The sequence below is a fragment of the Dendrobates tinctorius genome, unplaced genomic scaffold, assembly GCF_039654945.1.
Source record: "Dendrobates tinctorius isolate UK_male_01 unplaced genomic scaffold, ASM3965494v1 ptg000018l, whole genome shotgun sequence".
NCBI lineage: Eukaryota > Metazoa > Chordata > Amphibia > Anura > Dendrobatidae > Dendrobates > Dendrobates tinctorius.
Genome location: NW_027361686.1, coordinates 967876 through 1039964, shown reverse-complemented (window position 1 = coordinate 1039964; position 72089 = coordinate 967876). Strand labels below are relative to the sequence as shown.

The following is a 72089-nucleotide window of genomic DNA, read 5'->3' as shown; positions in this document are numbered from 1 at the left end:
GTTTGTTTGACCCGCAGGGACAGAAGGAACCGACGGTCCAGGAAGAACAGGTTCTTGTCCCAAGTCAATAGCAACGCATGTTGTAAAGGGCGGAGATGGACCGCTTCTATCGCTGCTACCATCTTTCCGAGAACTCTCATGCTGAAACGTATGGAGTGAGAAACTGGTCGGGAAAGAGTCCGCGCTCCCTGTTGTATGGCTCGTGCCTTTTCTGGAGGTAGAATGACCAACCCGCGGGAAGTGTCCAAAATCATTTCCAGAAAGAAAATCTGCTGTGCCGGTGTTAGGGAAGACTTCTCGAAGATTATCTTCCAACCCAGGCGAGAAAGTGTATTTACTGTGATATCTACGGATTCCTCGCAGGCTGGAAGGGACGGACCCTTGATCAGTAGGTCATCCAGATATGGCAGTACCACCACTCCCCAAGCGTGAAGAATGGCTATGACAGCTGCCATGACCTTACTCTGGGGGCGGTGGCAAGTCCGAAGAGCAAGGCAACGAACTGGAAATGTTCCTCGCGAATTGCAAAGCGCAGGAACTGCTGGTGGGATGGACAAATTGGGATGTGAAGGTAAGCATCCTTGATATCAATGGATGCTAGGAACTCTCCTTTTTCAATCGAGGCGACAACTGACCGGAGAGATTCCATTCGGAATCGCTGTACCTTGACAAACTGATTTAACAGCTTGAGGTCCAGTATGGGCCTAGTGTCAGAAATGAGCTTGTCCAGTTTCTCTCCAAATATGCCACCAGTTTGATAAGGCAGAGAAGTCAAGGATCTTTTGGAGGTGGAATCTGCCTGCCAGTCGCCGAGCCATAGGGCCCTTCTAATGGAGACTGCCTTTGCGGGCTGCCTTTGCAGCGCAATTGGTGGCATCTAAAGAAGCGTCCACTACAAAGTCTTCTGCGTGAACTGCCTGGCGACACTGACTGCCTCCGGAGGAAGATTGCTATCCTGGATGGCAGTAACTAACACCTCTGCCCAAGCGACCATAGCCTTAGCCACCCAAGTCGCCGCGAGAGATGGAAAAAGTGCCGCTCCCGAAGCTTCAAAGACTGAGCGAGCAAGGTAGGCAATCTGACGATCAGAGGGGTTTTTGACTGAAGAACCTTCAGAAATGGATAGGAGCGTTTTGGAAGCAAGACGCGATATAGGAGGATCCACAGAAGGGGACTGTAACCAATCCTTCATTAGATCTGGAGCAAAAGGGTATTTAGCCTCAATAAGCTTTTGACCTGAGAACCGTTTATGTGGCCGCTCCCTATGTCTCTGGACAATGCTCTTAAACTCTGGATAGCTGGCAAAAACCCTGCGTACACATTTAGTCTTTTTAAAAGAAATGTGTTTCGGAGCTGGAGGATTCTCATCCAACTTCAGAATCCTGTTGACTAACTCTATAAGAGAATCAAGTGATTCCTGGTCATTTGGGGGATTCAGGGGTACTGACGTGTCAGACTCGTATTCAGAGTCGTGTTCGCTGCGAACATTGGGAGAGCGAGAGCCAGAGCTTGCAGATGCCGAAGCGCAAGAGTGACTGGGGGACGCATCATGGGTCCGCTTTCTAGAGACCTGACCATCCCTGGAATGAGTACGCCCTCTGCTGGTGGACAGTTCCCGGCCGTCGCCAGAGACCTTGGTCGGCGAAGGCACGTTCTGACTTAAAGAGTCCCGGGGGGAGTCTATAGCCTTGGTCAGTGACTCCACAGACCGTGACAGGGACGCACCCCACTCAGGGGGACTAAATACAGGAAACTCGGTGGTAGCGGTGGCGGATGGCATTTGAGCACAAGCCGGGTCACAATCCGTGCATAACGCATTAGTTTGGGCACTGGGCAAGGCAGTCTTGCAAGTGGCACAGGAGGTAAAGAACACAGTGTGCTTTTTAGTAGCCCTTTTGGCTTCCTTAGATTGAGACATAGTGGCCCTGAAAAGGTTACAGGCAGAATCTGGGCTGCAGATGAGGTGAGAGGGCAGAGAAGGGGTTAAGCTTTCTTGCTAAGGCAGAAGCAGTTTACCCACGGTCCTGATGCTGTGTCCCCAGGAGGAATAGCGGTGGCCCTGCAGCGTCGCCAGGTGCTGACAGTCAGTGCGCGCCCCCTGCAGCCATCCCAGAGCAGGCTAAGGTAAAAGACATCTCCCCCGAGACTAGCAGGGCACTTCTCGTTCAGAGCGAGAGGCACCAAGGACGTGGGCGGCGGCACTATGTAAATTGCAGCCTAGTCCGGCCGAAAAGCCGTGGACTAAATTTCTGGGCCTTCCAGCTCTAAGTGCCGGATGAAAGGAAAGAACGGGGGCTCTGACGGGGCGCAGATGTACCACCGCTGATGCTAGGTCAGCACCTCTCCCAGGGACCAGTGTTGTGAGTTCATTTTCTGGTCCACCAGCTGTGAGTTCTCCTTCCAGACTCCCTCTGGTGGTAACAGGAGGTAGTGAGGCTGATTTAATCAGTAGAGATATACCACCTGATAATGAGGATGGAGATTGGACCTCAGGAATCTTAGACTGGATTTAAGACAGCCGACGCCCTAGCCTAGTGCTGGTGATTGCTTCTGGCTTCTCAGGTCTTGGTTGTCAGCTCTGTTCCAGCCTTCTCATAGCTAAGTGTTTTTGCTAATGTTCACACTTGATTTTGTTGGTCTATTCAGTTTTTTGTGTGTTCAGCCAGCCCCGGCTGGGGCTGTGCTGAATTTCCACTCTTATTTATCTGTATTTGCCAATTTGCTTTTTAGTCCCTTATTAGATTGGCCTCTTTTTGCTCTGTCTCAGAATATTTTAGAGTGCTGATACAGTGGGAGAAGTCTAGTGACTTCAGGTTTAATTTTGTTATCAGCAGTGTTGGACATTATTATTGTAGGGTTTTTGGCAGATTGCAGACAGTGTCTTTCCTTTCCTGTTCTTTATAGTTAGTTTGGGCCCCATCGTTTGCTCTGCCTATTTTCCTGCCTGTGTTTGTGTTTTCATCTTGTTTCACCGTCAATACATATGTGGGGGCTGTCTTCCTTTGGGGTCTGCTCTGGGGCAGTTAGTTTTCCCTTTTCTTGCTTTAGGCTTATGTAGTCCCCCAATGGTGACGAGGCGTCTAGGACCATCGTAGGAACACTCCACTGCTGCTGCTAGTTGTGTGGTTAAGATCAGGGATCTGCAATCTGCATAGTTACCAACCTCTCTGGTTTTCTGGGACTTAGCTTTTTGTTGTCCTCCTCGGTGACCCATTCATAACAGACCAGGACCCGACCCCATACCTCCAATCCGGTGCTCACACAGGCACTGTGTTGCATTTTTGTGTGCTGAGCGCAGCGCCAAAAGGGCGCACGTGCCTGCAAAATCAGACCAGCGCACAGCCAGCGTACCCAACGGTAAATATAGGGTACGCTGGTCGCATGCAGCATCCTGCGCCCAGAGGAGGAACTGACCGGAGGGGGCGCGGAGCTTAGCGGCGGCCCTGCGCCTCCGAACGCTAGTATGAAACTAGCCTAACAATGACAGACTGATACAGAAGGGAGAGGACCCTGTCCTTGCTTGCTTACATTCTACAGGATGGTGGGGAAAGAGGCAGTAGGTTGTGGGGGGTTTCTCAGTAATGCCAACTAAAAAGTATTGCTGGACTTGTCTTTAAAGTAGCTACATGAGCATATAAGTAGTCTGCAGGATGAAATGCTGCTGACAGATTCACTTTAAAAAGGGTCTTTCATGTGTTTTTTTTTTAATAAATGAAACCACCTCCCCCTACTGTCGCTATTTCACTGATTCTGGAGCAGTATTTTTTTTCTCCATACCGTTCTGTTCTGAAGTTATGCTCCCCTGCAATAAAGATGGAAATTTTCCCTTCAACTAACTGGGTGTATACCACGGGACGTCTCTGTAGGCCTTGTCCTCTATGACATCATTTATGGGGGTATATGGTTGAAGGGAAAATTTGCGCCACAACAACTCATTCAGACATCAGTGCAAACCGAATATATCCAAAAAATTGGGCCTAACTAAATGGCAGTTACAATAGACTACAACATCAAATAAGGTTTAGGAAGTACAAAGCCATAAAATAAATAGCCTTTATTGAAGTAACAATACCATAAAATACATTAAAAGGAGATATATGTCCAATATACTAACACAAGGTACATATGCAGATATTCATGTGTACAAATGAGTATAAGACATAGAAAAGGGCACATACAAAACAGTGTCTGTATTGTAATGCAGTATATAAACACAGTGTCCAAACCAGTAATTAGTAACAAATGTGTATATGCTTAATGTATACTCTGCACAGACAGCCCTAAATGTTGCAAATTGCATCTGCACAGGAATCACAGATTAGAAATGTGTCCAAAAAATCTGAGGAAAAAAGTGTATATGGCCTCAGCAATACTGAACAGGCAAGTGCCAAGTAATATATGTGGCATATAGTGGCCACTAAAAATAGATAACACATGAAATCCTGCACAGAACTGCTGGAAAATGTAGTGTTCAGTTGTGGAAATTAAAAAGCGATCAGAATACATTCCCTATGTGGCTGATGTAGCATGACATATAAGGCACTATAGTGCAGTCACAACCTGAACCATCTAGGTCACTGAAACCGCTATAGCAATAGAGAGTATAAACAGCAGAGTATACTGAGAAAAAAGCATACAACCTTGTGAAGTATGGCTCCCCGATGCGCGTTAGCTTCGTCTCAGGGGGGTTAGAGTATGTGGTTGAATGTTAAACATGCCCTTATATAGCCGTTTGTACCATAAAATTACCTCACATGTGAAGTTACATTGCATGGCTCCCGGCGTGTGACGCCACCATAGAGCACGTCCGCCCACCACAATGCCACACCCCCATCCCACACCCCCATCCCACACATCAGAACGGGGAGGAAGCAATGCCGCACCGAGCAGGACGCGTCTCCATGGTGACACACCACATCGCGAGACAATGTCGTCAGCTGCCTTGCCGCGCCCCCGTCCTATGTGTCAAGACAGAAGAGCTGCATCAGCAGGCCGTACGAACATGCCTACTCCATGTCTGCCCAGGAGCAGGGGGAGGAATCAAATCTGCGCTATGCAGTTGAGAATGAGGCTGAAGGCAGTGGAAAAAGAAAAAGGTGAACATGAAAAAATGTATGAAAAAGTGTATATAAACTAGTAATATAATAATACCAGTATGTGAACTAGTGGTAATCAATAAAGAAATAAGTATGAGAGTGTGGACATCGTATCATATTGACAAAATAATATTGACTACTCTAAAAATATAAAATTAAAGTGCAAGTGATATATAGTGATATCTAGTGATACTGAGTTATGAGTCAAAAGTCATAAATCAGCTGCAAAAGGTATCCCCTATAATGAGAGGCACAAGAATGTTGTGTATTATGGAATACATGAAATAAAAATATAAAATATGAAAAAAAATATGAAAAGAAAAAGGAAGGAATACATAGCGTAGAAGTATATAAGACATACAATATGGTAGACATAGATATAAATCTATAAAAATCTTGCTGATATAAGAAGCAACTCCTAATCAATGACAATGGTCATACCAAATATACAAAAAATCAACTGCCCTCTCATCGTAAATTAGTATATACATTCACAGAATATTATAATTATATATGTCTGAAAGAATGCAATATCCTCACACTATACAGAAATATACAAAATATAATTGATGTATCATGATACTGTATGGGAAGAATGCATTATCATGACAGAACAACTTAATCTATTCATGAAGATCCAGATAGGGTTCTAATATCCCTGGACCTGAAAATACATAGAATAATACACCGTACTTGTCATATTCTTCCTTATATGTCCATAAAGAGGAGTCCCCTCCAGATTCCTCCTCCATCCATACATAAGGAGACTTGATAGCAGAGCATGGTCCTTTAAGTAATCCATCATAGCAATCTCATTCCTCCATCCTCTCCATTCCACATAGCCCATAAGTGATATACACTAAGATAAAGAATATATGAAAAAGTATTAAAATTCTTAAAAACATCCACCACAATAAAACCACTTTAGAGGAAGGGGGCAAAACTCAAGACCTTGTTAAGACCTCTTGGTTGTACTGAGCCTATCCTATATATCCAATGAGCCTCCATTTGGGCTAATCTTTTTATCATATTTCCACCTCTGATCGACATGGACTCTATCGATACCCATCACTTTCAACAACTTGGGAATACATTCGTGATGGATTTTATAATGTCTGGGTATAGATTTGAGAGTACTGGTATCTTCTATTTCACATGCATTTTTAATATCCCTATAGTGCTCTCTGATGCAAATTCTCAAAGGTCTGGAGGTCATCCCTACATAAATTTTCATGCACGGACACGTGGCATAATAGACCACTCCCACTGTATTGCAGGTGATATGTTGAGTGATGGTAAACGTTTTGTTACCATCACTAGAAACAAACGTGGTTGCCTGTACCATGTTTGGACACGAAATACATTGGATTACATGGTAAAAAACCCCATTCTGGCCCTTAGAGCCAAATGCTTTTTCTGGTTTATGGCCACGATGGTAACTATGCACCAAATGGTCTCTGTTATGAATGAGTCACCGTAGGAGGAAAAAACAGAATAACTAGCTAAGTCCAGAAAACCAGAGAAGTTGGCAGCTATCGGATTGCAGACCCCTGAACCTATCAACAACAACTAGCAGTAGCCGTGGGGGGTTCCTACAGTGCCCTAGACCCCTCGATCACAGCCGGAGAGCTACATAGCCTAAAGACAGAAAGGGAAATCTAAACTGCCCCAGAGCAGACCCCAAAGCAATAGGCACCCCCCGACATATAATGACTGTGAAGCAAGATCAAAAAACACTCACACAGATAGAAAAATAGGCTGAGCAAATGATGGGGCCCAAGCTAACTAGATAGGACAGGATAGAAAAGCTGCTGTCTGTAATCCGCCAAAACCCTATCAAAACAAGAGCCAACAGCTGATAGGGAAAAAAGCACTGAAGACGCTAGGCTTCAAAAAGACTATATCAGTACTCAGGTATTTTCTGAAGACAGGGCAAAAAGGAATTCAGCTCACCCCAGCAGGGAATGGCAGAAATCAAGGAAAACAATGCAAAACAAAACCAAAACACAAATGCAAAAAGTAGAGCAGAAAACTTAGCTTTAGAGGAGCAGGAATCAGACTGGTCTCCTAGAATCCCTCAGAGAGATCACCAGCAAGGCAGAAGGTCGTCGGCTGCCTTATATCCAGTCAGTAATTCCCGTCACCCAGTCATCATCCTGCCCAGGTGCTTGGTAATCAGCCTCACTACCTTCCTTCACCAGAAGAAGGAGTTCATCAGACCTCAATGGTGAAGGGAAAATGAACTCACAACAGGTCTCTCAGATTTCTCGATCTCCTATATGTGATAGACGGCTGTTTAAAAATATATCCCTCCATGGTCTTATCTGTCAGGAGTAATGGCCAGTATTTCTCAAGTGCTTCTCTGACTTCCCGCCATCTATCATTGTACGTGGCTATGAATCTCACTTGTTGAGAATTGACAGTTTTTTTCTTCTTAGGTACCAGAAGGTCCATCCTATTAGCCTGACTAGCTCTGTTCTTACCTTTTCTTATACTGCGTTTGGAATATCCTTTCACTAAAAATCTTTGGGACAGATCTATACTTTGTTACTGAAAAGTCTCCTCATTAGAGCAAATTCTTCTGACCCTAAGAAACTGCCCAGCTGGAATACTCTCTATTAGAGATTTTGGATGCGAAGAGGAAGCATGCAAGACTGAATTTACCGCAGTATCTTTGTGGTGGACATTAGTTTGTAAAAAACCATTTGTATCTTTGGAAATCTTGATATCCAAAAACTCTATACTTGTTTGACTATAATTACATGTGAGCTTGATATTCATAGAATTGTCATTGAGTATGTCAAGGAAATTGAAAAGGTCCTGCTCTGTCCCCTGCCATATCATTAGAATATCAACAATATAACGGACCCAGAACAGGACCTTCTCAATATAGGCTATGGGGTTTGTGAAGAAAATTTTTCGTTCCCACATGCCTAAAAACAAGTTGGCATATGAGGGGGCAAATGCCGCCCCCATAGCCGTACCTTGCTTCTATAATAAAAAGTTTCTTTGAATAAAAAATAATTGTGTTCCAGTGCAAACCGGTCTGATCTCGGACTGGCCATGGATCTCACGACCAGTTTATGTCAGCCTCATAGAAATACATGAAGCTGTCATGCTCCGGTCGAGATTGGACTGAAATCCACAGATGTTTGCATGAGTCCTTATTAGTAGAGAAAGAAAGACTGGTTCAGAATCAGAAAACAGTGGTGTTTGGTGGAAGTACTCAGGTAAAATGACAAAATCCATTGGAAGGTACGATTAAAATACTAACAGCTGTTTTTTTATTTCATAAATCAATATTGCACATGAAAATAAGTAACTTTGTAATATCTTATCAGAGAAATCTGCTTCTTTTGTTGCCAATTTCAGCTCCTGCTGACCAGATTCTCGTCCTCCCTCTTCCTGTCTACATGTAATCTGATCAGTAGCAGCCGCCATCTCTTATCTCAGTAATGAGAAAGTCTTCACTGAATACAGATTTTACCACAGAATTGAGAAGTTTGATAAAGAACAATCAACTCTGGAGGAGAAAAATGCAGATTTCTCTGATAAGATATTACAACGTTGCTGATTTTCATGTGTACTATTGATCTATGAAATAAAAATGATACTGACGGTTACGATTTTACATAGCTGGGATTCACAACTATCAGACATTAGCGCACATCCTGTAGATACGCCACTTACAGGAATGCGCCTCCAGCCTTCGGCTATGTTCACACACAGGTTTATTTTTGTTTCTAGAATGAAAAATCAACTTTGGATTAGAATTTGAAGCAAATCTCCCCGACCACCTGCTGCACAGATGGCGGCGGCAGAGGGGACACAAGGAATCATGGTAGTGGAGCAGCGTCGGATGCATTTTAGATACATTACGGTGACAGGAGCTTTTCATGAGACCCCCCAGATATAGGACCCCTATAGTGGCAATGTGCAGGGGTAGGGATCATGCATGGCTCCCTCCTGGCTGCCCGTGTAGGTGCCGTCACATACCCGTTACTCCCGGCACAGGACACATTACCTGACTTTGCAGACTGCGATGCTGTGGACTTCTCTAATGTGGGAGGTAAGGCCGTGTACTTATACTGCTCCCACATGATGCCTTCTGCTTAGATACACTATCACTTAGATACTGCTGTGATACAGCACAGTGTGGGGACAGAACTGGAGGCCGTGACTGCTGAAGGCTCCTCCATCCTACCGGGAGGACGGTAAACTGCTCTTCCTGGTCAGTTAGTAGGAACTAGGAAGCACAGGATATTAGTGACAGGACGGGCAGCCAATGACAACACAGACACGTGACTGGAGTGGGCGGGACTCTAGGAGACAGCCTTGTGCAAAGCTGTGCGCAGGCAGTGGCCAGTGAGAGGAGTGACAGTGAGCAGAGCAGGTGATGAGGCGGCCGGGCTCTATGGCCATATCTGCACCCTTAAGGCTAAGTGCACACGCTGCAGATTCACCTGCGGGTTTTTCTGTGCGGATCCGCAGGAAAACCGCAGGTAAAGTGACCTGCGGTTTTGGACAATTGAACAGGTGCCAAACCACTATGGAATCCGCAGAAAGAATTGACATGCTGCGGATTGTAAACCGCGGCAAAACCACGTGGAAAAAACCGCGGCAAAACCACGTGGAAAAAACCGCAGCATGGGCGCAGCGTTTTTTAAAATCCATAGGCTAACATGGTACTGTACCTTGTCTGCGGAACTGCTGCTGATCCGCAGGGCCAAAAACGCTGCGGATCCGCGGCAGAATCCGCACCGTGTGCACTTAGCCTAAGGGCTGCTCCGAGGAGTGTCATGGCAACACACGGACCCCATGCCTAGGAGACACATGCATTAGGCTACGTGCACACGTTGCAGATTTGCCTGCAAAATTTTCTGCACAGAACCTTCATCTCTTGGCAGAAAACGCAGGTAAAAATCTGCGGATTTGTATGCGTTTTTGAAAGCTAAATAAAGATTTGTTATTTAACAAAAAAAAAAGAAGTGATGTCATTTGTCCAACCTCTTATTTTACATACTCAATTGAAGAATAATGTTTACACAAAGAGAGAAAGATAGATACGTAGATATATCTATAGATGGATATATTTACAGATAGATTGATTTATCGATATATCCAGGCCCCCATTGATGATCTGGCGAACCGGGCAGTTGCCCTCTGGCTCAGAGCTTCAAAATGGGCCGCCGGCCCTTTAAATCTTCTGCACTGCCCATGCCCTGGTGTGGCGTACTCTATCAGTGCATGTGCTGACCAGGACTGTGCTGCCCTCATCAGAACAGGCAAGCAGGGCAAACCAGGGCCTCTGCAGATGTTTGAAAAGCCCGCCACGGCGTGCACAGGACGCTTGGAGTCTGCCCCCCATAGGAGCTGGGAATGTGGCGGCGGCGCTGTGCTGCCAGAGGAGCCATGTGTGAGGAGACAACGCGCTACTTGTGCAGGAGCGGACTGTGCCACATACACAGGTGAGCAGCGGGAGGACGTGGCAGACACTGCTCACCTGGAATGCTCCCTGCACTGGGTGTCACGGTGTTTGCAGGGCTGTGCTTCTGTCCTGCATGGAGAGTCTGGGGGTTACATTGTGCAGCGGCATCATATCCTGCCGTGTAGCTGAGGCTCTATAGTGTCTGCAGCTGAGAGAAGTTCGTCAGATGTCCTGTCAAAGGCATTGTATAACTACAGTGCTTACATAGGACTGCAGGGTTTACATAGGATTGCATATATCCTGCTTATAGTCGCCATTTCCTTCACCTGTCTATTAGTTTTCATGCCAATGTTTTTTATACCCTTTGGGGGTCTCATGAGATTTCTCTGCTCCCCCTCCAATATGAGGGATTCCACCTCTACTTGTTTCCCCCTCTTTATAGAGCTCTACATAAAGGTCCCAAACATTCGCTGTAAGCAACTTCCCCCATAGTCACCGTGTACACTGAAGGTGAGATTGATGCTAATGACAAGCACTGTTAGTGGTGTGGCCTGCTGAGCTCTGCTACATGTGCATGCCCTGATGCCAATGGTACAGAGGGGGATGCGGATCGCTGGGTGGCACTTCTAGTTCTCCCTGGGTTTCGGGTGATTTGCATACGCTACTGCCAGTCTTATTTATTGCATTGTGGAGCTTTGCATGCGCTCTTCTGCCAGAAGGGAGTTTACTTTGTGGTCTCTATAAAATGTTGGCTCTGGTGATGAGAACATTGGTATAGTGTAGATGGGCCCAAATATTTGTTTCTGTTTCTTGTCTGCAGTCGTATGTTCCTCCCTTCCATACTGGATTACTGTGGGGTCCGAGCATCAGTGTTATTTCTGCAGTGTGGATATTTAGGTCCAGGTGATAACAGCCAATTGTGCCCATAATGAACCAGACACAGGTGTGAACGAGATGCATAACGCGAGACAAGTGCAACCAATGGATGTGAAATAACCATAATCTGACATGTGAAATAACCATTATCTGACATGAAACATTTTCACCACAGAGCTGCTCCATAATGTGGAATTTCACAAGACTGAACAGAGAACAAATTAGTAAATTCCTCTAAAAACAGGGAGTTCTCATATATGCGGAGTGGGGAGGCGCAATACATAGTGACCAGCCCTCCCTGTGCTGTCAGACAGGCTCAGTGCTCCTAGGGGAGAGCGCCTCCGTACTCGCAGCATTTTAAAGAGTGTTACTTTTCATTGTGATGGATTTGTATCAGTGTTACTTTTCATTGTGATGGATTTGTATCAGTATGTCTGATAATCTGTCATGGTTTCGGATTAGCTGAGCTGTTGAGAGCCAAACGAGTGGATCCAAAAAGTTGTAGGGCTGGGGACAACTGAAGTTATGGCCGGGCCCCCGCTGTGATGTCGCTGATCATGCTCGAATGTTCTCGGCAATTTTTTGATCGCTGGTGTTCCGCTGGCCAGCGCGCATCGCTGTGTTTGACGCCAACGAGCGACCTCATTGGCAACGCAGAACTCATGGACGCAGGCGGGAATCATCAGAAAAGCTGCTGTATGGCAAGGTCCCAACGACCTGCCAGGTCGTTATACGGATCGCCAGATCGCTGCTGCGACGTTGAGTAGATCTGTTTGTTTGACAACTTACTAGCGATCATTTAGTGACGCACCAGCGATCCTTACCAGGTCGTATTGTTGGGATCGCTGTTGCGTCGCTTAGTGTAACAGTACCCTTACACTTATCCTTTTTACATGCTTATCTTTAAAGGGAATCTGTCACCCTTTTTTTGCCTTTAAGGCAAGGGTCACACAACTGTAGATTCTCTCATTCGTGAGAATCGGACCGAATATACTAATGCCACTGATCAGAGTTTGATCTGAGTGTTAGCATAGTGTGATCCAATTTTCTCAGATGTGATGGGAGTAAAATTTCTCCCATCATCTACATTTTGTGTCTGCAGAAATCAGTCCGATGATTTCCATGGACCCGTAGACTTGAATGTGCAAGTCTAGTTCAATTTACGCCACCTAATACAGTGGTGCGAATGATCCCAAACTCAGACTCTTCAAAAAAATTGCCCCACAAATTTCACGAGTGTTTCCATCTTAATGGGTACAATGATTTTAGAACTCCATTTGGATGAATAAATGGTTTTCCAGGTTTGATATTGATGACCTATTCTTAAAGCCCTCATACACATTAGACTAACATTGGACAGAACCTGCCAACAGTGTAATGTGTATGGAGTAGAGTTGAGCGAAACGGGTCAAATTCATAAGTCGCTGACTTTTGCTGAAGTCGGGTGTCATGAAACGAAACCCGACCATAGCGTGAGGTCGGGGACCAGAATGCCAAAGTCGCATTTCAAATGATGCTTCCAGCGCCCTTTTTCAGCTAATGATGGAGGACGCACACTGTGGGCAACGCATGACACTGACATCGGTCACCATCATCTTTGAGAAGGGCATGCAAGTGATTGGCTTGCTTTGTGTGGCGTCACAGGGGCTATAAAAGGGCGTGCACGCCGACCGCCATCTTACTTCTGCTGATCTTAGCATTAGGGAGAGGTTGCAGCTGCTGATTCTGAATAAGGGAGGGCGTTAGGCAGGGATGAACAAAAAAACTGCTTCTGCTGGTAGCGTTTTCCACTGTACAACACAACAGTTTGTGTGCAGTGACAGGGGAGGCTATATTTTTGTGCATCAGCTCTGTTGTTTATTAGGCTGCCATACTTTTTTAAAAGCAAAAATACTTATCTTCCTCTTTTCTGCACAGATACCAAGCGTTCATTTTTCCACACTTGTGTGCAGCAGTCCTGCTTGTTAGGCTGCCTGCTGCCATACTTGGACTGAGAGCATCATTTTCAGCCTCCTAAAATCTCTAGGGAGCTTCCAATTCTCCCCAATACTATATACACACCTTGTGCCTGGTCATACACCTGCCTATTTCAGCCTGTTAAATTGAGGTGTAATCTATAGTGGGCCTGAGAAAATAGTTCAGCCTCCTAAAATCTCTAGGGAGATTCAAATTTTCCCCAATACTATATACACCTTGTACTTTGTCATACACCAGCCAATTTCAGCCAGTTAAATAGAGGTGTAATCTATAGTGGGCCTGAGATAATAGTTCAGCCTCCAAAAATCTATAGGGAGACTCCAATACTCCCCAATACTATATACACCTTGTACTTTGTCATACACCAGCCAATTTCAGCCTGTTACATTGAGGTGTAATCTATAGTGGGCCTGAGATAATAGTTCTGCTTCCTAAAATCTCTAGGGAGATTCAAATTCTCCCCAATACTATATACACACCTTGTGCCTGGTCATACACCTGCCTATTTCAGCCTGATAAATTGAGGTGTAACCTATAGTGGGCCTGAGATAATAGTTCAGCCTCCTAAAATCTCTAGGGAGCTTCCAGTTCTCCCCAATACTATATACACACCTTGTGCCTGGTCATACACCTGCCAATTTCTGCCTGTGAAATTGAGGTGTAATCTATAGTGGGCCTGAGATAATAGTTCAGCCTCCTGAAATCTCTAGGGAGCTTCCAATTCTCCCCAATACTATATACACCTTGTAAAGAAAGGAAGGTCCAGCTCCAGAAATTAAAATTCAGGATTTTTATTGAATCATATTTAAAATAAATTCATGGCTGCTTGTAATCAAGTAACGGCAAGACTTACCGCATGGGGATACTCTCCAGATATCTGTACGCGTTTTAAATTAAATTTGTTTAAATTAATATAATCTATAAACATAGGAATAGTGTTAATGTCCCCCTTCCAAATCAGTAACAAGTCATCTATATACCTAGCATACCATTCGATATAATCAAAAAAATGCTGTACTATTGAATTTTTTTTATATATTTTTTAATGTTTTCTTTTAATATGTTTTTGTTCTTTTGTCATTGTTTCTTTTTTCTTATTTTTTGATATTACTTTTGTATAAATTGTGCACTTCTGATTAGATCACCTGTGACTGAGTTTTATATGTGGTTCAGCTAATATTCCACAGCTACTCTGAGTCTAAGAGCACTTGTGAAACGAATTTAATTTAAAACGCGTCCAGAGATCTGGAGAATATCCCCATGCGGTAAATCTTACCGTTACTTGATCACAAGCAGCCATGAATTTATTTTAAATATGATTCAATAAAAATCCTGGATTTTAATTTCTGAAGCTGGACCTTCCTTTCTTTTCTTGGATTCTATTATACGTCCTGGCAGAGACGTGTCCGTGCTCAGAGTCTTTCCAACAGTTCTTATGAACTTATAAAAGGTGAGCTGAAATTTATCTTTCTCAGTACTTATATACACCTTGTACCGTGTTTTACAGTACCATTTAGCTGGTGGTATTTTGGATATATTTTTCCAAAAATGAGGAAGCATGATGGAAGAGGCCTTGAAAGTGGGTGGGGGTTGCCAGCTGGTACTGATGGTGGTGGTGGTGGTGCATCTGCTGGTAGTGGCAAAAGCACAATAGCACCTAAGGCAGGGGGTGTTGAGCCTGCGTCATCGTCTGGCTCCACAAGGCCTTGAAGGCTCCCTTTTCTGGGAGTAGGTAAACGGCTTTTAAAGCCATAGCTTCAGGAACAAGTTTTGGCTTACATTGCTGACACAACCTCCAGCTCTATCACCTCCTCTTCTGAAGTTTCAAAAAATAAAAGCACTGAGTTGTCAATGGAGGCTCCTGGTCAGGAACAGCACCTTTGCTTCGTTCCTCCACCCCTAACAAAAGTGAAGGATGAGGCAGGCCACACTACCGATTACTCCATGGAGCTCTTTTCACATACCATGCCTGGGTTATCAAGTCAAATCGTGAATTCCCCGGTCCAAGATGAATCTGACATGGAGTGCACTGAAGCACAGGTACTGCTAGATTTTTCTGCTGGTACATTCACTCAGAGCACTACATTGTCCTTGCAGTGTACTGAGCCAGAATCTGACCCTGATGAGACTCAGGTTCCCCTTCCCGCATACTATACCACCTTACACGGTGACACAGAGGAAGGTGCACAGATATCTGGCAGGCCTGTAGCAGTCCAAAAGCGGTTTACAAAAACCCAAAGAGTTGCATGACAGCTTGGCAAGACTGTCAAATTAGCACAGCATGCAAGGCCTCAAAATGTCTTCCATAGTAGGAAGAGTGCAATGTGGCACTTTTTTGAACAAAATCCTAATGATCAGGCAAAGGTTATCTGTATGAAGTGCGCAAAGACCTTTAGCCGAGGGAAAAATCTGAGAAATTTGAATACCAGTTGCATGCTTAGACATTTAACCACCATGCACTTGCAAGCGTGGATGGACTACCAAACCTCACATACCACATGTGCACCTGCTACAAATGAAGGTAGTCAGCAACGCCCCCACTGTAAGCCCACCGGTTAGCACACCACCAGCAGCAAATGTTGAGGTGTCGTCGCAAGGCCAAAGCAGTCGGAATCACAATGTTATTGCTGCGAAAGACTGAATCTAGGCCATCCGCAAGACCACCATCACCATCACCAACCCTCTCTCAGTCCGCCATGTCCACCGCTACTTCCACCATATGCAGCTCTCAAATCCAGCTCACCCTCCCAGACACTATGAGTAGGTCAAGAAAGTACTCAGTCTCTCATCCGCGTACACTGGGTTTGAATGCCCACATTGCCAAACTAATCTCGTTTGAGATGATGCCCTTTCGGTTGGTGGAAAGCGCAGCTTTCCGCGAACTCATGGCCTATGCAGTACCACGCTATGACCTACCCAGTCGCCACTTCTTCTCTCGCAAAGCCATCCCAGCCCTCCACCATCATGTGAAAGACCGCATTGTCCATGCACTCAAGCAGTCAGTGAGCGGAAAGGTGCACCTCACAACTGATGCATGGTCCAGTCGGCATGGCCAGGGCCGTTACATGTCCATCACTGCGCACTGGGTTAATGTGGTGGATGCAGGGTCCACAGGGGACAGCGGTGGTGGGACAGTGCTGCCTAGCCCACGGTATAGGAAACAGTTGGCTGTAGGCGTTCGACCCTCCTCCTCCTCCTCCAGAAGCGAAAGCTCGTCCACAGAGCGCAGTCGTACGAGCACTCCATCTGCAGCTGCCACTGTTGCACACGAGGTGTCCCCCTATCGAGCAGCTAGTGGAAAGCGTCAGCAGGCTGTGTTGCAGATGATTTGTTTGGGTGACAGACACACCGCCGAGGTGCTGGCCGAGTACTTGAAGCGACAAACTGAGTCATGGCTGGGCAGTGTACATCTTGAGGCAGGCAAGGTAGTTAGTGATAACGGCCGTAATTTTGTGGCAGCCATAGCCCTTTCAAAACTCAGCCACATACCTTGCTTGGCTCACACCTTGAACCTAGTGGTGCAGTGCTTCCTCAAAAATTATCCGGAGTTAACAGCCCTGCTCCAGAAGGTGCGAAGACTGTGCGCGCACATCCGCCGGTTGCCTGTACACTCCGTTCGTATGCAGAAGCTGCAGCGATTGCTCCACCTTCCCAACCACCGCCTCATTATCGACATTGCAACAAGGTGGAACTCCACCCTGCACATGGTGGAGCGGCTGTGCGAGCAGAGGCAGGCCATAATGCATTTGTGGGAGGATACACGGCCAGGCACTTTGAGAGCAGACATGGAGTTGACAGGTGTGCAGTGGTCGAAGCTGAAAGACCTCTGTAAAGTCCGTCAGTGTTTTGAGGAATGCACACGGCTGGTAAGCGCAGACGACGCCATCCTAAGCATGAGCATCCCACTTATGCGTCTGCTCATGCAAACTTTGACGCACCTTAAGGAGCAGGCTTCTGCAGCCAATGTTGATGAGGAGGAGGAGGAGGAGGGAATACTTGATGACATTCAGCCATTGTCTGCTCAGGGACCTCTCCTGGACGAGGTGGAGGAAGAAGAGGAGGAGGATGATGGGGATGATTACTTAGGGGAGGAGGATGCATCTCGTGGGGCAAGTGAAAATGTTGGCGTGGCAAGGTCTGATACAGGGTTTATGCGTGACTGGAGGGATGTGGATTTGCCAGAAAGTGCTCCTCCAACCAGCACTCGCAGTGCATCATTGACACCGGGAACATTGGCCCACATGTCAGATTATGCCTTGCTGATCCTAAAAAGGGACCCCCGCATTGCCAAAATGATGAACGATGACGACTACTGGTTGGCCAGCATCCTGGATCCACGCTATAAAGGCAAATTACAAAACATCATGCCACAGGAGAACCTTGACCTAATATTGGCTAATAAACAAGCAACTCTGGTAAATCGGTTGCTTGAGGCATTCCCAGCACACAGCAGCGGTGATGGTTCTCACACGAGCCGTACGGGCCGGGGGCAGCTTGCCAGAGGTGTTCGTGGTGCACACAGCAGAAGTGGCGTTGGAGACAGGGGTTTCATGACAATGTTGTGAACTGATTTTTCAAGTACCGCTCACACAACTGGTAATACTGCATCGATGGAAAGTGACAGGAGACAGCAGTTGTCAACTATGGTTACAAACTACTTTTCCTCCCATATCGATGGTCTCCCACACAGGTCATTCCCCTTTGACTATTGGGCCGCTAAACTGGACACCTGGCCTGAATTGGCACAATATGCCTTACAGGAGCTCGCTTGCCCAGCTGCAAGTGTGCTATCGGAAAGAGTCTTCAGTGCAGCTGGATCAATCCTGACAGAAAAAAGGACCCGTCTGTCAACCCAAAATGTGGATGATCTAACCTTCATTAAAATGAACCACGCATGGGTTTCCAAGGATTTTGTCCCACCTTCCCCTGATGACACATAGGGTGACAGAAAAATGGCTTGCTTTGGTCCACCTCTTCCTGGGACTTGACCTATTTCACCTTTTGCATCAGCTGAATGTCCAACATCAACATATGCCACTTTCTAAAACTCCCTAACTGTGCTGCCTCCCCCCCCATGGCCGGGGTCACCACCTAGCGCACGACACCGTGCGAGTGCCGTTGCCCTGGACAGGTGGGTAGGCCGACTCTTGGGCACGGGCACTGGCACAGGGTCCCTCATAGTGCAATCAAGTGTCTCTGACGGTGGTGGTGCACACCCGCCGTCAGACACACCGCCGTACTATGAGGGGCCCAGTGCCAGTACCGACGCCCACGAGTGGGCCCTCCTTGCTTGGGCAGGGCCCCAGCATTTGCAATCTTTACCTCTCCCTGCTCCTCCGCTGTGTAGTCTGGGCCGTTAAATCCATACTGTGCCTGACACCGTTTGAGCCTGCCTCCTGATGTATAGACATATATTTTGAAAATTTGGCAAGTCCTCTGGGGTGCGAACCACAATCTGCCGACCACTTGACCGCCAGACCAAAAGGGAAAAGCCATTTATACGCCAAGTTCTTGGCTTTTAGGGCTGAGAGAAGGGGGCGTAGGATCCGTCTTTTCAATAAGGTGGAGGCAGCCAGGTCCTGGAATAGCTGAATTTGAGAATTATCGTACATAATCTTTTCTTGGTCTCTGGCACTTGCTAGAATGGCTGCCGTATCAACATAGCTTAGAATGCCGCAAATGACATCTCGTGGCGGCTCATCCATTTTTGGTTTAGGTCTCAGCGTACGGTGAACTCTTTCAATTGTGATTTTAGATGCTCTTTCTAGGCTTAAGAGATTGGCAAAAATTTCTCTGGTTACTTTCTCTAAGGCTTCACATGCGAAGGACTCCGGAATGCCTTTTATGCGAATGTTTTTCCTTCTGCTCCTGTTTTCCTGATTCTCCGCTGCCAAGAGAGCAAGATTAAGATGGCGCTGTTGGTTAAGGACTTCTTCTTGGAGACCGGCTAAAGCATCAACTGTCTCTGTGGTGGATGACTCTAGCACCTCTACCCTTTGCCCTAATTGTTGGAGATCCGCACGCACACCAGACAGCTCATCCAGAAGAGTTTTCATATTCTGAGCCATTAATTTCTTCATAAAGGCTCTGGAAATAGGCGCTGCATGCTCCAGAGCGCAATCGCTATCAGAATCTGCCCCACTGAGATCTGAGTCGTCCATATTGTCAAGAGAGAGAGATTTTTTTAAGGGCATGTTTTGACGGAGTGTAGGAAGAATCAATTTTCTTCTTAAGATATTTGTCAAGTTCTCCATGGGTATTCTTTTTCTGTTCGTCTACAATAGCTTTTTTTGCTAATTTTTCACGTTCTTTTTGTGATTTAACCATGATGAGGCTTCTTGGAACGTGAGTAGCTGTATTCACAACTTGGACAAAAGAAGAACAAATTATATGTGTAGTTAGAACAAGCTATAAGGAATGGACACTAGATGTCGCTGTAGAATCATTAATGAGAGATAAATGAATACTGAGCACTTTCCATGTTTGTTCTGGAGTAAGAAAAACTGTTTAGGCTCAGATGATTTTGTTGTAAACACTAAACAAGAGAAGTTAAGCAGAAAGAATAGGCAGTCCAGGAGGTATTGAGGGGTTATAAGGAATATCACTTCACTGCTTGATTAAACAGTATTTCCGGTGTCACAGCAGACCTCCTATATTGCTTCTATGTTCACTTGTTTAAATGAGCAGATATTAGCAGATAAAAAATGTGTATGGGGCAGCAGGAGGAAAATTGTAGGTAAAGGATGACAGGAGGGGGAACTGAACAGTCTCACCCCACCTCCCGACAAAACACAGACCTGCAGCCGCAGGAGATGATCTAAGATGGTGCCGAAACTGGCAGTAAAGTCATCAGCGTCACCGCTGCTCCACGGAGGCACCCCGAGCTGAAATCCACTACCGTAACTGGGGAGTCGCAAAACGCCGCCGCAGGCAAGGCGGCCGGTCTCAATACTGCGCCTGACTGCAGGACCCCGTCCTCACCAGAGTCTCTCCACACCGGAGCTGAAGGCGGGAGATGTGATAGACCGTCTGTCACGGCGCTGCACAGTCCACACCAGCCCCGGGCTCAGATCCAGACCAACTGGGAACCGAGAACAGGTGAGCCGGGGGTGAAAGCGGTCTTCTGCGGTGTTACCTCCGAGAAGCAGTCCCGTTTAGACACCAGGGCAAGTCTCCAAGATGGCGTCCGCACACCGCGCCGTCCGCACACCGCGCCGTCCGCACACCGCGCCGTCCGCACACCGCGCCGTCCCCACACCGCGCCGTCCCCACACCGCGCCGTCCCCACACCGCGCCGTCCCCACACCGCGCCGTCCCCACACCGCGCCGTCCCCTCCAGTCAGCCCGCTTACCAGTCTGGAGGTATTAACCGGGTATTCAAAGTGCAGCAGCGACCTCCTAGTGTGGAGTACAATGGGCTCTCCACACAGGGACCAAAAAGTGGCACTTCAGAGGCAGTAATATCTTATCACTTCAGTGCAGGAGCTCCTATGAAGTGTGACTGGTCGGTGTAGCAGTCAGGCCACGCCCCCTTAATATCATTGTTTGACACTAATAACATTGTGATGTTCAGCATGTTTTGAAACCTTTCTAATTTGACGCTGGTGTCTTGTATCTAATGTGCACCAGCATAAATAGTCCTTCCCTTTTTTTTGAAGGGTTCATGATTACTGAAATTCACCTAATGTGCCATTGTACTGCCATATGTGTTCTATTGTTTTTATATTTTCATGGGTGCTAGTGTCCTCTTTAGCATAGGATTGTAATATGTTTATTGGTTGGGGTCCCTCTAGGTATCGGGTAGAGGGCTTCCCTAGTGCTTGCAGGGTGTATCAGGGTCCCTAGGGATAGTCATTGTTGAGCTGGGGAGCCACAACGTTCCCCCCTAGGGTGCCAACCTCCGCTGCCAGGTAGGTGTGAGCTTAGGCGATACACCAGGGACTTCTATTTTATCCATTTTTATTGGTCTTTTGAACACCTTTTTGCTTTATGATTTTGTCACTTTTTGGTGTGAACCAATTCTTTGTTTTTTTAATCAAGAAGGTATTTGTTTAATAGGATATTTTTCATGATACTAATTTTTGAGGCCCTAAATATATCTCTCTTTGGAGTTAAAAGTTTCTCGCATTGCACTCGCAAGTGTGACCCCGGTCTTAGACTCTCACCCACCCAAATCAGACCTCATGCTTTTTACCGATAAGGGGCAATACCCCAAAACACAGTGTCTACAAATTGAGATTCTAATTTGGCTTTTATCCCAAGCTGTATTGCGAGGCTCGATAATGCCTTATAGGATTGCTACTGCCAATAGCTGGTGCTAGAGTTCCAGTCCTCTGCCACTCTAAAGAGACAATTTGCAGGTTCTGTTTGGACAAAATGTGAACATAGCCTAAGGCTTGTAGGGGAACGTAGGGCGCGTCGTGGCAGAAAGTTGTAACAACTTTCAGCACATCCATGTTCATTGTGGTTTGTCCTGATAAAGAGGTATGATCACCTCAAAACGCGTTGATAAATAAAACTGCATCCGTTTCCCTATCGTATATTGGATCCTCTGCAGTGCACATTTTATTTCCACTTTCATTTCCAAGTTTGCGTAATAACCGTACTAACAGCATTTAGTGTAAATTTCAAAGTGGTGATGTGTAACCCTTCCCAACATGTGACATTATATACTTGGTGCCTCATGGTAAATTTTCGATAATTCTACCGATCTTTAAAGCGACAGCACTGCAAAAAGTCAAAGCTATAGGCAAAAACAAAATTTGCCACAAAATCTGCATAGAAAAATGCAGAAAAAGCTATCTAACGTGAACTCTTTACAATGGCTAGGGAATAAATCCTTTATAGTTTTATAAAATGCCATTCAGATACTGTCAATAATATATTCGAACATAAGATACATAGAGCATGTTCTATGTGGCAAATTATAGGTGTGAGCTTTACCCGTCTCCAAATTTACATGTAATGCTATCCGCATGGAAATCAATCTCCCTGCCAGCAAGAAGTTGGTTTGCTCTAAAGTCTGTAATCTGGAGGGGAAGATCCTAAGGATCAGTACATGAATTTTTAGAATTTGCTTGCCACTATGAACAGAAATATTTTTCATCTTTTTCATGCTATTAGGTTCCAATTCCTTTACATTTATTATCTCTACAATTACATCGTTGATATAAATAACAGTTAATAATAAATGGTAAAACTGATATCTTTTTTCTTTTAATTCATGTATATAAACACAGAAACGGTATAATTTGCTAATTCAACAGTTTGGGGATTTAGTTTGCCTTACAATAAAATTTCAGTGAAAAGAATTGAGTTTTGTGCTGTAGTATGTGTTGAAGCTCGATTACTTTTCAAAGGATCTAGAAGTGGGAGGGCCAAATCTAAGTTAGGGCTCATACTCACTTGCGAGAGACTCGCACGATTCTCTCGCATGAAATCCCGGCACTGCTGCCGGCACTGGGATCAAAGCTTACATAGAGATACATGTAGCCGCACGCTCCTGGCCCAGTGCCGGCGGCAGTGCCAGGTTTTCATGCGACAGACTCTCTCGCATGTTAGTATGAGCCCTAACAAATATAAAGATATACATTGACAGCGTGTATCTATTTGCTTGATGTCAATATTATGTGCTAAAAAAATGACATAAAAAAACAAATCATTGCTAACATTCCATAGCTCAATCTACACACATCTGCAAGGAGTTCTGTTTTTCCAGCGTTTGTGTGGGTTTCCGTCGGTGACTGTAGTTCCCACTCTAAAAACATACTGATAGGGACTTAGCTTGTGAACCCCAATGGGACAGTGATGATGAATTAATGGCAATATACAAGTATAATAAATAATGTTCTTCATAAATAACTATTCAACATAAAAAAAAATATCGATAAAAACTTTGAAAAGGCATCAGGAATCCATTATTTTTGGTAGGATTTTCCCTAGCTCCAGAGCATTCTGTAGATTTCCTGTGACACGTAAGCGGCCTGTTGTGTAAGCAGTCATGGGACTTAAATCACCCTTAATGAGAGACAGGAGATCTTCTTGTGTAACTTCTAAGGTAACATCAGGGGGACAAGAGAGGACCCCCATTCCAGAAAACCCAGATCCTGCAAGAAGGAAGATAAAAATGGTGGAAAGGGATGTAGAAATGAGAAAACAGCCTGCACATGCAGAAGAGCCTCCTGATGGTCAATGTATCTACCTGTAGTTAAATCAAGGAAACATGCAGTTCTCAAGCCATTTTTTTTGATCACATACAGCTGATATGAAGACCCGATGTCAGATACCAATGACTCTGACAAGATTCCCTTCAATCGTGACAATCTCTTGTAATAAGAGATCTGGAACAGCAACATAACAACTTGTATTAATCTTTAGGCTAAGTTCACACTATGCGCTTCTGCAGCGTTTTTTAATATAGACAAGGGGGAGGAAGAAAAGAAAACTTATATACAAAGATACCAAGAAATCCTAACATGTCAATTATACATAGCCCAAATGGGGAGGACAAAATAGATACCACAGAGATATAATCCCCACTAAACAAGGTGTAAAGTGAAAACATGGGGCATACAATGTGGCAGAACTACCGTCATGAAATCTGGCACAAACATTGTAACTCATAAGGGAAGTGTAGAACTAAGACCCAAAAACAGTAGTGCCATCAAAGTAGACTGCACAGAATCATGACGCAAAAATATATAGCTGTCCTACATTACCAATTAAGGTGTCCGTGCCAATGACAGGTGAGGAGACCGGGTATCCGCCCCGACGCGCGTTTCGGGAGCCTTCGTCAGGGGGCGCTATGACACTGATCTGTAATGCTTTTTATACTGCGGGAACCGGAAGAGCCCGTCTGTGTATAGGGCGTAAGTCACTGAGCGCTGCCCGGGTAACTGTGGATCCGCCCCCACGCTCGGCAGACGAGCAGCCATGACGCCCGGATAACGTGGGGCCCCACGTGTCCGGACGCCAATAGCTGCCGTGCGCCGACCGGGAAGAGGAACCAACAAGTCACACAGAGTAGATCGGGCATGCGCAGAGCGAACATAGGGGAGAAGGCGCCATATTGATTAGGGGCAAAATATCCCATATACTTAATATATATTGTAGCCAGTCTGGGAATACAGTAAATAGTGTATTAACAGGGATAATGATAACCACCGGAGCAATGTTAACATGCATAATAAAACGAATCAATGCATAATAACAAAAAACAAAAGAATATACACATATAAGAATAAACAAATATTAAAGAGTCAAAAGCCTCTTGCCGTGAACCCGCCAATTAGTGCAAAACACTATATTCGAACGTGGAATATCAACCGTATATTCAACAAAGGAGGGGTCACAAGAAGAGGTTATTGATATACTCTATAGGAATCGTTACATACAGCTCCAAAATTACAACTTAATAAGGGTAAAATATATATCCTCAAAGCTGAGCTCACGCATATATCATAAATATACATCTAGAAGCTGTGGATATATCTAAAACAGTCCAAGAAAGTACAACATAGAAGACTGTGCCACCACAATTATGGATATGTAAATTCATATAACAGTAAACTATCCAAATAGAATAAAATTCCCTCTAGTAGACACAATATCTCATGACATATCCACATTACATCCAGACGTACAGGCAGCAGAATTCATGGGATAGCCCCCCCCCAGCTCAAAGCACATAAAATAGTGTCCATAGCGTGAATTTCAACACATGGCGTTCTTCGGTCCGATGATCCAAAAGATGAAGTATGGTCCTCTTCAACATGTATCCACAAAAAACTCCGGACTCTGCAGTACAAAGCATTATATATACTAAAAAAATAATAAAAGCAAGAAAAAATAAAATCAAGGGACAGGAAAACAACTTATTGCAAGAAATACACACCTACTCCAAATAAGGGGCAAAACTTAAATTTTCGTTCAACCCATGAGGGTGCACAGTTTTTAGTGTCCAGATCCATCTGGACTCAAGGCGCGCCAATCTGGAAGACATTCTACCACCTCTGATGCCAGCATCAACCATATCAATACCCTTGAATCTGATCAATTTACTGTCACTATTGTGAAACAATTTAAAGTGACGTGGAATGGTTTTCAACATGGATGCGTCCGTGTGGTCAGCTGCTGCCTCAATTCCCAAAATGTGTTCACGTACTCGCACCTTAAATTGGCGCGATGTCAATCCCACATAAATAAGCTTACATGGGCAGGTGGCATAGTAGATCACATGGCGGGTCTCACAGGTGATAGTTTTTTTAATACGTAAGGTCTTACCATTCGAGTCCACAATCGATCAATGCTGGGACAGGCAACGCAGTGACCACAGGGACGACATCCACGTCGATTGGGAGCAGCATCCAAAAATGTAGACTTTACTTCGCCCACAAATAGGCTGTGGGTTAAATGATCCCTTAAGTTTCTGGCTCTCCTAAAGGATAGGGATGGTCTCTCAGGTAGAATTCTAGAAATCACCGGATCCACTTGTAAAATGGGCCATGATTTTAGAAGTGCCCTACGGATATTATCGGCTTTAGAGTTGTAGTTCGTAACAAACCTAACCTGTTGGAAATTTTCCAACTGAGCTCCCTGTCTATTACCTTAAAGAAGGGAAGCACGTGGAGTGGATTTAGCCCTATGATATGCCCGTTTAAGAGAGCGCCAGCTGTAGCCACGACAGAGGAATCTATCATATAGTTCCTCAGCACGCTTCTCAAAATCAGAGTCCGAAGAGCAGATTCGCCTAAGAAGAAGAAACTGGCCCACAGGAACAGCCTTGACAACATGTGGAGGATGACACGACGTAGTCCCATTGGCAACTGATGATCTGACAGGAAAAGGTCCTTCTCCCACAGCCCAAGGAACAGATTGGCATATGAGGGTGCGAAAGACACCCCCATAGCTGTACCTTGGAGCTGCAGGAAGAAGGACCCTTGAAAAACAAAAAAATTGTGCGTTAAAGAAAATTCCAATAATTCCAAAATAAGTTCGCCAAAGTGAAGCGACAAACTGGATTGTTCCAGAAAGAAACGTACCGCTCTCAAACCGTCCTGGTGTCTGATACTTGTGTATAGTGACTCAACATCAGCTGTTGCTAACAATGTGTCGCCATCAAGATTCAGACCATCCACCTTCTTAAGGAGCTCCCCAGTATCCCTAAGGAACGAGGGCAGTGTCTCCACAAGGGGTTGAAGGTGAAAATCAATCCATTGATTGACTTTTTCCAGGAAGTTGCCCCTGCCAGAGATAATCGGTCTACCTGGAGGTGTTCTTTCATCCTTATGAATTTTAGGGAGAAGATAAAAGGTCGAAATGGTTGGTTCAGAGACTCTCAGTGCATCTGCTAGCTCCTTGGTAATAACGTTAGCTTCCACTGATAGCAACAAGACATCATTCAATTTAGCATTGAACGCGGACAGGGGGTTATATGTTAGTCTTTTATAGCACACTGTATTATGCAGCTGTCTCAGAGCTTCTTTTACATACATGGCTTTGGGCCAAATAACCATGTTACCTCCCTTATCTGCTGGTTTCAATTCGATATCGTGGAGCTCTTTAAGGATACGTAGTCTTGACCTCTCCTCTCTACTTAAATTATCCCTCCGAAAATGTTGAGGGATTTTAAGGAGATCCTGTGTGACCACCTGTACAAACATATCAATGCTGGCGCATGTCGATAGCGGGGGAAACTTCCTGGAATGATGTCGAATCTTGGGAGGAATCTTACCTCCCTCATTGGATACGCCACTGGAGAGCTCCTCAAGTGTCCTCACCTCAGCTTGCTCTTCCTCTGTAGGAAATAGATCATATGATTGTTTGTCAAAAAAATGGCGTTTAAAAAGTAAAGATCTGGCAAATAAATGGAGATCCTTTATTACTGTAAAAGGATCAAAACCCGCAGTAGGGGAAAACGACAAACCACGACTTAATAGTGATAAATCAGCAGCTGATAAGGTATGGTCACTCAAATTAATCACCTTATTATCATTTCTTGAGTGGTCTGGTGAGCGAAGATGTCGCCTTTTTTGAGGATGATGGTTATAATTGCGCGGCCTGTTAGTCCTAGCTCCAGACCGTGTGGTCATGGACGCCGACGAAACATCCGATTGGCCACCAATCGAGGATAACGATGTAATAGAAGAAGAATGGTGTCGAGTCTGTGAAGAATTCATCTTTCTCCTCCACAGATATACAGTCCGCTGCTGGTAATCTCTCTGATCCCTTGTAAATTTGTTTTGCTGGGATATATCCAATATTTTCTCAAGACTCGTATCGAAATTACGGATTTTCTCAGCCGAACTATTAGACCTCAGCTCATTCTGTGCTAAATCAATCAGTTTATCCAGTTCACAAATTTTGGTTGCATTGTGACCAATTAGGAGCTTCATCAGGTTAATGGAACACAGATTGCATGCCTCCTCCCAGCTGGAAATAAACTGTGCATCCTCAATGGGGAAGGTGGGAATAACCCAAACCCTCAAACCCCTGGGTATCATATTACTCATAACATATTTATCAAGAAAAGCCCTGTTCCACCATAATTTAGTACGACTAATCAGGTGTTCTTGGATGGAGGAACAAAGATCATCAAATTTGGAGTCATCGGAATGTGAAATCCCAGTATTAGCACCAAAAACCTGTTCCATTTGGCCAAGCCAGGATTTTTCTTTGGCTCGGAAGTCCATATTAGTGCCACCAAAACCTGTGCAAAACACAGCATGAACATACGCATAAGAAATAAAGATAGCACACACCAACATGACTAGTATATTGGGGTAAAAAATATAATATAAAGTACCAACAAAGGAAATAATAATAACCCCATAGTGTACATGGTGTTATGGACTAAGTACAGACCATTTTTCAATTGAATATAGACAAGGGGGAGGAAGAAAAGAACTTCCTAGCAACAAATAGGTCAGAATAGAATTAAATACTTTATTTAGGATACAGGGCAAGGAACTATACCATTAAAAGTATTTTTTGCATAAGTTGGAGACTTGTCATACAAGGAAAACATGCTTTTTTCTGCAGCTTTTTCCTGCCAAGAGATCAGGTTTTGCTGCAGAAAAAATGCTGAAAAAAACATACAGTGCCTTGTGAAAGTATTCGGCCCCCTGGAACTTTTCAACCTTTTCCCATATATCAGGCTTCAAACATAAAGATAACAAATGTAAATTTTTGGTGAAGAATCAACAAGTGGGACACAATTGTGAAGTTGAAAGAAATTTATTGGTTATTTTAAATTTTTGTGGAAAGTCAAAAACTGAAAAGTGGGGCGTGCAATATTATTCGGCCCCTTTAACTTATACTTTGTTGCGCCACCTTTTGCTCCTGTTACAGCTGCAAATCGCTTGGGGGTATGTCTCTTATCAGTTTTGCAGATAGAGAGACTGAAATTCTTGCCCATTCTTCCTTGGCAAACAGCTCGAGCTTAGTGAGGTTTGATGGGGATCGTTTGTGAACAGCAGTTTTCAGCTCTTTCCACAGATTCTCGATTGGATTCAGGTCTGGACTTTGACTTGGCCATTCTAACACCTGGATATGTTTATTTGTGAACCATTCCATTGTAGATTTGGCTTTATGTTTGGGATCACTATCATGTTGGAAGACAAACATTAACACATAAAAGAACATATAGAAATACCCAAGAACCATCAAACCTGTAGATGGTTGTTCATCTGTAGCTGAAATATCCTTGGCCATTGAGTCAAACGGCACGATCAGTTGCTCTAGTCCACCATTGGAATTTACAACTTGGGGCGAGAGGGGAACATTAACATGCTCTTCTTGAGGTCGCGGGACAGTTTCTACTCGGAGGTCCACGCACTCCACAAAAACTCCAAACTGTTTCATCTGCTCATTTATATCCTCCTAGAAAACACAAGAACAGAAGTCAGAAGAAAAATGCTGGATATTGTTAAGCGCAAATTGTGTTTGCAATTCCTGAGCACAAGTCATTTAGCAACACAGCTGCTCGATACAGCTGTGGATTTACAGTGGTGCCAAAAATCAATAGCACTTGTCATTCCAATGTCCACACAGAAGTGAGGGGAAAGAGAGTGGTTAGCTTAGATTTCATTGTCATAAGAGGGTGATCAGCTGGCTCTCCAATTCACTCACAGTGCACAGACCACCCTTCAGTTCCACCCTATGGTGGAATAAATCCTTCCTTGAAAGATATATTACTTGTGGATTAATTCCAAGGGGGTTGAGGATACAAGTCTTCCCCTCAACAAATTGGACGATGTTGCCTCTACATGTTCAAAGGGTTTCATGGGACTTCTTATTTCCGAAAATGAATCATCTTTGAATGAGAGTGATAAAGATCTCAACCTCATTCAAGAAGAAATTAATAAAATTCTCACTCCTGAGAACAATGGGACGTTTATGAATGAACTTGACCTTGAAGTTCAGAAATGGGAAAAGCAAATTGTGTCTACGACAACCAAAAAATACCAGCGTGATTTTTCAGATGCTCAAAACAATAGAGTATATACGGTTAATAAAAGATCCACATGTAGAGCACGCTCGGTCTCCTTCTCCTCTGTAACCTCCACTGATGAGACAGTGGGGTACATCAGAGAAGAGTAAAGGGGGGTCTGACCGGTTTGAAGTGAATAGAGATCGTTGGCAGAGAACAACTAGGTTTGGAAATAAAAGGAAAAATGCAACATCACCACAGAAAGACAAGAGACCCAAGAACCAATTCCCTCGAGGTAACTAATTAGTCACATCATATTTTGACTTTTGATCAGAAGGAAGTCTTGGGTCTCGGTCTTTCTTTTTCGCCTTGTAATAACTATGATTATTTCACAGCATTAAAAGACTTGCATCTTTTTGCACGAAAACTTGTATTGAAAAAACTTCACTCTCGGTCAGCAACGGAGATTTTAAGTGCTACTGAACAAGAAGCAATCTCTGTCTTGGAGGAGTTGGAGAGTGAATCTGCTGGTGTATCAACAGGTATTTTTCTTCCTCCCATTTCTGCAAAATCGACCACGTTCCCTCCTTTTTCTTTATGTCCTCGAGTTGACATTTTTACGAGACTGGTCTCTGCCGATTTAAAAACCATTTCAAATAGAGGCAAAAAAGATAATTTGACCTGGTCTCAAAGGAAAGCTTTAAAAGAGTGGGAAGATGTAATAAAACCTGCCGATAAGGGAGGGAACGTGGTCATTTGGCCTGTGAAGAAGTATGAGAAAGAAGCGTTAAAACAACTACATAACAAAGTGTGGTGTAGTAACCACTGTGTCCGCTAGGGGGCGCGGTATGGATTACTGAAATTTGATCACCTAATGTGCCATCGTACTGCCATATGTGTTCTATTGTTTTTATATTTTCATGGGTTCTAGGGTCCTCTTTATCATAGGATTGTTCTATGTTTATTGATAGGGGTCCCTCTGGGTATCGGGTAGAGGGTTTCCCTAGTGGCTGCAGGGTGTATCAGGGTCCCTAGGGATAGTCATCGTTGAGCGGGGGAGCCACAACTTTCCCCCCTAGGGTGCCAACCAATTCTTTGGTTTTTTAATCAAGAAAGTATTTGTTTAATAGGGTATTTTTCATGATACTAATTTTTGAGGCCCTAAATATATCTCTATTTGGAGTTAAAAGTTTCTCGCATTGCACTCGCAAGTGTGACCCCGGTCTTAGACTCTCACCCACCCAAATCAGATCTCATGCTTTTTACCGATGAGGGGCAATACCCCAAAACACAGTGTCTACAAATTTGGCTTTTATCCCAAGCCGTATTGCGAGGCTCGATAATGACTTATAGGATTGCTACTGCCAATAGCTGGTGCTAGACTTCCAGACCTCTGCCACTCTAAAGAGACAATTTGCAGGTTCTGTTTGGACAAAATGTGAACATAGCCTAAGGTTTGTAGGGGAGCGTAGGGTGCGTCGTGGCAGAAAGTTGTAACAAGTTTCAGCACATCCATGTTCATTGTGGTTTGTCCTGATGAAGAGGTATGATCACCTCGAAACGCGTTGATAAATAAAACTGCATCCGTTTCCCTATGGTATATTGGATCCTCTGCAGTGCGCATTTTATATCCACTTTCATTTCCAAGTCTGCGTAATAACCGTACTAACAGCATTTAGTGTAAATTTCAAAGTGGTGATGTGTAACACTTCCCAACATGTGACATTATATACTTGGTGCCTCATGGTAAATTTTCGATAATTCTACCGATCTTTAAAGCGACAGCACTGCAAAAGGTCAAAGCTATAGGCAAAAAGAAAATTTGCCACAAAATTTTCATAGAAAAATGCAGAAAAAGCTATCTAACGTGAACTCTTTACAATGGCTAGGGAATAAATCCTTTATAGTTTTATAAAATGCCATTCAGATACTGTAAATAATATATTCGAACATAAGATACATAGAGCATGTTCTATGTGGCAAATTATAGGTGTGAGCTTTACCCGTCTCCAAATTTACATGTAATGCTATCCGCATGGAAATCAATCTCCCTGCCAGCAAGAAGTTGGTTTGCTCTAAAGTCTGTAATCTGGAGGGGAAGATCCTAAGGATCAGTACATAAATTTTTAGAATTTGCTTGCCACTTTGAACAGAAATATTTTTCATCTTTTTTATGCTATTAGGTTCCAATTCCTTTACATTTATTATCTCTACAATTACATCGTTGATATAAATAACAGTTAATAATAAATGGTAAAACTGATATCTTTTTTCTTTTAATTCATGTATATAAACACAGAAACGGTATAATTTGCTAATTCAACAGTTTGGGGATTTAGTTTGCCTTACAATAAAATTTCAATGATTAGAATTGAGTTTTGTGCTGTAGTATGTGTTGAAGCTCGATTACTTTTCAAAGGATCTAGAAGTGGGAGGGCCAAATCTAAGTTAGGGCTCATACTCACTTGCGAGAGACTCGCACGATTCTCTCGCACGATTCTCTCGCATGAAAACCCGGCAATGCTGCCGGCACTGGGATCAAAGCTTACATAGAGATACATGTAGCCGCACGCTCCTGGCCCAGTGCCGGCGGCAGTGCCAGGTTTTCATGCGACAGACTCTCTCGCATGTTAGTATGAGCCCTAACAAATATAAAGATATACATTGACAGCGTGTATCTATTTGCTTGATGTCAATATTATGTGCTAAAAAAATGACATAAAAAAACAAATCATTGCTAATATTCCATAGCTCAATCTACACACATCTGCAAGGAGTTCTGTTTTTCCAGCGTTTGTGTGGGTTTCCGTCGGTGACTGTAGTTCCCACTCTAAAAACATACTGATAGGGACTTAGCTTGTGAACCCCAATGGGACAGTGATGATGAATTAATGGCAATATACAAGTATAATAAATAATGTTCTTCATAAATAACTATTCAACATAAAAAAAAAATATCGATAAAAACTTTGAAAAGGCATCAGGAATCCATTATTTTTGGTAGGATTTTCCCTAGCTCCAGAGCATTCTGTAGATTTCCTGTGACACGTAAGCGGCCTGTTGTGTAAGCAGTCATGGGACTTAAATCACCCTTAATGAGAGACAGGAGATCTTCTTGTGTAACTTCTAAGGCAACATCAGGGGGACAAGAGAGGACCCCCATTCCAGAAAACCCAGATCCTGCAAGAGGGAAGATAAAAATGGTGGAAAGGGATGTAGAAATGAGAAAACAGCCTGCACATGCAGAAGAGCCTCCTGATGGTCAATGTATCTACCTGTAGTTAAATCAAGGAAACATGCAGTTCTCAAGCCATCTTTTTTGATCACATACAGCTGATATGAAGACCCGATGTCAGATACCAATGACTCTGACAAGATTCCCTTCAATCGTGACAATCTCTTGTAATAAGAGATCTGGAACAGCAACATAACAACTTGTATTAATCTTTAGGCTAAGTTCACACTATGCACTTCTGCAGCGTTTTTTAATATAGACAAGGGGGAGGAAGAAAAGAAAACTTATATACAAAGATACCAAGAAATCCTAACATGTCAATTATACATAGCCCAAATGGGGAGGACAAAATAGATAGAATTTTCGTTCAACCCATGAGGGTGCACAGTTTTTAGTGTCCAGATCCATCTGGACTCAAGGCGCGCCAATCTGGAAGACATTCTACCACCTCTGATGCCAGCATCAACCATATCAATACCCTTGAATCTGATCAATTTACTGTCACTATTGTGAAACAATTTAAAGTGACGTGGAATGGTTTTCAACATGGATGCGTCATAGAATCATAGAATCGTAGAGTTGGAAGGGACCTCCTGGGCCATCTGGTCCAACCCCCTGCTCAAAGCAGGATTCGCTAAATCATCCCAGTCAGATGTCTGTCCAGCCTCTGTTTGAAGACTTCCATTGAAGGAGAACTCACCACTTCTCGTGGCAGCCTGTTCCACTCATTGATCACTCTAACTGTCAAAAAGTTTTTTCTAATATCTAATCTGTGTCTCCTCCCATTCAGTTTCATCCCATTGCTTCTAGTCTTTCCTTGTGCAAATGAGAATAAAGTTGAGCCTTCTACAATGTGACAGCCCTTTAGATATTTGTAGACAGCAATTAAGTCTCCTCTCAGTCTTCTCTTTTGCAAACTAAACATTCCCAAATCCTGCAACCTTTCCTCATAAGACAGGGTTTGCAGACCGGTCACCATTCTGGTCGCTCTTTTCTGAACTTGCTCCAGTTTGTTGATGTCTTTTTTAAAATGTGGTGCCCAAAACTGGACACAATATTCCAGATGAGGTCTGACCAAAGAGGAGTAGAGGGAAATAATGACTTCACGTGATCTAGACTGTATGCTTCTGTTAATACATCCTAGAACTGCATTTGCCTTTTTTGCTGCTGCATCACACTGTTGACTCATATTCAGTCTGTGATCTATTAGTATACCCAAGTCTTTTTCACATGTGCTGTCACTTAGCCCTATTCCTCCCATTCTATATATGCTTTTTTCATTTTTATTGCCCAGATGTAGTACTTTGCATTTATACCTGTTAAAAACCATTCTGTTAGTTACTGCCCACTTCTCCAGTTTATTTAAATCTTTTTGAATCCTCTCTCTCTCTTCTCTAGTATTAGCTATCCCTCCTAGCTTTGTGTCATCAGCAAATTTAATCAGTTTACCCTCAATTCCTTCATCTAAATCGTTGATAAAGATGTTGAACAATACAGGGCCCAGGACAGAGCCCTGTGGTACCCCACTTGAGACATTCTTCCAACTGGATGTGCAGCCATTTACGACCACTCTTTGGGTCCGATCACTAAGCCAGCTATGAATCCACCTAACAGTTGCCTTGTCCATTCCATACTTAGTCATTTTTTCAATAAGGATTGTATGAGAGACTTTGTCAAATGCTTTGCTGAAGTCAAGATATACTATATCTACAGCATTTCCTTGATCCACCCAATCAGTGATACCGTCATAGAAGGAAATTAAGTTAGTCTGACATGACTTATTAGTTACAAACCCATGCTGACTCTGTTTGATCACTTCATTCTTATCCAGGTATTGACTTACATGTTGTTTAATAATTTGTTCAAAGATCTTTCCTGGTATAGAAGTCAGACTCACCGGCCTATAGTTGCCTGGGTCCACCTTCTTCCCCTTTTTGAAGATAGGAACAACATTTGCTCTTCTCCAGTCTTCTGGCACTTCTCCTGTTCTCCAAGAATTTTCAAAGATTATGGAGAGTGGTTCAGAAATTTCTTCTACTATCACCTTCAGTACTCTGGGGTGTAATTCATCTGGACCTGGAGACTTGAATTCATTTAGGTTAGCTAAGTGTTTCCTCACTATCTTTCTGTTTATAGATATCCTGGATTCTTCTATTCCCTTAATAGGACAGTGAATAACAGTTGGTGTTACATTTCCTTTCTGAGAGAAAACAGATGCAAAATAGGAATTTAAAAGTTCAGCCTTCTCAACATCCTGTCTTACCATTTCATCATTTTCATCCTGTAAAAATCCTATAGCATCTTTGACTTTTCTTTTACTTTTGCCATATCCCCAAAATCCTTTATTATTGCTTTTGACATCTCTTGCAAGCCTCAATTCATTTTCAGCTTTAGCTAATCTGATTTGTGCCCTGCAGATTCTGCAGACAGCATTATATTCTTCTTTAGATATGCCTCCCTCTTTCCATTTTATAAACATTTTTTTCTTCCTTTTTAGCATGTGCTTAAGTTCTGTGTTCACCCATCCTGGTTTCCTTAAATGCTTCCTATTCTTCCCTCTTTTCGGAATTGTTAACAACTGTGCTTTGAGAATTTCATTTTTCAAGATTTCCCATCCTTCCTGGACATTTTTGTCTTTAAGGATATCCAGCCATTGGATTCCTCCAATTATCTTTCTGAATCCCTTAAAATCTGCCTTTCTGAAATCTAACCTTGACGTCTGAGTCTTCACAGGTCTTCCGCCTCTAGTTATGCAAAATTCTAAAATAGCATGGTCGCTACCTCCTAGGGTCCCAGCCACTTTTACCTCCTCAACCATTTCCTCCCTGTTTATAAGGATTAGATCCAAGGTAGCAGTTCCCCTTGTTTTCTCCCCTACCTTTTGGAAGATAAAGTTGTCAGCAAGAGAGGATAAGAATTTCCTTGACCTTTTAGTTTTGCCAGAGAGAGATTCCCAACAAATGTCTGGATAGTTGAAATCTCCCATGACAACTATGTCATATTTTTTGGAGAACTTGGCCATTTGATGCATAAAGAGTTCATCCATATCTTCAGCTTGCACAGGCGGCCTGTAGTAAATGCCTACAATGGTGTCCTTTCCATTGTTCTGTCCTTGTATTCTTACCCAAACAGTTTCCACAGAACTCCCAGTCTCTGAAGCTTCAATCTCTGTGCAGATATATGCGTTTCTAACATACAATGCAACACCCCCTCCTCGTTTATCAAGTCTGTTTCTTGCAAATAAGTTGTATCCTTCTAGTCTTGTATTCCAATCATGTGTATCGTCCCACCAAGTTTCAGTGATTCCAATGACATCATATTTCTTTTCCTGTGTTAGTAGTTCCAATTCTCCTTGTTTGTTGCCCATGCTTTGTGCATTAGTATAGAAACATTTTAGTTTGTGATTGGTTTCTCTTTCTCCAATATTTTTATTAATTAGATTCTTTCGTCTTTGTTCTTCCTTTCCACTTCTCGTCGTCGGTGTGGTCAGCTGCTGCCTCAATTCCCAAAATGTGTTCACGTACTCGCACCTTAAATTGGCGCGATGTCAATCCCACATAAATAAGCTTACATGGGCAGGTGGCATAGTAGATCACATGGCGGGTCTCACAGGTGATAGTTTTTTTAATACGTAAGGTCTTACCATTCGTGTCCACAATCGATCAATGCTGGGACAGGCAACGCAGTGACCACAGGGACGACATCCACGTCGATTGGGAGCAGCATCCAAAAATGTAGTCTTTACTTCGCCCACAAATAGGCTGTGGGTTAAATGATCCCTTAAGTTTCTGGCTCTCCTAAAGGATTGGGATGGTCTCTCAGGTAGAATTCTAGAAATCACCGGATCCACTTGTAAAATGGGCCATGATTTTAGAAGTGCCCTACGGATATTATCGGCTTTAGAGTTGTAGTTCGTAACAAACCTAACCTGTTGGAAATTTTCCAACTGAGCTCCCTGTCTATTACCATAAAGAAGGGAAGCACGTGGAGTGGATTTAGCCCTATGATATGCCCGTTTAAGAGAGCGCCAGCTGTAGCCACGACAGAGGAATCTATCATATAGTTCCTCAGCACGCTTCTCAAAATCAGAGTCCGAAGAGCAGATTCGCCTAAGACGAAGAAACTGGCCCACAGGAACAGCCTTGACAACATGTGGAGGATGACACGACGTAGTTCCATTGGCAACTGATGATCTGACAGGAAAAGGTCCTTCTCCCACAGCCCAAGGAACAGATTGGCATATGAGGGTGCGAAAGACACCCCCATAAGCTGTACCTTGGAGCTGCAGGAAGAAGGACCCTTGAAAAACAAAAAAATTGTGCGTTAAAGAAAATTCCAATAATTCCAAAATAAGTTCGCCAAAGTGAGGCGACAAACTGGATTGTTCCAGAAAGAAACGTACCGCTCTCAAACCGTCCTGGTGTCTGATACTTGTGTATAGTGACTCAACATCAGCTGTTGCTAACAATGTGTCGCCATCAAGATTCAGACCATCCACCTTCTTAAGGAGCTCCCCAGTATCCCTAAGGAACGAGGGCAGTGTCTCCACAAGGGGTTGAAGGTGAAAATCAATCCATTGATTGACTTTTTCCAGGAAGTTGCCCCTGCCAGAGATAATCGGTCTACCTGGAGGTGTTCTTTCATCCTTATGAATTTTAGGGAGAAGATAAAAGGTCGAAATGGTTGGTTCAGAGACTCTCAGTGCATCTGCTAGCTCCTTGGTAATAACGTTAGCTTCCACTGATAGCAACAAGACATCATTCAATTTAGCATTGAACGCGGACAGGGGGTTATATGTTAGTCTTTTATAGCACACTGTATTATGCAGCTGTCTCAGAGCTTCTTTTACATACATGGCTTTGGGCCAAATAACCACGTTACCTCCCTTATCTGCTGGTTTCAATTCGATATCGTGGAGCTCTTTAAGGATACGTAGTCTTGACCTCTCCTCTCTACTTAAATTATCCCTCCGAAAATGTTGAGGGATTTTAAGGAGATCCTGTGTGACCACCTGTACAAACATATCAATGCTGGCGCATGTCGATAGCGGGGGAAACTTCCTGGAATGATGTCGAATCTTGGGAGGAATCTTACCTCCCTCATTGGATACGCCACTGGAGAGCTCCTCAAGTGTCCTCACCGCAGCTTGCTCTTCCTCTGTAGGAAATAGATCATATGATTGTTTGTCAAAAAAATGGCGTTTAAAAAGTAAAGATCTGGCAAATAAATGGAGATCCTTTATTACTGTAAAAGGATCAAAACCCGCAGTAGGGGAAAACGACAAACCACGACTTAATAGTGATAAATCAGCAGCTGATAAGGTATGGTCACTCAAATTAATCACCTTATTATCATTTCTTGAGTGGTCTGGTGAGAGAAGATGTCGCCTTTTTTGAGGATGATGGTTATAATTGCGCGGCCTGTTAGTCCTAGCTCCAGACCGTGTGGTCATGGACGCCGACGAAACATCCGATTGGCCACTGATCGAGGATAACGATGTAATAGAAGAAGAATGGTGTCGAGTCTGTGAAGAATTCATCTTTCTCCTCCACAGATATACAGTCCGCTGCTGGTAATCTCTCTGATCCCTTGTAAATTTGTTTTGCTGGGATATATCCAATATTTTCTCAAGACTCGTATCGAAATTACGGATTTTCTCAGCCGAACTATTAGACCTCAGCTCATTCTGTGCTAAATCAATCAGTTTATCCAGTTCACAAATTTTGGTTGCATTGTGACCAATTAGGAGCTTCATCAGGTTAATGGAACACAGATTGCATGCCTCCTCCCAGCTGGAAATAAACTGTGCATCCTCAATGGGGAAGGTGGGAATAACCCAAACCCTCAAACCCCTGGGTATCATATTACTCATAACATATTTATCAAGAAAAGCCCTGTTCCACCATAATTTAGTACGACTAATCAGGTGTTCTTGGATGGAGGAACAAAGATCATCAAATTTGGAGTCATCGGAATGTGAAATCCCAGTATTAGCACCAAAAACCTGTTCCATTTGGCCAAGCCAGGATTTTTCTTTGGCTCGGAAGTCCATATTAGTGCCACCAAAACCTGTGCAAAACACAGCATGAACATACGCATAAGAAATAAAGATAGCACACACCAACATGACTAGTATATTGGGGTAAAAAATATAATATAAAGTACCAACAAAGGAAATAATAATAACCCCATAGTGTACATGGTGTTATGGACTAAGTACAGACCATTTTTCAATTGAATATAGACAAGGGGGAGGAAGAAAAGAACTTCCTAGCAACAAATAGGTCAGAATAGAATTAAATACTTTATTTAGGATACAGGGCAAGGAACTATACCATTAAAAGTATTTTTTGTATAAGTTGGAGACTTGTCATACAAGGAAAACATGCTTTTTTCTGCAGCTTTTTCCTGCCAAGAGATCAGGTTTTGCTGCAGAAAAAATGCTGAAAAAAACATACAGTGCCTTGTGAAAGTATTCGGCCCCCTGGAACTTTTCAACCTTTTCCCATATATCAGGCTTCAAACATAAAGATAACAAATGTAAATTTTTGGTGAAGAATCAACAAGTGGGACACAATTGTGAAGTTGAAAGAAATTTATTGGTTATTTTAAATTTTAGTGGAAAGTCAAAAACTGAAAAGTGGGGCGTGCAATATTATTCGGCCCCTTTAACTTATACTTTGTTGCGCCACCTTTTGCTGCTTTTACAGCTGCAAATCGCTTGGGGGTATGTCTCTTATCAGTTTTGCAGATAGAGAGACTGAAATTCTTGCCCATTCTTCCTTGGCAAACAGCTCGAGCTTAGTGAGGTTTGATGGGGATCGTTTGTGAACAGCAGTTTTCAGCTCTTTCCACAGATTCTCGATTGGATTCAGGTCTGGACTTTGACTTGGCCATTCTAACACCTGGATATGTTTATTTGTGAACCATTCCATTGTAGATTTGGCTTTATGTTTGGGATCACTATCATGTTGGAAGACAAACATTAACACATAAAAGAACATATAGAAATACCCAAGAACCATCAAACCTGTAGATGGTTGTTCATCTGTAGCTGAAATATCCTTGGCCATTGAGTCAAACGGCACGATCAGTTGCTCTAGTCCACCATTGGAATTTACAACTTGGGGCGAGAGGGGAACATTAACATGCTCTTCTTGAGGTCGCGGGACAGTTTCTATTCGGAGGTCCACGCACTCCACAAAAACTCCAAACTGTTTCATCTGCTCATTTATATCCTCCTAGAAAACACAAGAACAGAAGTCAGAAGAAAAATGCTGGATATTGTTAAGCGCAAATTGTGTTTGCAATTCCTGAGCACAAGTCATTTAGCAACACAGCTGCTCGATACAGCTGTGGATTTACAGTGGTGCCAAAAATCAATAGCACTTGTCATTCCAATGTCCACACAGAAGTGAGGGGAAAGAGAGCGGTTAGCTTAGATTTCATTGTCATAAGAGGGTGATCAGCTGGCTCTCCAATTCACTCACAGTGCACAGACCACCCTCCAGTTCCACCCTATGGTGGAATAAATCCTTCCTTGAAAGATATATTACTTGTGGATTAATTCCAAGGGGGTTGAGGATACAAGTCTTCGCCTCAACAAATTGGACGATGTTGCCTCTACATGTTCAAAGGGTTTCATGGGACTTATTTCCGAAAATGAATCATCTTTGAATGAGAGTGATAAAGATCTCAACCTCATTCAAGAAGAAATTAATAAAATTCTCACTCCTGAGAACAATGGGACGTTTATGAATGAACTTGACCTTGAAGTTCAGAAATGGGAAAAGCAAATTGTGTCTACGACAACCAAAAAATACCAGCGTGATTTTTCAGATGCTCAAAACAATAGAGTATATACGGTTAATAAAAGATCCACATGTAGAGCACGCTCGGTCTCCTTCTCCTCTGTAACCTCCACTGATGAGACAGTGGGGTACATCAGAGAAGAGTAAAGGGGGGTCTGACCGGTTTGAAGTGAATAGAGATCGTTGGCAGAGAACAACTAGGTTTGGAAATAAAAGGAAAAATGCAACATCACCACAGAAAGACAAGAGACCCAAGAACCAATTCCCTCGAGGTAACTAATTTGTCACATCATATTTTGACTTTTGATCAGAAGGAAGTCTTGGGTCTCGGTCTTTCTTTTTCGCCTTGTAATAACTATGATTATTTCACAGCATTAAAAGACTTGCATCTTTTTGCACGAAAACTTGTATTGAAAAAACTTCACTCTCGGTCAGCAACGGAGATTTTAAGTGCTACTGAACAAGAAGCAATCTCTGTCTTGGAGGAGTTGGAGAGTGAATCTGCTGGTGTATCAACAGGTATTTTTCTTCCTTCCATTTCTGCAAAATCGACCACGTTCCCTCCTTTTTCTTTATGTCCTCGAGTTGACATTTTTACGAGACTGGTCTCTGCCGATTTAAAAACCATTTCAAATAGAGGCAAAAAAGATAATTTGACCTGGTCTCAAAGGAAAGCTTTAAAAGAGTGGGAAGATGTAATAAAACCTGCCGATAAGGGAGGGAACGTGGTCATTTGGCCTGTGAAGAAGTATGAGAAAGAAGCGTTAAAACAACTATATAACAAAGTGTGGTGTAGTAACCACTGTGTCCGCTAGGGGGCGCGGTATGGATTACTGAAATTTGATCACCTAATGTGCCATCGTACTGCCATATGTGTTCTATTGTTTTTATATTTTCATGGGTTCTAGGGTCCTCTTTAGCATAGGAATGTTCTATGTTTATTGATAGGGGTCCCTCTGGGTATCGGGTAGAGGGTTTCCCTAGTGGCTGCAGGGTGTATCAGGGTCCCTAGGGATAGTCATCGTTGAGCGGGGGAGCCACAACTTTCCCCCCTAGAGTGCCAACCTCCGCTGCCAGGTAGGTGTGAGCGTAGGCGATACACCAGGGACTTCTATTTTATCCATTTTTATTGGTCTTTTGAACACCTTTTTGCTTTATGATTTTGTCACTTTTTGGTGTGAACCAATTCTTTGGTTTTTTAATCAAGAAAGTATTTGTTTAATAGGGTATTTTTCATGATACTAATTTTTGAGGCCCTAAATATATCTCTATTTGGAGTTAAAAGTTTCTCGCATTGCACTCGCAAGTGTGACCCCGGTCTTAGACTCTCACCCACCCAAATCAGATCTCATGCTTTTTACCGATGAGGGGCAATACCCCAAAACACAGTGTCTACAAATTTGGCTTTTATCCCAAGCCGTATTGCGAGGCTCGATAATGACTTATAGGATTGCTACTGCCAATAGCTGGTGCTAGACTTCCAGACCTCTGCCACTCTAAAGAGACAATTTGCAGGTTCTGTTTGGACAAAATGTGAACATAGCCTAAGGTTTGTAGGGGAGCGTAGGGTGCGTCGTGGCAGAAAGTTGTAACAAGTTTCAGCACATCCATGTTCATTGTGGTTTGTCCTGATGAAGAGGTATGATCACCTCGAAACGCGTTGATAAATAAAACTGCATCCGTTTCCCTATCGTATATTGGATCCTCTGCAGTGCGCATTTTATAGCCACTTTCATTTCCAAGTCTGCGTAATAACCGTACTAACAGTATTTAATGTAAATTTCAAAGTGGTGATGTGTAACACTTCCCAACATGTGACATTATATACTTGGTGCCTCATGGTAAATTTTCGATAATTCTACCGATCTTTAAAGCGACAGCACTGCAAAAGGTCAAAATCTGCATAGAAAAATGCAGAAAAAGCTATATAACGTGAACTCTTTACAATGGCTAGGGAATAAATCCTTTATAGTTTTATAAAATGCCATTCAGATACTGTAAATAATATATTAGAACATAAGATACATAGAGCATGTTCTATGTGGCAAATTATAGGTGTGAGCTTTACCCGTCTCCAAATTTACATGTAATGCTATCCGCATGGAAATCAATCTCCCTGCCAGCAAGAAGTTGGTTTGCTCTAAAGTCTGTAATCTGGAGGGGAAGATCCTAAGGATCAGTACATGAATTTTTAGAATTTGCTTGCCACTTTGAACAGAAATATTTTTCATCTTTTTCATGCTATTAGGTTCCAATTCCTTTACATTTATTATCTCTACAATTACATCGTTGATATAAATAACAGTTAATAATAAATGGTAAAACTGATATCTTTTTTCTTTTAATTCATGTATATAAACACAGAAACGGTATAATTTGCTAATTCAACAGTTTGGGGATTTAGTTTGCCTTACAATAAAATTTCAATGAAAAGAATTGAGTTTTGTGCTGTAGTATGTGTTGAAGCTCGATTACTTTTCAAAGGATCTAGAAGTGGGAGGGCCAAATCTAAGTTAGGGCTCATACTCACTTGCGAGAGACTCGCACGATTCTCTCGCATGAAAACCCGGCACTGCTGCCGGCACTGGGATCAAAGCTTACATAGAGATACATGTAGCCGCACGCTCCTGGCCCAGTGCCGGCGGCAGTGCCAGGTTTTCATGCGACAGACTCTCTCGCATGTTAGTATGAGCCCTAACAAATATAAAGATATACATTGACAGCGTGTATCTATTTGCTTGATGTCAATATTATGTGCTAAAAAAATGACATAAAAAAACAAATCATTGCTAACATTCCATAGCTCAATCTACACACATCTGCAAGGAGTTCTGTTTTTCCAGCGTTTGTGTAGGTTTCCGTCGGTGACTGTAGTTCCCACTCTAAAAACATACTGATAGGGACTTAGCTTGTGAACCCCAATGGGACAGTGATGATGAATTAATGGCAATATACAAGTATAATAAATAATGTTCTTCATAAATAACTATTCAACATAAAAAAAAAATATCGATAAAAACTTTGAAAAGGCATCAGGAATCCATTATTTTTGGTAGGATTTTCCCTAGCTCCAGAGCATTCTGTAGATTTCCTGTGACACGTAAGCGGCCTGTTGTGTAAGCAGTCATGGGACTTAATTCACCCTTAATGAGAGACAGGAGATCTTCTTGTGTAACTTCTAAGGTAACATCAGGGGGACAAGAGAGGACCCCCATTCCAGAAAACCCAGATCCTGCAAGAAGGAAGATAAAAATGGTGGAAAGGGATGTAGAAATGAGAAAACAGCCTGCACAGGCAGAAGAGCCTCCTGATGGTCAATGTATCTACCTGTAGTTAAATCAAGGAAACATGCAGTTCTCAAGCCATCTTTTTTGATCACATACAGCTGATATGAAGACCCGATGTCAGATACCAATGACTCTGACAAGATTCCCTTCAATCGTGACAATCTCTTGTAATAAGAGATCTGGAACAGCAACATAACAACTTGTATTAATCTTTAGGCTAAGTTCACACTATGCACTTCTGCAGCGTTTTTTAATATAGACAAGGGGGAGGAAGAAAAGAAAACTTATATACAAAGATACCAAGAAATCCTAACATGTCAATTATACATAGCCCAAATGGGGAGGACAAAATAGATAGAATTTTCGTTCAACCCATGAGGGTGCACAGTTTTTAGTGTCCAGATCCATCTGGACTCAAGGCGCGCCAATCTGGAAGACATTCTACCACCTCTGATGCCAGCATCAACCATATCAATACCCTTGAATCTGATCAATTTACTGTCACTATTGTGAAACAATTTAAAGTGATGTGGAATGGTTTTCAACATGGATGCGTCCGTGTGGTCAGCTGCTGCCTCAATTCCCAAAATGTGTTCACGTACTCGCACCTTAAATTGGCGCGATGTCAATCCCACATAAATAAGCTTACATGGGCAGGTGGCATAGTAGATCACATGGCGGGTCTCACAGGTGATAGTTTTTTTAATACGTAAGGTCTTACCATTCGAGTCCACAATCGATCAATGCTGGGACAGGCAACGCAGTGACCACAGGGACGACATCCACGTCGATTGGGAGCAGCATCCAAAAATGTAGTCTTTACTTCGCCCACAAATAGGCTGTGGGTTAAATGATCCCTTAAGTTTCTGGCTCTCCTAAAGGATAGGGATGGTCTCTCAGGTAGAATTCTAGAAATCACCGGATCCACTTGTAAAATGGGCCATGATTTTAGAAGTGCCCTACGGATATTATCGGCTTTAGAGTTGTAGTTCGTAACAAACCTAACCTGTTGGAAATTTTCCAACTGAGCTCCCTGTCTATTACCATAAAGAAGGGAAGCACGTGGAGTGGATTTAACCCTATGATATGCCCGTTTAAGAGAGCGCCGGCTGTAGCCACGACAGAGGAATCTATCATATAGTTCCTCAGCACGCTTCTCAAAATCAGAGTCCGAAGAGCAGATTCGCCTAAGACGAAGAAACTGGCCCACAGGAACAGCCTTGACAACATGTGGAGGATGACACGACGTAGTTCCATTGGCAACTGATGATCTGACAGGAAAAGGTCCTTCTCCCACAGCCCAAGGAACAGATTGGCATATGAGGGTGCGAAAGACACCCCCATAGCTGTACCTTGGAGCTGCAGGAAGAAGGACCCTTGAAAAACAAAAAAATTGTGCGTTAAAGAAAATTCCAATAATTCCAAAATAAGTTCGCCAAAGTGAGGCGACAAACTGGATTGTTCCAGAAAGAAACGTACCGCTCTCAAACCGTCCTGGTGTCTGATACTTGTGTATAGTGACTCAACATCAGCTGTTGCTAACAATGTGTCGCCATCAAGATTCAGACCATCCACCTTCTTAAGGAGCTCCCCAGTATCCCTAAGGAACGAGGGCAGTGTCTCCACAAGGGGTTGAAGGTGAAAATCAATCCATTGATTGACTTTTTCCAGGAAGTTGCCCCTGCCAGAGATAATCGGTCTACCTGGAGGTGTTCTTTCATCCTTATGAATTTTAGGGAGAAGATAAAAGGTCGAAATGGTTGGTTCAGAGACTCTCAGTGCATCTGCTAGCTCCTTGGTAATAACGTTAGCTTCCACTGATAGCAACAAGACATCATTCAATTTAGCATTGAACGCGGACAGGGGGTTATATGTTAGTCTTTTATAGCACACTGTATTATGCAGCTGTCTCAGAGCTTCTTTTACATACATGGCTTTGGGCCAAATAACCACGTTACCTCCCTTATCTGCTGGTTTCAATTCGATATCGTGGAGCTCTTTAAGGATACGTAGTCTTGACCTCTCCTCTCTACTTAAATTATCCCTCCGAAAATGTTGAGGGATTTTAAGGAGATCCTGTGTGACCACCTGTACAAACATATCAATGCTGGCGCATGTCGATAGCGGGGGAAACTTCCTGGAATGATGTCGAATCTTGGGAGGAATCTTACCTCCCTCATTGGATACGCCACTGGAGAGCTCCTCAAGTGTCCTCACCGCAGCTTGCTCTTCTTCTGTAGGAAATAGATCATATGATTGTTTGTCAAAAAAATGGCGTTTAAAAAGTAAAGATCTGGCAAATAAATGGAGATCCTTTATTACTGTAAAAGGATCAAAACCCGCAGTAGGGGAAAACGACAAACCACGACTTAATAGTGATAAATCAGCAGCTGATAAGGTATGGTCACTCAAATTAATCACCTTATTATCATTTCTTGAGTGGTCTGGTGAGCGAAGATGTCGCCTTTTTTGAGGATGATGGTTATAATTGCGCGGCCTGTTAGTCCTAGCTCCAGACCGTGTGGTCATGGACGCCGACGAAACATCCGATTGGCCACCGATCGAGGATAACGATGTAATAGAAGAAGAATGGTGTCGAGTCTGTGAAGAATTCATCTTTCTCCTCCACAGATATACAGTCCGCTGCTGGTAATCTCTCTGATCCCTTGTAAATTTGTTTTGCTGGGATATATCCAATATTTTCTCAAGACTCGTATCGAAATTACGGATTTTCTCAGCCGAACTATTAGACCTCAGCTCATTCTGTGCTAAATCAATCAGTTTATCCAGTTCACAAATTTTGGTTGCATTGTGACCAATTAGGAGCTTCATCAGGTTAATGGAACACAGATTGCATGCCTCCTCCCAGCTGGAAATAAACTGTGCATCCTCAATGGGGAAGGTGGGAATAACCCAAACCCTCAAACCCCTGGGTATCATATTACTCATAACATATTTATCAAGAAAAGCCCTGTTCCACCATAATTTAGTACGACTAATCAGGTGTTCTTGGATGGAGGAACAAAGATCATCAAATTTGGAGTCATCGGAATGTGAAATCCCAGTATTAGCACCAAAAACCTGTTCCATTTGGCCAAGCCAGGATTTTTCTTTGGCTCGGAAGTCCATATTAGTGCCACCAAAACCTGTGCAAAACACAGCATGAACATACGCATAAGAAATAAAGATAGCACACACCAACATGACTAGTATATTGGGGTAAAAAATATAATATAAAGTACCAACAAAGGAAATAATAATAACCCCATAGTGTACATGGTGTTATGGACTAAGTACAGACCATTTTTCAATTGAATATAGACAAGGGGGAGGAAGAAAAGAACTTCCTAGCAACAAATAGGTCAGAATAGAATTAAATACTTTATTTAGGATACAGGGCAAGGAACTATACCATTAAAAGTATTTTTTTGTATAAGTTGGAGACTTGTCATACAAGGAAAACATGCTTTTTTCTGCAGCTTTTTCCTGCCAAGAGATCAGGTTTTGCTGCAGAAAAAATGCTGAAAAAAACATACAGTGCCTTGTGAAAGTATTTGGCCCCCTGGAACTTTTCAACCTTTTCCCATATATCAGGCTTCAAACATAAAGATAACAAATGTAAATTTTTGGTGAAGAATCAACAAGTGGGACACAATTGTGAAGTTGAAAGAAATTTATTGGTTATTTTAAATTTTAGTGGAAAGTCAAAAACTGAAAAGTGGGGCGTGCAATATTATTCGGCCCCTTTAACTTATACTTTGTTGCGCCACCTTTTGCTGCTTTTACAGCTGCAAATCGCTTGGGGGTATGTCTCTTATCAGTTTTGCAGATAGAGAGACTGAAATTCTTGCCCATTCTTCCTTGGCAAACAGCTCGAGCTTAGTGAGGTTTGATGGGGATCGTTTGTGAACAGCAGTTTTCAGCTCTTTCCACAGATTCTCGATTGGATTCAGGTCTGGACTTTGACTTGGCCATTCTAACACCTGGATATGTTTATTTGTGAACCATTCCATTGTAGATTTGGCTTTATGTTTGGGATCACTATCATGTTGGAAGACAAACATTAACACATAAAAGAACATATAGAAATACTCAAGAACCATCAAACCTGTAGATGGTTGTTCATCTGTAGCTGAAATATCCTTGGCCATTGAGTCAAACGGCACGATCAGTTGCTCTAGTCCACCATTGGAATTTGCAACTTGGCGAGAGGGGAACATTAACATGCTCTTCTTGAGGTCGCGGGACAGTTTCTACTCGGAGGTCCACGCACTCCACAAAAACTCCAAACTGTTTCATCTGCTCATTTATATCCTCCTAGAAAACACAAGAACAGAAGTCAGAAGAAAAATGCTGGATATTGTTAAGCGCAAATTGTGTTTGCAATTCCTGAGCACAAGTCATTTAGCAACACAGCTGCTCGATACAGCTGTGGATTTACAGTGGTGCCAAAAATCAATAGCACTTGTCATTCCAATGTCCACACAGAAGTGAGGGGAAAGAGAGCGGTTAGCTTAGATTTCATTGTCATAAGAGGGTGATCAGCTGGCTCTCCAATTCACTCACAGTGCACAGACCACCCTCCAGTTCCACCCTATGGTGGAATAAATCCTTCCTTGAAAGATATATTACTTGTGGATTAATTCCAAGGGGGTTGAGGATACAAGTCTTCGCCTCAACAAATTGGACGATGTTGCCTCTACATGTTCAAAGGGTTTCATGGGACTTATTTCCGAAAATGAATCATCTTTGAATGAGAGTGATAAAGATCTCAACCTCATTCAAGAAGAAATTAATAAAATTCTCACTCCTGAGAACAATGGGACGTTTATGAATGAACTTGACCTTGAAGTTCAGAAATGGGAAAAGCAAATTGTGTCTACGACAACCAAAAAATACCAGCGTGATTTTTCAGATGCTCAAAACAATAGAGTATATACGGTTAATAAAAGATCCACATGTAGAGCACGCTCGGTCTCCTTCTCCTCTGTAACCTCCACTGATGAGACAGTGGGGTACATCAGAGAAGAGTAAAGGGGGGTCTGACCGGTTTGAAGTGAATAGAGATCGTTGGCAGAGAACAACTAGGTTTGGAAATAAAAGGAAAAATGCAACATCACCACAGAAAGACAAGAGACCCAAGAACCAATTCCCTCGAGGTAACTAATTAGTCACATCATATTTTGACTTTTGATCAGAAGGAAGTCTTGGGTCTCGGTCTTTCTTTTTCGCCTTGTAATAACTATGATTATTTCACAGCATTAAAAGACTTGCATCTTTTTGCACGAAAACTTGTATTGAAAAAACTTCACTCTCGGTCAGCAACGGAGATTTTAAGTGCTACTGAACAAGAAGCAATCTCTGTCTTGGAGGAGTTGGAGAGTGAATCTGCTGGTGTATCAACAGGTATTTTTCTTCCTCCCATTTCTGCAAAATCGACCACGTTCCCTCCTTTTTCTTTATGTCCTCGAGTTGACATTTTTACGAGACTGGTCTCTGCCGATTTAAAAACCATTTCAAATAGAGGCAAAAAAGATAATTTGACCTGGTCTCAAAGGAAAGCTTTAAAAGAGTGGGAAGATGTAATAAAACCTGCCGATAAGGGAGGGAACGTGGTCATTTGGCCTGTGAAGAAGTATGAGAAAGAAGCGTTAAAACAACTACATAACAAAGTGTGGTGTAGTAACCACTGTGTCCGCTAGGGGGCGCGGTATGGATTACTGAAATTTGATCACCTAATGTGCCATCGTACTGCCATATGTGTTCTATTGTTTTTATATTTTCATGGGTTCTAGGGTCCTCTTTAGCATAGGATTGTTCTATGTTTATTGATAGGGGTCCCTCTGGGTATCGGGTAGAGGGTTTCCCTAGTGGCTGCAGGGTGTATCAGGGTCCCTAGGGATAGTCATCGTTGAGCGGGGGAGCCACAACTTTCCCCCCTAGAGTGCCAACCTCCGCTGCCAGGTAGGTGTGAGCGTAGGCAATACACCAGGGACTTCTATTTTATCCATTTTTATTGGTCTTTTGAACACCTTTTTGCTTTATGATTTTGTCACTTTTCGGTGTGAACCAATTCTTTGGTTTTTTAATCAAGAAAGTATTTGTTTAATAGGGTATTTTTCATGATACTAATTTTTGAGGCCCTAAATATATCTCTATTTGGAGTTAAAAGTTTCTCGCATTGCACTCGCAAGTGTGACCCCGGTCTTAGACTCTCACCCACCCAAATCAGATCTCATGCTTTTTACCGATGAGGGGCAATACCCCAAAACACAGTGTCTACAAATTTGGCTTTTATCCCAAGCCGTATTGCGAGGCTCGATAATGACTTATAGGATTGCTACTGCCAATAGCTGGTGCTAGACTTCCAGACCTCTGCCACTCTAAAGAGACAATTTGCAGGTTCTGTTTGGACAAAATGTGAACATAGCCTAAGGTTTGTAGGGGAGCGTAGGGTGCGTCGTGGCAGAAAGTTGTAACAAGTTTCAGCACATCCATGTTCATTGTGGTTTGTCCTGATGAAGAGGTATGATCACCTCGAAACGCGTTGATAAATAAAACTGCATCCGTTTCCCTATCGTATATTGGATCCTCTGCAGTGCGCATTTTATATCCACTTTCATTTCCAAGTCTGCGTAATAACCGTACTAACAGTATTTAATGTAAATTTCAAAGTGGTGATGTGTAACACTTCCCAACATGTGACATTATATACTTGGTGCCTCATGGTAAATTTTCGATAATTCTACCGATCTTTAAAGCGACAGCACTGCAAAAGGTCAAAATCTGCATAGAAAAATGCAGAAAAAGCTATATAACGTGAACTCTTTACAATGGCTAGGGAATAAATCCTTTATAGTTTTATAAAATGCCATTCAGATACTGTAAATAATATATTAGAACATAAGATACATAGAGCATGTTCTATGTGGCAAATTATAGGTGTGAGCTTTACCCGTCTCCAAATTTACATGTAATGCTATCCGCATGGAAATCAATCTCCCTGCCAGCAAGAAGTTGGTTTGCTCTAAAGTCTGTAATCTGGAGGGGAAGATCCTAAGGATCAGTACATGAATTTTTAGAATTTGCTTGCCACTTTGAACAGAAATATTTTTCATCTTTTTCATGCTATTAGGTTCCAATTCCTTTACATTTATTATCTCTACAATTACATCGTTGATATAAATAACAGTTAATAATAAATGGTAAAACTGATATCTTTTTTCTTTTAATTCATGTATATAAACACAGAAACGGTATAATTTGCTAATTCAACAGTTTGGGGATTTAGTTTGCCTTACAATAAAATTTCAATGAAAAGAATTGAGTTTTGTGCTGTAGTATGTGTTGAAGCTCGATTACTTTTCAAAGGATCTAGAAGTGGGAGGGCCAAATCTAAGTTAGGGCTCATACTCACTTGCGAGAGACTCGCACGATTCTCTCGCATGAAAACCCGGCACTGCTGCCGGCACTGGGATCAAAGCTTACATAGAGATACATGTAGCCGCACGCTCCTGGCCCAGTGCCGGCGGCAGTGCCAGGTTTTCATGCGACAGACTCTCTCGCATGTTAGTATGAGCCCTAACAAATATAAAGATATACATTGACAGCGTGTATCTATTTGCTTGATGTCAATATTATGTGCTAAAAAAATGACATAAAAAAACAAATCATTGCTAACATTCCATAGCTCAATCTACACACATCTGCAAGGAGTTCTGTTTTTCCAGCGTTTGTGTAGGTTTCCGTCGGTGACTGTAGTTCCCACTCTAAAAACATACTGATAGGGACTTAGCTTGTGAACCCCAATGGGACAGTGATGATGAATTAATGGCAATATACAAGTATAATAAATAATGTTCTTCATAAATAACTATTCAACATAAAAAAAAAATATCGATAAAAACTTTGAAAAGGCATCAGGAATCCATTATTTTTGGTAGGATTTTCCCTAGCTCCAGAGCATTCTGTAGATTTCCTGTGACACGTAAGCGGCCTGTTGTGTAAGCAGTCATGGGACTTAAATCACCCTTAATGAGAGACAGGAGATCTTCTTGTGTAACTTCTAAGGTAACATCAGGGGGACAAGAGAGGACCCCCATTCCAGAAAACCCAGATCCTGCAAGAAGGAAGATAAAAATGGTGGAAAGGGATGTAGAAATGAGAAAACAGCCTGCACAGGCAGAAGAGCCTCCTGATGGTCAATGTATCTACCTGTAGTTAAATCAAGGAAACATGCAGTTCTCAAGCCATCTTTTTTGATCACATACAGCTGATATGAAGACCCGATGTCAGATACCAATGACTCTGACAAGATTCCCTTCAATCGTGACAATCTCTTGTAATAAGAGATCTGGAACAGCAACATAACAACTTGTATTAATCTTTAGGCTAAGTTCACACTATGCACTTCTGCAGCGTTTTTTAATATAGACAAGGGGGAGGAAGAAAAGAAAACTTATATACAAAGATACCAAGAAATCCTAACATGTCAATTATACATAGCCCAAATGGGGAGGACAAAATAGATAGAATTTTCGTTCAACCCATGAGGGTGCACAGTTTTTAGTGTCCAGATCCATCTGGACTCAAGGCGCGCCAATCTGGAAGACATTCTACCACCTCTGATGCCAGCATCAACCATATCAATACCCTTGAATCTGATCAATTTACTGTCACTATTGTGAAACAATTTAAAGTGACGTGGAATGGTTTTCAACATGGATGCGTCCGTGTGGTCAGCTGCTGCCTCAATTCCCAAAATGTGTTCACGTACTCGCACCTTAAATTGGCGCGATGTCAATCCCACATAAATAAGCTTACATGGGCAGGTGGCATAGTAGATCACATGGCGGGTCTCACAGGTGATAGTTTTTTTAATACGTAAGGTCTTACCATTCGAGTCCACAATCGATCAATGCTGGGACAGGCAACGCAGTGACCACAGGGACGACATCCACGTCGATTGGGAGCAGCATCCAAAAATGTAGTCTTTACTTCGCCCACAAATAGGCTGTGGGTTAAATGATCCCTTAAGTTTCTGGCTCTCCTAAAGGATAGGGATGGTCTCTCAGGTAGAATTCTAGAAATCACCGGATCCACTTGTAAAATGGGCCATGATTTTAGAAGTGCCCTACGGATATTATCGGCTTTAGAGTTGTAGTTCGTAACAAACCTAACCTGTTGGAAATTTTCCAACTGAGCTCCCTGTCTATTACCATAAAGAAGGGAAGCACGTGGAGTGGATTTAGCCCTATGATATGCCCGTTTAAGAGAGCGCCGGCTGTAGCCACGACAGAGGAATCTATCATATAGTTCCTCAGCACGCTTCTCAAAATCAGAGTCCGAAGAGCAGATTCGCCTAAGACGAAGAAACTGGCCCACAGGAACAGCCTTGACAACATGTGGAGGATGACACGACGTAGTTCCATTGGCAACTGATGATCTGACAGGAAAAGGTCCTTCTCCCACAGCCCAAGGAACAGATTGGCATATGAGGGTGCGAAAGACACCCCCATAGCTGTACCTTGGAGCTGCAGGAAGAAGGACCCTTGAAAAACAAAAAAATTGTGCGTTAAAGAAAATTCCAATAATTCCAAAATAAGTTCGCCAAAGTGAGGCGACAAACTGGATTGTTCCAGAAAGAAACGTACCGCTCTCAAACCGTCCTGGTGTCTGATACTTGTGTATAGTGACTCAACATCAGCTGTTGCTAACAATGTGTCGCCATCAAGATTCAGACCATCCACCTTCTTAAGGAGCTCCCCAGTATCCCTAAGGAACGAGGGCAGTGTCTCCACAAGGGGTTGAAGGTGAAAATCAATCCATTGATTGACTTTTTCCAGGAAGTTGCCCCTGCCAGAGATAATCGGTCTACCTGGAGGTGTTCTTTCATCCTTATGAATTTTAGGGAGAAGATAAAAGGTCGAAATGGTTGGTTCAGAGACTCTCAGTGCATCTGCTAGCTCCTTGGTAATAACGTTAGCTTCCACTGATAGCAACAAGACATCATTCAATTTAGCATTGAACGCGGACAGGGGGTTATATGTTAGTCTTTTATAGCACACTGTATTATGCAGCTGTCTCAGAGCTTCTTTTACATACATGGCTTTGGGCCAAATAACCACGTTACCTCCCTTATCTGCTGGTTTCAATTCGATATCGTGGAGCTCTTTAAGGATACGTAGTCTTGACCTCTCCTCTCTACTTAAATTATCCCTCCGAAAATGTTGAGGGATTTTAAGGAGATCCTGTGTGACCACCTGTACAAACATATCAATGCTGGCGCATGTCGATAGCGGGGGAAACTTCCTGGAATGATGTCGAATCTTGGGAGGAATCTTACCTCCCTCATTGGATACGCCACTGGAGAGCTCCTCAAGTGTCCTCACCGCAGCTTGCTCTTCCTCTGTAGGAAATAGATCATATGATTGTTTGTCAAAAAAATGGCGTTTAAAAAGTAAAGATCTGGCAAATAAATGGAGATCCTTTATTACTGTAAAAGGATCAAAACCCGCAGTAGGGGAAAACGACAAACCACGACTTAATAGTGATAAATCAGCAGCTGATAAGGTATGGTCACTCAAATTAATCACCTTATTATCATTTCTTGAGTGGTCTGGTGAGCGAAGATGTCGCCTTTTTTGAGGATGATGGTTATAATTGCGCGGCCTGTTAGTCCTAGCTCCAGACCGTGTGGTCATGGACGCCGACGAAACATCCGATTGGCCACCGATCGAGGATAACGATGTAATAGAAGAAGAATGGTGTCGAGTCTGTGAAGAATTCATCTTTCTCCTCCACAGATATACAGTCCGCTGCTGGTAATCTCTCTGATCCCTTGTAAATTTGTTTTGCTGGGATATATCCAATATTTTCTCAAGACTCGTATCGAAATTACGGATTTTCTCAGCCGAACTATTAGACCTCAGCTCATTCTGTGCTAAATCAATCAGTTTATCCAGTTCACAAATTTTGGTTGCATTGTGACCAATTAGGAGCTTCATCAGGTCCTCCCAGCTGGAAATAAACTGTGCATCCTCAATGGGGAAGGTGGGAATAACCCAAACCCTCAAACCCCTGGGTATCATATTACTCATAACATATTTATCAAGAAAAGCCCTGTTCCACCATAATTTAGTACGACTAATCAGGTGTTCTTGGATGGAGGAACAAAGATCATCAAATTTGGAGTCATCGGAATGTGAAATCCCAGTATTAGCACCAAAAGCCTGTTCCATTTGGCCAAGCCAGGATTTTTCTTTGGCTCGGAAGTCCATATTAGTGCCACCAAAACCTGTGCAAAACACAGCATGAACATACGCATAAGAAATAAAGATAGCACACACCAACATGACTAGTATATTGGGGTAAAAAATATAATATAAAGTACCAACAAAGGAAATAGTAATAACCCCATAGTGTACATGGTGTTATGGACTAAGTACAGACCATTTTTCAATTGAATATAGACAAGGGGGAGGAAGAAAAGAACTTCCTAGCAACAAATAGGTCAGAATAGAATTAAATACTTTATTTGGGATACAGGGCAAGGAACTATACCATTAAAAGTATTTTTTGTATAAGTTGGAGACTTGTCATACAAGGAAAACATGCTTTTTTCTGCAGCTTTTTCCTGCCAAGAGATCAGGTTTTGCTGCAGAAAAAATGCTGAAAAAAACATACAGTGCCTTGTGAAAGTATTCGGCCCCCTGGAACTTTTCAACCTTTTCCCATATATCAGGCTTCAAACATAAAGATAACAAATGTAAATTTTTGGTGAAGAATCAACAAGTGGGACACAATTGTGAAGTTGAAAGAAATTTATTGGTTATTTTAAATTTTAGTGGAAAGTCAAAAACTGAAAAGTGGGGCGTGCAATATTATTCGGCCCCTTTAACTTATACTTTGTTGCGCCACCTTTTGCTGCTTTTACAGCTGCAAATCGCTTGGGGGTATGTCTCTTATCAGTTTTGCAGATAGAGAGACTGAAATTCTTGCCCATTCTTCCTTGGCAAACAGCTCGAGCTTAGTGAGGTTTGATGGGGATCGTTTGTGAACAGCAGTTTTCAGCTCTTTCCACAGATTCTCGATTGGATTCAGGTCTGGACTTTGACTTGGCCATTCTAACACCTGGATATGTTTATTTGTGAACCATTCCATTGTAGATTTGGCTTTATGTTTGGGATCACTATCATGTTGGAAGACAAACATTAACACATAAAAGAACATATAGAAATACCCAAGAACCATCAAACCTGTAGATGGTTGTTCATCTGTAGCTGAAATATCCTTGGCCATTGAGTCAAACGGCACGATCAGTTGCTCTAGTCCACCATTGGAATTTACAACTTGGGGCGAGAGGGGAACATTAACATGCTCTTCTTGAGGTCGCGGGACAGTTTCTATTCGGAGGTCCACGCACTCCACAAAAACTCCAAACTGTTTCATCTGCTCATTTATATCCTCCTAGAAAACACAAGAACAGAAGTCAGAAGAAAAATGCTGGATATTGTTAAGCGCAAATTGTGTTTGCAATTCCTGAGCACAAGTCATTTAGCAACACAGCTGCTCGATACAGCTGTGGATTTACAGTGGTGCCAAAAATCAATAGCACTTGTCATTCCAATGTCCACACAGAAGTGAGGGGAAAGAGAGCGGTTAGCTTAGATTTCATTGTCATAAGAGGGTGATCAGCTGGCTCTCCAATTCACTCACAGTGCACAGACCACCCTCCAGTTCCACCCTATGGTGGAATAAATCCTTCCTTGAAAGATATATTACTTGTGGATTAATTCCAAGGGGGTTGAGGATACAAGTCTTCGCCTCAACAAATTGGACGATGTTGCCTCTACATGTTCAAAGGGTTTCATGGGACTTATTTCCGAAAATGAATCATCTTTGAATGAGAGTGATAAAGATCTCAACCTCATTCAAGAAGAAATTAATAAAATTCTCACTCCTGAGAACAATGGGACGTTTATGAATGAACTTGACCTTGAAGTTCAGAAATGGGAAAAGCAAATTGTGTCTACGACAACCAAAAAATACCAGCGTGATTTTTCAGATGCTCAAAACAATAGAGTATATACGGTTAATAAAAGATCCACATGTAGAGCACGCTCGGTCTCCTTCTCCTCTGTAACCTCCACTGATGAGACAGTGGGGTACATCAGAGAAGAGTAAAGGGGGGTCTGACCGGTTTGAAGTGAATAGAGATCGTTGGCAGAGAACAACTAGGTTTGGAAATAAAAGGAAAAATGCAACATCACCACAGAAAGACAAGAGACCCAAGAACCAATTCCCTCGAGGTAACTAATTTGTCACATCATATTTTGACTTTTGATCAGAAGGAAGTCTTGGGTCTCGGTCTTTCTTTTTCGCCTTGTAATAACTATGATTATTTCACAGCATTAAAAGACTTGCATCTTTTTGCACGAAAACTTGTATTGAAAAAACTTCACTCTCGGTCAGCAACGGAGATTTTAAGTGCTACTGAACAAGAAGCAATCTCTGTCTTGGAGGAGTTGGAGAGTGAATCTGCTGGTGTATCAACAGGTATTTTTCTTCCTCCCATTTCTGCAAAATCGACCACGTTCCCTCCTTTTTCTTGATGTCCTCGAGTTGACATTTTTACGAGACTGGTCTCTGCCGATTTAAAAACCATTTCAAATAGAGGCAAAAAAGATAATTTGACCTGGTCTCAAAGGAAAGCTTTAAAAGAGTGGGAAGATGTAATAAAACCTGCCGATAAGGGAGGGATCGTGGTCATTTGGCCTGTGAAGAAGTATGAGAAAGAAGCGTTAAAACAACTACATAACAAAGTGTGGTGTAGTAACCACTGTGTCCGCTAGGGGGCGCTGTATGGATTACTGAAATTTGATCACCTAATGTGCCATCGTACTGCCATATGTGTTCTATTGTTTTTATATTTTCATGGGTTCTAGGGTCCTCTTTAGCATAGGATTGTTCTATGTTTATTGATAGGGGTCCCTCTGGGTATCGGGTAGAGGGTTTCCCTAGTGGCTGCAGGGTTTATCAGGGTCCCTAGGGATAGTCATCGTTGAGCGGGGGAGCCACAACTTTCCCCCCTAGGGTGCCAACCTCCGCTGCCAGGTAGGTGTGAGCGTAGGCGATAAACCAGGGACTTCTATTTTATCCATTTTTATTGGTCTTTTGAACACCTTTTTGCTTTATGATTTTGTCACTTTTTGGTGTGAACCAATTCTTTGGTTTTTAATCAAGAAAGTATTTGTTTAATAGGGTATTTTTCATGATACTAATTTTTGAGGCCCTAAATATATCTCTATTTGGAGTTAAAAGTTTCTCGCATTGCACTCGCAAGTGTGACCCCGGTCTTAGACTCTCACCCACCCAAATCAGATCTCATGCTTTTTACCGATGAGGGGCAATACCCCAAAACACAGTATCTACAAATTTGGCTTTTATCCCAAGCCGTATTGCGAGGCTCGATAATGACTTATAGGATTGCTACTGCCAATAGCTGGTGCTAGACTTCCAGACCTCTGCCACTCTAAAGAGACAATTTGCAGGTTCTGTTTGGACAAAATGTGAACATAGCCTAAGGTTTGTAGGGGAGCGTAGGGTGCGTCGTGGCAGAAAGTTGTAACAAGTTTCAGCACATCCATGTTCATTGTGGTTTGTCCTGATGAAGAGGTATGATCACCTCGAAACGCGTTGATAAATAAAACTGCATCCGTTTCCCTATCGTATATTGGATCCTCTGCAGTGCGCATTTTATATCCACTTTCATTTCCAAGTCTGCGTAATAACCGTACTAACAGCATTTAGTGTAAATTTCAAAGTGGTGATGTGTAACACTTCCCAACATGTGACATTATATACTTGGTGCCTCATGGTAAATTTTCGATAATTCTACCGATCTTTAAAGCGACAGCACTGCAAAAGGTCAAAGCTATAGGCAAAAAGAAAATTTTCCACAAAATCTGCATAGAAAAATGCAGAAAAAGCTATCTAACGTGAACTCTTTACAATGGCTAGGGAATAAATCCTTTATAGTTTTATAAAATGCCATTCAGATACTGTAAATAATATATTCGAACATAAGATACATAGAGCATGCTCTATGTGGCAAATTATAGGTGTGAGCTTTACCCGTCTCCAAATTTACATGTAATGCTATCCGCATGGAAATCAATCTCCCTGCCAGCAAGAAGTTGGTTTGCTCTAAAGTCTGTAATCTGGAGGGGAAGATCCTAAGGATCAGTACATTAATTTTTAGAATTTGCTTGCCACATTGAACAGAAATATTTTTCATCTTTTTCATGCTATTAGGTTCCAATTCCTTTACATTTATTATCTCTACAATTACATCGTTGATATAAATAACAGTTAATAATAAATGGTAAAACTGATATCTTTTTTCTTTTAATTCATGTATATAAACACAGAAACGGTATCATTTGCTAATTCAACAGTTTGGGGATTTAGTTTGCCTTACAATAAAATTTCAATGAAAAGAATTGAGTTTTGTGCTGTAGTATGTGTTGAAGCTCGATTACTTTTCAAAGGATCTAGAAGTGGAAGGGCCAAATCTAAGTTAGGGCTCATACTCACTTGCGAGAGACTCGCACGATTCTCTCGCATGAAAACCCGGCACTGCTGCCGGCACTGGGATCAAAGCTTACATAGAGATACATGTAGCCGCACGCTCCTGGCCCAGTGCCGGCGGCAGTGCCAGGTTTTCATGCGACAGACTCTCTCGCATGTTAGTATGAGCCCTAACAAATATAAAGATATACATTGACAGCGTGTATCTATTTGCTTGATGTCAATATTATGTGCTAAAAAAATGACATAAAAAAACAAATCATTGCTAACATTCCATAGCTCAATCTACACACATCTGCAAGGAGTTCTGTTTTTCCAGCGTTTGTGTAGGTTTCCGTCGGTGACTGTAGTTCCCACTCTAAAAACATACTGATAGGGACTTAGCTTGTGAACCCCAATGGGACAGTGATGATGAATTAATGGCAATATACAAGTATAATAAATAATGTTCTTCATAAATAACTATTCAACATAAAAAAAATATCGATAAAAACTTTGAAAAGACATCAGGAATCCATTATTTTTGGTAGGATTTTCCCTAGCTCCAGAGCATTCTGTAGATTTCCTGTGACACGTAAGCGGCCTGTTGTGTAAGCAGTCATGGGACTTAAATCACCCTTAATGAGAGACAGGAGATCTTCTTGTGTAACTTCTAAGGTAACATCAGGGGGACAAGAGAGGACCCCCATTCCAGAAAACCCAGATCCTGCAAGAAGGAAGATAAAAATGGTGGAAAGGGATGTAGAAATGAGAAAACAGCCTGCACATGCAGAAGAGCCTCCTGATGGTCAATGTATCTACCTGTAGTTAAATCAAGGAAACATGCAGTTCTCAAGCCATCTTTTTTGATCACATACAGCTGATATGAAGACCCGATGTCAGATACCAATGACTCTGACAAGATTCCCTTCAATCGTGACAATCTCTTGTAATAAGAGATCTGGAACAGCAACATAACAACTTGTATTAATCTTTAGGCTAAGTTCACACTATGCGCTTCTGCAGCGTTTTTTAATATAGACAAGGGGGAGGAAGAAAAGAAAACTTATATACAAAGATACCAAGAAATCCTAACATGTCAATTATACATAGCCCAAATGGGGAGGACAAAATAGATACCACAGAGATATAATCCCCACTAAACAAGGTGTAAAGTGAAAACATGGGGCATACAATGTGGCAGAACTACCGTCATGAAATCTGGCACAAACATTGTAACTCATAAGGGAAGTGTAGAACTAAGACCCAAAAACAGTAGTGCCATCAAAGTAGACTGCACAGAATCATGACGCAAAAATATATAGCTGTCCTACATTACCAATTAAGGTGTCCGTGCCAATGACAGGTGAGGAGACCGGGTATCCGCCCTGACGCGCGTTTCGGGAGCCTTCGTCAGGGGGCGCTATGACACTGATCTGTAATGCTTTTTATACTGCGGGGACCGGAAGAGCCCGTCTGTGTATAGGGCGGAAGTCACTGAGCGCTGCCCGGGTAACTGTGGATCCGCCCCCACGCTCTGCAGACGAGCAGCCATGACGCCCGGATAACGTGGGGCCCCACGTGTCCGGACGCCAATAGCTGCCGTGCGCCGACCGGGAAGAGGAACCAACAAGTCACACAGTAGATCGGGCATGCGCAGAGCGAACATAGGGGAGAAGGCGCCATGTTGATTAGGGGCAAAATATCCCATATACTTAATATATATCGTAGCCAGTCTGGGAATACAGTAAATAGTGTATTAACAGGGATAATGATAACCACCGGAGCAATGTTAACATGCATAATAAAACGAATCAATGCATAATAACAAAAACCAAAAGAATATACACATATAAGAATAAACAAATATTAAAGAGTCAAAAGCCTCTTGCCGTGAACCCGCCAATTAGTGCAAAACACTATATTCGAACGTGGAATATCAACCGTATATTCAACAAAGGAGGGGTCACAAGAAGAGGTTATTGATATACTCTATAGGAATCGTTACATACAGCTCCAAAATTACAACTTAATAAGTGTAAAATATATATCCTCAAAGCTGAGCTCACGCATATATCATAAATATACATCTAGAAGCTGTGGATATATCTAAAACAGTCCAAGAAAGTACAACATAGAAGACTGTGCCACCACAATTATGGATATGTAAATTCATATAACAGTAAACTATCCAAATAGAATAAAATTCCCTCTAGTAGACACAATATCTCATGACATATCCACATTACATCCAGACGTACAGGCAGCAGAATTCATGGGATAGCCCCCCCAGCTCAAAGCACATAAAATAGTGTCCATAGCGTGAATTTCAACACATGGCGTTCTTCGGTCCGATGATCCAAAAGATGAAGTATGGTCCTCTTCAACATGTATCCACAAAAAACTCCGGACTCTGCAGTACAAAGCATTATATATACTTAAAAAATAATAAAAGCAAGAAAAAATAAAATCAAGGGACAGGAAAACAACTTATTGCAAGAAATACACACCTACTCCAAATAAGGGGCAAAACTTAAATTTTCGTTCAACCCATGAGGGTGCACAGTTTTTAGTGTCCAGATCCATCTGGACTCAAGGCGCGCCAATCTGGAAGACATTCTACCACCTCTGATGCCAGCATCAACCATATCAATACCCTTGAATCTGATCAATTTACTGTCACTATTGTGAAACAATTTAAAGTGACGTGGAATGGTTTTCAACATGGATGCATCCGTGTGGTCAGCTGCTGCCTCAATTCGCAAAATGTGTTCACGTACTCGCACCTTAAATTGGCGCGATGTCAATCCCACATAAATAAGCTTACATGGGCAGGTGGCATAGTAGATCACATGGCGGGTCTCACAGGTGATAGTTTTTTTAATACGTAAGGTCTTACCATTCGAGTCCACAATCGATCAATGCTGGGACAGGCAACGCAGTGACCACAGGGACGACATCCACGTCGATTGGGAGCAGCATCCAAAAATGTAGTCTTTACTTCGCCCACAAATAGGCTGTGGGTTAAATGATCCCTTAAGTTTCTGGCTCTCCTAAAGGATAGGGATGGTCTCTCAGGTAAAATTCTAGAAATCACCGGATCCACTTGTAAAATGGGCCATGATTTTAGAAGTGCCCTACGGATATTATCGGCTTTCGAGTTGTAGTTCGTAACAAACCTAACCTGTTGGAAATTTTCCAACTGAGCTCCCTGTCTATTACCATAAAGAAGGGAAGCACGTGGAGTGGATTTAGCCCTATGATATGCCCGTTTAAGAGAGCGCCAGCTGTAGCCACGACAGAGGAATCTATCATATAGTTCCTCAGCACGCTTCTCAAAATCAGAGTCCGAAGAGCAGATTCGCCTAAGACGAAGAAACTGGCCCACAGGAACAGCCTTGACAACATGTGGAGGATGACACGACGTAGTTCCATTGGCAACTGATGATCTGACAGGAAAAGGTCCTTCTCCCACAGCCCAAGGAACAGATTGGCATATGAGGGTGCGAAAGACACCCCCATAGCTGTACCTTGGAGCTGCAGGAAGAAGGACCCTTGAAAAACAAAAAAATTGTGCGTTAAAGAAAATTCCAATAATTCCAAAATAAGTTCGCCAAAGTGAGGTGACAAACTGGATTGTTCCAGAAAGAAACGTACCGCTCTCAAACCGTCCTGGTGTCTGATACTTGTGTATAGTGACTCAACACCAGCTGTTGCTAACAATGTGTCGCCATCAAGATTCAGACCATCCACCTTCTTAAGGAGCTCCCCAGTATCCCTAAGGAACGAGGGCAGTGTCTCCACAAGGGGTTGAAGGTGAAAATCAATCCATTGATTGACTTTTTCCAGGAAGTTGCCCCTGCCAGAGATAATCGGTCTACCTGGAGGTGTTCTTTCATCCTTATGAATTTTAGGGAGAAGATAAAAGGTCGAAATGGTTGGTTCAGAGACTCTCAGTGCATCTGCTAGCTCCTTGGTAATAACGTTAGCTTCCACTGATAGCAACAAGACATCATTCAATTTAGCATTGAACGCGGACAGGGGGTTATATGTTAGTCTTTTATAGCACACTGTATTATGCAGCTGTCTCAGAGCTTCTTTTACATACATGGCTTTGGGCCAAATAACCACGTTACCTCCCTTATCTGCTGGTTTCAATTCGATATCGTGGAGCTCTTTAAGGATACGTAGTCTTGACCTCTCCTCTCTACTTAAATTATCCCTCCGAAAATGTTGAGGGATTTTAAGGAGATCCTGTGTGACCACCTGTACAAACATATCAATGCTGGCACATGTCGATAGCGGGGGAAACTTCCTGGAATGATGTCGAATCTTGGGAGGAATCTTACCTCCCTCATTGGATACGCCACTGGAGAGCTCCTCAAGTGTCATAGAATCATAGAATCGTAGAGTTGGAAGGGACCTCCTGGGCCATCTGGTCCAACCCCCTGCTCAAAGCAGGATTCGCTAAATCATCCCAGTTAGATGTCTGTCCAGCCTCTGTTTGAAGACTTCCATTGAAGGAGAACTCACCACTTCTCGTGGCAGCCTGTTCCACTCATTGATCACTCTAACTGTCAAAAAGTTTTTTCTAATATCTAATCTGTGTCTCCTCCCATTCAGCTTCATCCCATTGCTTCTAGTCTTTCCTTGTGCAAATGAAAATAAAGTTGATCCTTCTACAATGTGACAGCCCTTTAGATATTTGTAGACAGCTATTAAGTCTCCTCTCAGTCTTCTCTTTTGCAAACTAAACATTCCCAAATCCTGCAACCTTTCCTCATAAGACAGGGTTTGCAGACCGGTCACCATTCTGGTCGCTCTTTTCTGAACTTGCTCCAGTTTGTTGATGTCTTTTTAAAATGTGGTGCCCAAAATTGGACACAATATTCCAGATGAGGTCTGACCAAAGAGGAGTAGAGGGAAATAATTACTTCACGTGATCTAGACTATGCTTCTGTTAATACATCCTAGAATTGCATTTGCCTTTTTTGCTGCTGCATCACACTGTTGACTCATATTCAGTCTGTGATCTATTAGTATACCCAAGTCTTTTTCACATGTGCTGTCACTTAGCCCTATTCCTCCCATTCTATATATGCTTTTTTCATTTTTATTGCCCAGATGTAGTACTTTGCATTTCTCCCTGTTAAAAACCATTCTGTTAGTTGCTGCCCACTTCTCCAGTTTATTTAAATCTTTTTGAATCCTCTCTCTCTCTTCTCTAGTATTAGCTATCCCTCCTAGCTTTGTGTCATCAGCAAATTTAATCAGTTTACCCTCAATTCCTTCATCTAAATCGTTGATAAAGATGTTGAACAATACAGGGCCCAGGACAGAGCCCTGTGGTACCCCACTTGAGACATTCTTCCAACTGGATGTGCAGCCATTTACGACCACTCTTTGGGTCCGATCACTAAGCCAGTTATGAATCCACCTAACAGTTGCCTTGTCCATTCCATACTTAGTCATTTTTTCAATAAGGATTGTATGAGAGACTTTGTCAAATGCTTTGCTGAAGTCAAGATATACTATATCTACAGCATTTCCTTGATCCACCCAATCAGTAATACCATCATAGAAGGAAATTAAATTAGTCTGACATGACTTATTAGTTACAAACCCATGCTGACTCTGTTTAATCACTTCATTCTTATCCAGGTATTGACATACATGTTGTTTAATAATTTGTTCAAAGACCTTTCCTGGTATAGAAGTCAGACTCACCGGCCTATAGTTGCCTGGGTCCACCTTCTTCCCCTTTTTGAAGATAGGAACAACATTTGCTCTTCTCCAGTCTTCTGGCACTTCTCCTGTTCTCCAAGAATTTTCAAAGATTATGGAGAGGGGTTCAAAAATTTCTTCTGCTATCTCCTTCAGTACTCTGGGGTGTAATTCATCTGGACCTGGAGACTTGAATACATTTAGGTTAGCTAAGTGTTTCCTCACTATCTTTCTGTTTATAGATATCCTGGATTCTTCTATTCCCTTAATAGGACAGTGAATAACAGTTGATGTTACATTTCCTTTCTGAGAGAAAACAGATGCAAAATAGGAATTTAAAAGTTCAGCCTTCTCAACATCCTGTCTTACCATTTCATCATTTTCATCCTGTAAAAATCCTATAGCATCTTTGACTTTTCTTTTACTTTTGACATATCCCCAAAATCCTTTATTATTGCTTTTGACATCTCTTTCAAGCCTCAATTCATTTTCAGCTTTAGATAATCTGATTTGTGCCTTGCAGGTTCTGCAGACAGCATTATATTCTTCTTTAGATATGCCTCCTTCTTTCCATTTTATAAACATTTTTTGCTTCCTTTTTAGCATGTGCTTAAGTTCTGTGTTCATCCATCCTGGTTTCCTTAAATGCTTCCTATTCTTCCCTCTTTTCGGAATTGTTAACAACTGTGCTTTGAGAATTTCATTTTTCAAGATTTCCCATCCTTCCTGGACATTTTTGTCTTTAAGGATATCCAGCCATTGGATCCCTCCAATTCTCTTTCTGAATCCCTTAAAATCTGCCTTTCTGAAATCTAACCTTGACGTCTGAGTCTTCACAGGTCTTCCGCCTCTAGTTATCCAAAATTCTAAAATAGCATGGTCGCTACCTCCTAGGGTCCCAGCCACTTTTACCTCCTCAACCATTTCCTCCCTGTTTATAAGGATTAGATCCAAGGTAGCAGTTCCCCTTGTTTTCTCCTTTACCTTTTGGAAGATAAAGTTGTCAGCAAGAGAGGATAAGAATTTCCTTGACCTGTTAGTTTTGCCTGAGAGAGATTCCCAACAAATGTCTGGATAGTTGAAATCTCCCATGACAACTATGTCATATTTTTTGGAGAACTTGGCCATTTGATGCATAAAGAGTTCATCCATATCTTCAGCTTGCACAGGCGGCCTGTAGTAAATGCCTACAATGGTGTCCTTTCCATTGTTCTGTCCTTGTATTCTTACCCAAACAGTTTCCACAGAACTCCCAGTCTCTGAAGCTTCAATCTCTGTGCAGATATACGCATTTCTAACATACAATGCGACACCTCCTCCTCGTTTATCAAGTCTGTTTCTTGCAAATAAGTTGTATCCTTCTAGTCTTGTATTCCAATCATGTGTATTGTCCCACCAAGTTTCAGTGATTCCAATGACATCATATTTCTTTTCCTGTGTTAGTAGTTCCAATTCCCCTTGTTTGTTGCCCATGCTTTGTGCATTAGTATAGAAACATTTTAGTTTGTGATTGGTTTCTCTTTCTCCAAAATTTTTTTTAATTAGATTCTTTCGTCTTTGTTCTTCCTTTCCACTTCTAATAGCAGAGTTCTCAGTAGCATTTGTCAGGTGTATGGCTTTTTCTGGTCTTTTGCTTCCCTTCCCATGTTGTTCTAGTTTAAAGCTCTCCTTACAAGTGTAGCAAGGCGACTTCCAAATACCTGCTTTCCAGTCTTCGTAAGGTGCACCCCATCTCTAGCAAGTAGTCCATCGTATAAGTAGTTCACTCCGTGATCCAGAAATCCAAATCGTTGCTGACGGCACCATCGACGTAGCCAGTTGTTCACCTGCAGAATCTTATTCCACCTCCTTGTTCCATGGCCATCCACTGGGAGGATGGAAGAGAAGACCACCTGCGCTCCCAGTTCTTTCACTTTCTTGCCTAAGTCTTCAAAGTCTCTGCAGATGGTTTCCAGGTCGTTTCTTGCGGTGTCATTTGTCCCCACATGTAGTAGCAGGAATGGGTAGTCATCTGTAGGTCTGAAGAGTCCTGATATCCTGTCAGACACATCTTTAATTTTTGCACCTGGAAGACAGCACATTTCTCTTGAAGTTATATCCGGTCTGCAGATAGCGGCCTCTGTTCCTCTCAACAGGGAATCCCCCATGACCACCACTCTCCGTTTCTTCTTCACAACATTTTTCTTTCTCCATCCAGGAGGACTCTGAAGGCGTACAAGGTTGCTGTTTGTTGGCAAAGTCTTATCCTCACCGCAGCTTGCTCTTCCTCTGTAGGAAATAGATCATATGATTGTTTGTCAAAAAAATGGCGTTTAAAAAGTAAAGATCTGGCAAATAAATGGAGATCCTTTATTACTGTAAAAGGATCAAAACCCGCAGTAGGGGAAAACGACAAACCACGACTTAATAGTGATAAATCAGCAGCTGATAAGGTATGGTCACTCAAATTAATCACCTTATTATCATTTCTTGAGTGGTCTGGTGAGCGAAGATGTCGCCTTTTTTGAGGATGATGGTTATAATTGCGCGGCCTGTTAGTCCTAGCTCCAGACCGTGTGGTCATGGACGCCGACGAAACATCCGATTGGCCACCGATCGAGGATAACGATGTAATAGAAGAAGAATGGTGTCGAGTCTGTGAAGAATTCATCTTTCTCCTCCACAGATATACAGTCCGCTGCTGGTAATCTCTCTGATCCCTTGTAAATTTGTTTTGCTGGGATATATCCAATATTTTCTCAAGACTCGTATCGAAATTACGGATTTTCTCAGCCGAACTATTAGACCTCAGCTCATTCTGTGCTAAATCAATCAGTTTATCCAGTTCACAAATTTTGGTTGCATTGTGACCAATTAGGAGCTTCATCAGGTTAATGGAACACAGATTGCATGCCTCCTCCCAGCTGGAAATAAACTGTGCATCCTCAATGGGGAAGGTGGGAATAACCCAAACCCTCAAACCCCTGGGTATCATATTACTCATAACATATTTATCAAGAAAAGCCCTGTTCCACCATAATTTAGTACGACTAATCAGGTGTTCTTGGATGGAGGAACAAAGATCATCAAATTTGGAGTCATCGGAATGTGAAATCCCAGTATTAGCACCAAAAACCTGTTCCATTTGGCCAAGCCAGGATTTTTCTTTGGCTCGGAAGTCCATATTAGTGCCACCAAAACCTGTGCAAAACACAGCATGAACATACGCATAAGAAATAAAGATAGCACACACCAACATGACTAGTATATTGGGGTAAAAAATATAATATAAAGTACCAACAAAGGAAATAGTAATAACCCCATAGTGTACATGGTGTTATGGACTAAGTACAGACCATTTTTCAATTGAATATAGACAAGGGGGAGGAAAAAAAGAACTTCCTAGCAACAAATAGGTCAGAATAGAATTAAATACTTTATTTAGGATACAGGGCAAGGAACTATACCATTAAAAGTATTTTTTGCATAAGTTGGAGACTTGTCATACAAGGAAAACATGCTTTTTTCTGCAGCTTTTTCCTGCCAAGAGATCAGGTTTTGCTGCAGAAAAAATGCTGAAAAAAACATACAGTGCCTTGTGAAAGTATTCGGCCCCCTGGAACTTTTCAACCTTTTCCCATATATCAGGCTTCAAACATAAAGATAACAAATGTAAATTTTTGGTGAAGAATCAACAAGTGGGACACAATTGTGAAGTTGAAAGAAATTTATTGGTTATTTTAAATTTTAGTGGAAAGTCAAAAACTGAAAAGTGGGGCGTGCAATATTATTCGGCCCCTTTAACTTATACTTTGTTGCGCCACCTTTTGCTGCTTTTACAGCTGCAAATCGCTTGGGGGTATGTCTCTTATCAGTTTTGCAGATAGAGAGACTGAAATTCTTGCCCATTCTTCCTTGGCAAACAGCTCGAGCTTAGTGAGGTTTGATGGGGATCGTTTGTGAACAGCAGTTTTCAGCTCTTTCCACAGATTCTCGATTGGATTCAGGTCTGGACTTTGACTTGGCCATTCTAACACCTGGATATGTTTATTTGTGAACCATTCCATTGTAGATTTGGCTTTATGTTTGGGATCACTATCATGTTGGAAGACAAACATTAACACATAAAAGAACATATAGAAATACCCAAGAACCATCAAACCTGTAGATGGTTGTTCATCTGTAGCTGAAATATCCTTGGCCATTGAGTCAAACGGCACGATCAGTTGCTCTAGTCCACCATTGGAATTTACAACTTGGGGCGAGAGGGGAACATTAACATGCTCTTCTTGAGGTCGCGGGACAGTTTCTACTCGGAGGTCCACGCACTCCACAAAAACTCCAAACTGTTTCATCTGCTCATTTATATCCTCCTAGAAAACACAAGAACAGAAGTCAGAAGAAAAATGCTGGATATTGTTAAGCGCAAATTGTGTTTGCAATTCCTGAGCACAAGTCATTTAGCAACACAGCTGCTCGATACAGCTGTGGATTTACAGTGGTGCCAAAAATCAATAGCACTTGTCATTCCAATGTCCACACAGAAGTGAGGGGAAAGAGAGCGGTTAGCTTAGATTTCATTGTCATAAGAGGGTGATCAGCTGGCTCTCCAATTCACTCACAGTGCACAGACCACCCTCCAGTTCCACCCTATGGTGGAATAAATCCTTCCTTGAAAGATATATTACTTGTGGATTAATTCCAAGGGGGTTGAGGATACAAGTCTTCGCCTCAACAAATTGGATGATGTTGCCTCTACATGTTCAAAGGGTTTCATGGGACTTATTTCCGAAAATGAATCATCTTTGAATGAGAGTGATAAAGATCTCAACCTCATTCAAGAAGAAATTAATAAAATTCTCACTCCTGAGAACAATGGGACGTTTATGAATGAACTTGACCTTGAAGTTCAGAAATGGGAAAAGCAAATTGTGTCTACGACAACCAAAAAATACCAGCGTGATTTTTCAGATGCTCAAAACAATAGAGTATATACGGTTAATAAAAGATCCACATGTAGAGCACGCTCGGTCTCCTTCTCCTCTGTAACCTCCACTGATGAGACAGTGGGGTACATCAGAGAAGAGTAAAGGGGGGTCTGACCGGTTTGAAGTGAATAGAGATCGTTGGCAGAGAACAACTAGGTTTGGAAATAAAAGGAAAAATGCAACATCACCACAGAAAGACAAGAGACCCAAGAACCAATTCCCTCGAGGTAACTAATTTGTCACATCATATTTTGACTTTTGATCAGAAGGAAGTCTTGGGTCTCGGTCTTTCTTTTTCGCCTTGTAATAACTATGATTATTTCACAGCATTAAAAGACTTGCATCTTTTTGCACGAAAACTTGTATTGAAAAAACTTCACTCTCGGTCAGCAACGGAGATTTTAAGTGCTACTGAACAAGAAGCAATCTCTGTCTTGGAGGAGTTGGAGAGTGAATCTGCTGGTGTATCAACAGGTATTTTTCTTCCTCCCATTTCTGCAAAATCGACCACGTTCCCTCCTTTTTCTTTATGTCCTCGAGTTGACATTTTTACGAGACTGGTCTCTGCCGATTTAAAAACCATTTCAAATAGAGGCAAAAAAGATAATTTGACCTGGTCTCAAAGGAAAGCTTTAAAAGAGTGGGAAGATGTAATAAAACCTGCCGATAAGGGAGGGAACGTGGTCATTTGGCCTGTGAAGAAGTATGAGAAAGAAGCGTTAAAACAACTACATAACAAAGTGTGGTGTAGTAACCACTGTGTCCGCTAGGGGGCGCTGTATGGATTACTGAAATTTGATCACCTAATGTGCCATCGTACTGCCTTATGTGTTCTATTGTTTTTATATTTTCATGGGTTCTAGGGTCCTCTTTAGCATAGGATTGTTCTATGTTTATTGATAGGGGTCCCTCTGGGTATCGGGTAGAGGGTTTCCCTAGTGGCTGCAGGGTGTATCAGGGTCCCTAGGGATAGTCATCGTTGAGCGGGGGAGCCACAACTTTCCCCCCTAGAGTGCCAACCTCCGCTGCCAGGTAGGTGTGAGCGTAGGCGATACACCAAGGACTTCTATTTTATCCATTTTTATTGGTCTTTTGAACACCTTTTTGCTTTATGATTTTGTCACTTTTTGGTGTGAACCAATTCTTTGGTTTTTTAATCAAGAAAGTATTTGTTTAATAGGGTATTTTTCATGATACTAATTTTTGAGGCCCTAAATATATCTCTATTTGGAGTTAAAAGTTTCTCGCATTGCACTCGCAAGTGTGACCCCGGTCTTAGACTCTCACCCACCCAAATCAGATCTCATGCTTTTTACCGATGAGGGGCAATACCCCAAAACACAGTGTCTACAAATTTGGCTTTTATCCCAAGCCGTATTGCGAGGCTCGATAATGACTTATAGGATTGCTACTGCCAATAGCTGGTGCTAGACTTCCAGACCTCTGCCACTCTAAAGAGACAATTTGCAGGTTCTGTTTGGACAAAATGTGAACATAGCCTAAGGTTTGTAGGGGAGCGTAGGGTGCGTCGTGGCAGAAAGTTGTAACAAGTTTCAGCACATCCATGTTCATTGTGGTTTGTCCTGATGAAGAGGTATGATCACCTCGAAACGCGTTGATAAATAAAACTGCATCCGTTTCCCTATCGTATATTGGATCCTCTGCAGTGCGCATTTTATATCCACTTTC

General features: G+C 42.4%; 3 protein-coding genes and 1 pseudogene across 3 annotated transcripts; all 4 read right to left on the bottom strand.

The window, feature by feature from the left end:
* Positions 1 to 32786: 32786 nt before the first annotated feature.
* On the bottom strand, positions 32787 to 41444 carry LOC141082584 (stomatin-like protein 1). The gene is made up of 5 exons (XM_073566568.1): positions 41310 to 41444; positions 40072 to 40282; positions 34391 to 34409; positions 33082 to 33203; positions 32787 to 32986 (listed from the first exon to the last, which is right to left on the bottom strand). Exons 1-5 carry the CDS (start codon positions 41442 to 41444, stop codon positions 32787 to 32789), a joined length of 687 nt encoding a protein of 228 aa, XP_073422669.1.
* Positions 41445 to 43884: 2440 nt separating this feature from the next.
* LOC141082582 (stomatin-like protein 1) lies at positions 43885 to 49618 on the bottom strand (annotated as a pseudogene).
* A 2440-nt stretch (positions 49619 to 52058) lies between these two features.
* On the bottom strand, positions 52059 to 57769 carry LOC141082581 (stomatin-like protein 1). Its single transcript, XM_073566567.1, has 5 exons — positions 57635 to 57769; positions 56389 to 56607; positions 54272 to 54280; positions 52354 to 52477; positions 52059 to 52258 (listed from the first exon to the last, which is right to left on the bottom strand). The coding sequence occupies exons 1-5, from the start codon at positions 57767 to 57769 to the stop codon at positions 52059 to 52061; spliced, it is 687 nt and encodes a 228-aa protein (XP_073422668.1).
* Positions 57770 to 60236: 2467 nt separating this feature from the next.
* On the bottom strand, positions 60237 to 70947 carry LOC141082580 (stomatin-like protein 1). The gene is made up of 5 exons (XM_073566566.1): positions 70813 to 70947; positions 69567 to 69785; positions 65791 to 65793; positions 60532 to 60670; positions 60237 to 60436 (listed from the first exon to the last, which is right to left on the bottom strand). The coding sequence occupies exons 1-5, from the start codon at positions 70945 to 70947 to the stop codon at positions 60237 to 60239; spliced, it is 696 nt and encodes a 231-aa protein (XP_073422667.1).
* Between the last annotated feature and the right edge of the window lie 1142 nt (positions 70948 to 72089).

Bases quoted from the DNA above. Each gene is read 5' to 3' on its own strand.
- LOC141082584 (XM_073566568.1), bottom strand. From the start codon at position 41,444: ATGTCAACTCGAGGACATAAAGAAAAAGGAGGGAACGTGGTCGATTTT. The intron at 40,283-41,309 runs GTAGCACTTAAA...TGTGTTTTCTAG, and splicing joins CAGAGATTGCTTCTTGTTCA to GAGGATATAAATGAGCAGAT. The intron at 32,987-33,081 runs GTAGATACATTG...TCCCTCTTGCAG, and splicing joins TTTCCTTGATTTAACTACAG to GATCTGGGTTTTCTGGAATG.
- LOC141082581 (XM_073566567.1), bottom strand. From the start codon at position 57,769: ATGTCAACTCGAGGACATCAAGAAAAAGGAGGGAACGTGGTCGATTTT. The intron at 56,608-57,634 runs GTAGCACTTAAA...TGTGTTTTCTAG, and splicing joins CAGAGATTGCTTCTTGTTCA to GAGGATATAAATGAGCAGAT. The intron at 52,259-52,353 runs GTAGATACATTG...TCCTTCTTGCAG, and splicing joins TTTCCTTGATTTAACTACAG to GATCTGGGTTTTCTGGAATG.
- LOC141082580 (XM_073566566.1), bottom strand. From the start codon at position 70,947: ATGTCAACTCGAGGACATAAAGAAAAAGGAGGGAACGTGGTCGATTTT. The intron at 69,786-70,812 runs GTAGCACTTAAA...TGTGTTTTCTAG, and splicing joins CAGAGATTGCTTCTTGTTCA to GAGGATATAAATGAGCAGAT. The intron at 60,437-60,531 runs GTAGATACATTG...TCCTTCTTGCAG, and splicing joins TTTCCTTGATTTAACTACAG to GATCTGGGTTTTCTGGAATG.